At 35.9% G+C, this 65,455-nt stretch overlaps 3 protein-coding genes across 6 annotated transcripts; 1 reads left to right on the forward strand and 2 right to left on the reverse strand.

Annotated features, from left to right (window-relative positions):
• The first annotated feature begins 2,179 nt into the window (after nucleotides 1-2,179).
• si:dkey-190l8.2 lies at nucleotides 2,180-18,805 on the forward strand. Of its 3 annotated transcripts, none has more exons than XM_058748292.1 (10): nucleotides 2,180-2,557; nucleotides 2,644-2,747; nucleotides 2,841-2,995; nucleotides 14,777-14,945; nucleotides 15,048-15,150; nucleotides 15,268-15,398; nucleotides 15,796-16,013; nucleotides 16,152-16,260; nucleotides 16,881-17,111; nucleotides 17,596-18,805. In XM_058748292.1, the coding sequence occupies exons 1-10, from the start codon at nucleotides 2,324-2,326 to the stop codon at nucleotides 17,687-17,689; spliced, it is 1,548 nt and encodes a 515-aa protein (XP_058604275.1). In that variant the 5' UTR covers nucleotides 2,180-2,323; the 3' UTR covers nucleotides 17,690-18,805. The 3 variants fall into 3 exon arrangements, with proteins under 3 accessions (XP_058604275.1, XP_058604276.1, XP_058604277.1); XM_058748293.1 differs by having other exon boundaries at nucleotides 2,647-2,747; XM_058748294.1 differs by lacking the exons at nucleotides 2,180-2,557; nucleotides 2,644-2,747; nucleotides 2,841-2,995 and adding an exon at nucleotides 13,934-14,404.
• Nucleotides 15,871-44,538, reverse strand: sh3yl1 (SH3 and SYLF domain containing 1). 2 transcript variants are annotated; one of them, XM_058748295.1, is made up of 11 exons: nucleotides 44,220-44,538; nucleotides 38,282-38,392; nucleotides 36,510-36,623; nucleotides 35,765-35,829; nucleotides 31,814-31,926; nucleotides 29,445-29,573; nucleotides 29,148-29,298; nucleotides 27,656-27,728; nucleotides 27,461-27,523; nucleotides 19,727-19,922; nucleotides 15,871-16,008 (listed from the first exon to the last, which is right to left on the reverse strand). In XM_058748295.1, coding segments are annotated over exons 1-10 (1,014 nt in total). In that variant the 5' UTR covers nucleotides 44,221-44,538; the 3' UTR covers nucleotides 15,871-16,008; nucleotides 19,727-19,728. The 2 variants fall into 2 exon arrangements, with proteins under 2 accessions (XP_058604278.1, XP_058604279.1); XM_058748296.1 differs by lacking the exon at nucleotides 15,871-16,008 and having other exon boundaries at nucleotides 18,951-19,922.
• A 9,789-nt stretch (nucleotides 44,539-54,327) lies between these two features.
• Nucleotides 54,328-58,860, reverse strand: alkal2b (ALK and LTK ligand 2b). The gene is given in 8 exon segments (XM_058748827.1): nucleotides 54,328-55,108; nucleotides 56,213-56,286; nucleotides 56,495-56,575; nucleotides 56,665-56,718; nucleotides 56,880-57,175; nucleotides 58,028-58,046; nucleotides 58,049-58,078; nucleotides 58,081-58,860. Coding segments are annotated over 7 exon segments (579 nt in total). The 5' UTR covers nucleotides 58,115-58,860; the 3' UTR covers nucleotides 54,328-55,108; nucleotides 56,213-56,221.
• Nucleotides 58,861-65,455: the final 6,595 nt, after the last annotated feature.

Raw genomic sequence — 65,455 nt, forward strand, 5'->3', positions numbered from 1 at the left:
TTTTTCTTGTTAACTATTTTTCTAATCTAATTTAACCCCCAGGACAAACCCCCAGCAAACATAAATGGAAATTCTCACAAAGCTGTTTCCCTACACAAAAACTGTCGCAGGACTGAAGACAGCTTTAACACAAGTCCTGCGGTTTAGGGAACCGACGGCGGACGCCAGCAGAAAGGCCACTCATTTTCCATCCGTTAATGTCCACCGGAAGAGCCAAACAGTGCGCGTGCAGCCGCGTCCCCCCTTCAGCTGGAGCGCGCTGCTGATGCAGAGACGCAGCTCACGCGGGCTCGTCGGAGCGCAGTTGGCGGGAATTGTGTGTCAGTTACTGTCAGTAACGGTCGCTGATGAACGTTGTCTCATTAGTAAATCACTCAGTAAATGTGATGTAAAGACGGAGGTCTTCGTCTAATATAGCCTAGGCTCTATGTAATATAGTAGATGTAGCCTAATATAGAACCTTATCGTGTTACTGAAAAGGAAATTTAGACCAAAATTTCTTTCTTTTCTTTTTCTTTTCTATTTATTTTTTATGGTTTTCTAATTGTTGTACTGAGAATTGAATTGTTTTAATCATGCCACTTGGTGTCAGTAAAGAGTCGTTTATGAAAGCAATTTACAGAGTATCTAATTCTTGATGGAATAGGTTACAGGGGTTTTCAAAGACTGCAAGACCTGAATTGGGTGTGTCTAATAAGGGAGACACACAAAATGTGGAGGGCAGGGGGGCCTCCAGGACAAGTTTGAAATCCTCTAGGATAACTGCTTTCTATTTATTTATTTATTTATTTATTTAAAGGGATAGTTCACCCAAAAATGAAAATTCTGTCATTAATTACTCACCCTCATGTTGTTCCAACCCCGTAAGACATCCGTTCATCTTCGGAACACAAATTAAGATATTTTTGTTTGAATCTGAGAGCTCTCAGACGCTCCCGTAGACAGCAAGGGTCCTTACACGATCATGGTCCAGAAAAGTACCAAGATGATCGACAAAGTAGTCCATGTGACATCAGTCTGTCAACTGTAATTTTAAGAAGCCCACAAGAATACTTTTTGTGCAAAGAAAAGCATGTGTTCAACGTCATCACGCTGGATCTGGATCAGCGCTTGCGTCATACTGTCGTGAACGCATGTCCACAAGAGAAACAGTAGAGATGAAAATGTGGAATAAAATCGTTATTTTTGTTTTCTTTGCGCAAAAAGTATTCTCGTGGCTTCGTAAAATTACAGTTGACAGACTGATGTCACATGGACTACTTTGTTGATCATCTTGCTATGTTTCTGGACCATGATCGTGTAAGGACCCTTGCTGTCTGGAGCATCTGAGAGCTCTCAGATTCAAACAAAAATATCTTAATTTGTGTTCCGAAGATGAACGGAGGTCTTACGGGTTTGGAACGACATGAGGGTAATTAATGACGGAATTTTAATTTTTGGGTGAACTATCCCTTTAAGGACCGTGTTGAACTGTTGAATTGTTAAATGTGATAAATAAACTGTCATGTGATACACGTTTTAAGCATTTCTTGTGATTTTAGCTAATACAACAATTAAATACAAAGCTAATACAAAAATTGAGTTTGCCATGGAAATCTGAATCAGCCTAATGCTGTATTTTGTAAAAAAAAAAAAAAAAAAAAATCTATTTAAAACAAAGAACTATAAAAAATATTTTTAAAACATTTACTTATATAGGCTACCCACTCACTAGCAGGTAAGGAATGAGTTGCTACTGTAACTAGGCCATATGCTGGATTTGTGGTTGGCTTTTGATCTGTAAGAGATTCATGTAGAATCATTATAGTTCCTGTAATGCAATGAATTTCTCAGAATGATAATAATAATTAACATCTATGAAGTAGGCTACACACAGCCTACGGAAATTAGAAAAAAATACAATGTAATACAATTTACAATGTAATATAATATAATTTTATTTTTTTTCTTTTGCATGGTGCAGTGACATTTCTTTTTTAAACAAAACACCATCTATCTATCTTTCTATTTATCATGGTTACAGAATCCTTTTGAAACTTGCAACCTAAAATTCGCTCCCTGGTTAACAGTAGCATATTCCAGACGAAGTGTGACAAGTGCCTTATTGACCCATTCGCGTCACCGGTGTCTGAGTCGAACTCTAGGAATCCAAACCAACAACTATGCTTAAAGACTTACTGAGGGTGGAGAGAAGACGTCTTCATAAGTCCCAGTCGTGCTGGAACACGTACAAATGCTGACATTAAACCTCAGTGAAAGATCAGTGCTCGTGCTTACCGCAAGTTTATTTGGGAATACAACTTGATTCCTTTTAGCAGGCGAAATGAAGTCGGACAGCGCATTTCGTCGGTTTGTTGGTCCACTACAAAGACATGTCTATGTTATCCTTACTTTACCGATATTTTTCACAGCCTTTACATTTTTCGTGGATGTCTTTACGTTACACATTGCGCCTTGCAGTAATAATATAGCGAGCAAGTCTTTGAACCAAACAACGGACACAAATATTTTCAATATCTCAACAAGTTGGACGGGAAATCACAGCGACCTTACACGCGTGAGTAATAAAGATTGCACAACATATAGCCTATTTAGAGCCCAGCACATGTATTCAGTGAGTTACACACTGTATCTGTTTTACAGCAGAGTCTCGCGTGTCACGAGGCGAAGCGTTTTGCACATGGGCAAGCGGCGTACATGACGGGCTTACTTATCGGCTCTTTGTTCGGTGGCGCTGTTTCTGACAAGTTGGTATTTGCCCCTTTCTGTTTTCGACGTCAAACGTTACTACATACAAGTTAATTAGCCTATGTAAATTTGTATTTTCTCCCTCTAATCAGATATGGAAAGAAATTACTTCTAATCTGCTGTTCATCGGTCCTCGCAGTTGCTACTCTTGTAGTGGCATTTCTGCCGTATGTGCCTGTTTACTTGACAGCTCGCGGTATCAGTGGAGTAGCCTGCTGTGCCATTCACATCTGCACCTACAGTTTAGGTACAGCTACGCTTATGCGTGTCTTCTTATTCTATATTAACACTGTTGGACAAAAAAACAAACAATTTTAGTGGCAAGGCGGTTTTTTTCTTCTATCTCTTAACGGTGGTCAGTCTTGCTCCTGCATATGAAGGTATTTTTGGTGCAAAACAACTGAGCGTCCGTGACAGCGGTATTTGTAGTTGTAGAGAATAGTCACACACATGTAAAAAGTTGATTTATTTCACTAATTCCATTTAAAAAGTGAAACTTGTATATTATATTCATTCATTACACACAGACTGATATATTTCAAATGTTTATTTCTTTTCATTTTGATGATTAGAGCTTAAAGCTCATGAAAGTCAAAAATCAGTATCTCAAAATATTAGAATATTACTTAAGACCAATACAAAGAAAGGATTTTTAGAAATCTTGGCCAACTGAAAAGTATGAAAATGAAAAGTATGAGCATGTACAGCACTCAATACTTAGTTGGGGCTCCTTTTGCCTGAATTACTGCAGCAATGCGGCGTGGCATGGAGTCGATGTTGGGTCTGGTGTCTCTCATCTTCCTCTTGACAATACCCCATAGATTCTCTATGGGGTTCAGGTCAGGCGAGTTTGCTGGCCAATCAAGCACAGTAACACTATGGTCATTGAACCAGCTTTTGGTACCTTTGGCAGTGTGGGCAGGTGCCAAGTCCTGCTGGAAAATGAAATCAGCATCTCCATAAAGCTTGTCAACAGAAGGAAGCATGAAGTGCTCTAAAATTTCCTGGTAGATGGCTGCGTTGACTGTGGACTTCAGAAAACACAGTGGACCAACACCAGCAGATGACATGGCAGCCCAAATCATCACTGACTGTGGAAACTTCACACTGGACTTCAAACAACATGGATTATGTGCCTCTCCACTCTTCCTTCAGACTCTGGGACCTTGATTTCCAAAGGAAATGTAAAATTTACTTTCATCTGAAAAGAGGATTTTGGACCACTGAGCAACAGTCCAGTTCTTTTTCTCCACAGCTCAGTTAAGATGCTTCTGACGTTGTCTCTGGTTCAGAAGTGGCTTGGTAGCCCTTTTCCTGAAGACGTCTGAGCGTGGTGACACTTGATGCACTGACTCCAGCTTCAGTTCTCTCCTTGTGAAGCTCTCACAAGTGTTTGAATCAGCTTTGCTTGACTGTATTCTCAAGCTTGCGGTCATCCCTGTTGCTTGTGCACCTTTTCCTACCCAAATTCTTCCTTCCAGTCAACTTTGCATTTAATATGCTTTGATACAGCACTCTGTAAACAGCCACACCTTTCAGTAATGACCCTCTGTGACTTACCCTCTTTGTGGAGGGTGTCAATGTTCGTCTTCTGGATCATTTCCAAGTCAGCAGTCTTCCCCATTAATGTGGTTTCAAAGAACAAGAGATACCCAGAATTTATACTGTAGGGATGGTCATTTATTCAAACTCAAATGTAAATATTCTAATATTTATGAGCTTTAAGCTCTAATCATCAAAATTAAAAGAAATAAACATTTGAAATATATCAGTCTGTGTGTAATGAATGAATATAATTTACAAGTTTCACTTTTTGAATGGAATTAGTGAAATAAATCAACTTTTTGATGATATTATAATTATATGACCAGCACTTGTATATATATATATATATATATATTTTTTTTTCTTGGATGCTTTTTCTAGCACAAACACAAGTGCATAATGACAACGGTTTGAATCTGCTGCTACGAATCTTAAATGCTGTTTTTCATCTGCAAATGACAAGTTTCGTGCACTCGCCCTTTTGCACCACATATCTGTGTGACAAATGGAGCAAAAGTGATTTATGCATCTGTAGAGGCAACAGCAGCCACTCTTCAGAGATAAGAGAAGTTTGGCCAATCAGAAGAGCTTGGGTGCCTATCAGCAGGGAGGAAAAAAACAAAACTTTCGTGAGCTGTAAGCATCTTACGGAGCAGAGAGCGGCAACCAATAAAGGTATGTTTTTTCTTTCTTTTTCTGAAATCACTCACCGTTATACTGTACAGTATATTTGTTTATAGTTTAAATATTAAATGAGTTTAGCTCCAACCCTGATAAAACTCACCTACCTGTAGCCTTCTAGTAGTCCTAATTAAGTTAGCTGGTAAAGGTGTGTTTGCTTAGGGTTAAAGCTAAACACTGCAGGACAGTGGCCCTCCAGTACCAAGTTTGCCCATCCTTGCTTCAATTCACAAAGGCTTCATAAAAGATAAACCCGTTAATTAAATAGATTATTATGAGAGTGTCATATACAAGACGATTAAATATATTTGTTAATATATGTAAATTACAGACAAATGTATAGTATAACAGTGAGTGAATTCAAAAATAGAAAGAAAATGTACCTTTATTGGTATTTGCTGCTGTCTGCTCCGAGAGATGCTTGCAGCTCGCAAGCGTTTTTATTATTTTATTCCCCCCTCCTTCTCATTCGGGTGCCAACGGATAGGCACTAAACTACACTGTAAAGAGATTGCTGTAAATTTTACAGTAGCTGGATGTATTATTACTGTATTCTCATTTAAAGTGCCCCTATTATGGGTTATGAAAGGTTCATATTATGGTTTTGGGAGTCCCCAACAACAGGTTGACATGCATACAAAGTCAAAAAAACACTTTCATTGTCTTAAAATATGCATTTATTTATTTATTTTTTGCTCACGACTCCCAAACGGTTCGTTCAACGATTAATTTTTCCAAACCCCTCCTTTGCATGATGCTAATCTGCGGTGATTGGTCTGATGATCCAGTCTGTTGTGACTGGTCTACTGCGTGCAGCGCATGTCAATAACGGAACGCCCATCGCCACTTAGCCCACAGCTCGGTGGTAAACACCCAAACAGCCATGGTATATATGCCTTAGCCCAATGCAGAAACGCATTGATAAAGCACTGCAGTTTGTACACCAACTTATTTCTCTATTCGTAATCAGAACTCCAAATAATAACAACGACAAACATTCAATATTCGACACATTTCTAGACAATTGCGAGCTAACAGATATTGCTGTTAGACGGAGACATACAAGCTGTACGGAGCGAACACAGCACACACAACTAAATACGTATCTTGCATGCTACAGTACAGAGTACATGACAGCAACAGTTTTTAAAAGAATTACTTCACTTTCAGAATAAAAATTTCCTGATAATTTACTCACCCCCATGTCATCCAAGATGTTCATGTCTCCCTTTCTTCACTCGCAAAGAATTTATCAGTCAGAACTTATCTAGCGAAACCATCTGTAATTTTCTTTAAAAAAAAAAAAAAAAAAGGTTTATACACTTTTTAACCACAAATGCTCGTCTTGTCTAGCTCTGCGATGCGCATGCGTACTTTGTCTGTGTACAATAGTGATGGGAAGTTCGGATCATTTTACTGACTCGGACCTTTGAGTCTCGTTCAGCAAAATGAACGAATCTTTTTTCGAGTCATTTCGTTCATTTTAGCAAAATATAATTAAAATGTTACGTGCTACTTTCCTAACACATCTACTACTTATGCAAACGTTGATCACACTACAAACAATACAAACTATAATGCTATAAGAAACAGAAAAGATTCTTTCATCGTTTACCTGGGTCTTGATTAGCTCACCTCACCTCTTATCTGACAAGTTTTCGGGTTTGAGTCGTTCGTTTATCACGTGACAGCCCCATAAGCTAAACCAATGCAGTCAGAGCCGGAAAGAGAATTGATTAGTTCACCTCCCGAGTCTTCGGGTTTGAGTCGTTCGTTCTTTTGTCACGTGACCACTTGCCTGATCAGTAAAATACTATAAAGTAAAACTGTATTTTTTGTATGTTGGATCATATTTAAGAATTATCATAAAATTATCAAAACATGTGTAATAAGCATTTTCCTAGAAATAAAAATGGTCTGTTCATTTCTGTCACTATGTTTTTGTTACTGTTTCTTGAGGAGCTGTGTTATTTTATAAATAAATAAAACCCTGTTATAAATAAAATATTGATTGATTTGTCCTTTCACTGTCTTTGTCTATCAATAAACATATAATATAACTATATAATAAAAAAATCCAAGCCTAAAATTACAAAGCACTTATAGTTTGTTCATTTTTACTCCAGTTTTGACTTTGCTGGTATAATTGTTTTTCCTAGGCAGACTTGACATATTGGTCTAATATTTGTTTAAGAAGATTGGTCAAAAAGGACACAATGACATAAAGCGAAAGCAAATAACATTTTGAATATGAATGATTAATGTTAGTTTAAAATATTAAGGTTATGATCTGGCTCTGTGGCTTTAGTATATTTTAATTTTCTTGTATTTTTTATTTAAATTGTTTTAATTCATTTTGGAATAGTTATCCTCTTTGCTAAAGCTTTTTCTGGCACAAAAATAAACAATAAAAAAACAATTCAAGAGTGTGTACACAGTGTTAATGTCTAAAGTGTCATATGTTACAAAAATATAGTCAGTAACACTATACTCTAATCTAAAGGGTTAACTCAAAAGACATACATACAACAAGGTATTGTATTTTATGAAGATTAGACTCTTCACGTCCAAAACTGTCACATCACGTGACAAAAGAACGAACGACTCAAACCCGAAGACTCGAAACAGGTGAACTAATTCCAGTACAGAACCTATAGGATGTTGCGCATGCGCGACTGAACGAATCACTCCCTGAGACGACTCGTTCTTCCCGAGTCACATTAAAGATTCGTTCAAAATGAACGAATCGTTCAAGAACGACCCATCATCACTAGTGTACAACGGCTCAAGACAGGGTATGTCTAAAAACTCCCACCACTTTTCTCCTTCAACTTCAAAATCGTACTACATCGTTGTTTTTTTGTTGTTTGTTTTTTTTTTTTTTGTAAAGGGTGTTTGACCCTCCTTGCACGTTCACTTTGTAAACACTGGATCGTGTTTCTGCAGCGATGTAGGATGATTTTGAAGTTGGAGGAGAACATGAGTTGGGTGTTTTTCGACATACCCTAACGGATTTACCCTCACAGTGCAGAGCACAGCGTCTTCTCCACAGGAATCCGCTACGTGTTTGATGGCTGGGAGCATAGACATAATAAATACCTAGACGCCTCATTGGCCGCTCGACCGCACGTCAACGGCGCCGCCATATTGGTGCGGGCAACTCTCCAGAACTCTCATACCGGGACAGAAGAAAACATACCTGACTCAGCGGCAGCTTGGGCATCTACAGACCGTCGCACATTAATAACAACAGATCTCGGGGTATTATCTTTCACAGGTAAGACTGAACAGTTGTTTCTGGATGTTTTTTTGGTCATTTTTAGCATTATGTTGACAGCTTAATTAGCCAGTGTCAGACTATTAATAGCTAGCGATATGGCTAGTAAGCAGTGAAAGCTGAGACTTTATAAGAAATCAAAGTTTAAATTAATTCTTATTAAGTTTTAACTTTAATATTGTAGTTCATATCATAAACTAAATTGTGTTATGAGCACAATATATACAGTGAGCACTTTGACAAGACCGTGTCAGACTGTCAGGATAGGGATGGAGCTAAAGCATCTCTCTTTAATTTCACTTCTCATTTACAAAGAGCAAGTTTATCATCACTAGATTATAAGGATTTCATAGCTTATCATAAAACTGTGGACTGATTATATAAATTATTTGTTTTTTTCTTTTTTAGCCAACTGCAAACAGGACAAAGCAAGCCTTAAGGAAAGCTGAAGAAAGCATGTTTCCTGCATTTCCTAGAGACTAGGCTACACCTCCACAGCCTAATGTTGTATTTGTACTCGTTAAAACCCAGAACAGCCCTGAATGAATGGCCAGAATGACCCTGATCATATTCAAACCACTCTCTCTCCCCGGAACAGACTTCCAGGAGCATTTTTTAACCTTTGTAAGGGTAACTTTTATAACAATATAATTACCTTATTAAATGTTTCTGTTATTTTGTCAAATATTTAAAAATAACCCGTTTTTTTCAGTCAATCACAATACTATAGACTGCATTTTAAATTATTTACACAGGCTGTTTAATGCTGATCATGTACTGTATGTGCATTTACACAAAAACTGCATAATGTAAATAGCCTAGAAATGAGAAACACAGGAACTCCTTAGTGAGTGAAGCTGCAATATCATGACAAAATCATTGTTTATTATTGCTCTTTATGTTGTAATAATGATTATTAATTTTGATTTATAGAAAGGTTTTTGGGGGGCATGTCATATTCTGGTCTGTGTTAAACATAACTATACTTTGACATTTTGTTGTACAACGTAAACTGCACACACTCACACCCCAAACATTCCTATGTAGTAACATATATTGAAAAATAAACGACTGCTTCAAAATGTGTTTTCTGCATGGATGTGTGTAATTTGCATTGTAGAGCAAAATGTCAAGCTTTGTCAAGTTGTTTACATTATTTTACTCATTCATTGAAAAACCTCATTAGAAAATATAGGAAAATCTTGAGGAAGCAGTGGAGAATTAGTCAGGTTTTGTTGTCACAATTAATATATATATATATATATATATATATATATATAAAATACTCAAGGAGCTCATTAATTAAACAATTTGGAATTCATGACCACAATTTTTGCTTGTCATTAGTTGTCTTTGTTTAATAATTATTATACAAATACCATTATAAAACTGTACTTTTCACGATTATTTATAATTTACTATTAATTTATTCTTCATTATTGACTATTCTGTATTATTCCACCCTTGATGTTACATATTCTACTTGCTATCTATTGTTATTCATTTATTTATTATTGTATTACACATATAATTTGTGCTATTATAAATCTATTATATCAGTTATGTTATTGTGCTGTTGTACTTGCTTTTAATATTATTCACTTTACTACAACTTGTACTACATATACATTTTAATGTTACATATCACTTTTACTATATTTTTACTGTGCACCAGTGCATATTAGTTCACCACTGTAACTGTAAGTTTTACTGGATCCATAAAGAATTATCAGTTATATTTGTTATTGCTTGTAGAGTTTTTATCTGTAGCCTATAGAGTGCTATGAAAATAGAAAGCAGACTACCAGTGTGTCCCTTTTTGATTTGTATTCGCTGGTTTTATTAAATTTTCTCAATGATGGTAAATTATTAGTACTTAAAGATGTATTATTTCGATTTTTTTCCCCCTCAGTATTTCAAAGGGAACGAGCTGTGTTCTGACCTAGCACGAGAAAAGCTCAAATGTTGGGGTTGAAGACAGAGAAAACAATGAAACAACTTAATTTCATTTAATGTACATTAAAATTACATTACATGTATATGTCACAGTTATACTACATCAATATTAGAATTGTTAACCGAAAAAATCAACCAAATCAACACGAGTGTGAGTGTGAGCTTTTACAATTTCTTAAGAAAATTATTAATTTTCCAAGCCTAACTGAATAACTGGAGGCAGAGTTATTTTTAACTCCATGTAGATCACAAACCACTGAAATTGGTTGATAAATGTAAACGTTATCGTGTTTTTATCCCGAAAAAACCGCAGCTCCCCCGTTTACCTCCATTTGTTTTTAAGGCAGTCTTGCCCTCACAAACATGGCAGACGTGTTGACGTATCGCAGCAACGGACCGAAGCGGCCAATGAGGCGTCTAGGTATTTATATGTCTATAGCTGGGAGGTTCAAGGTCTCCCGGGTCTGCACGCTGAACAAGTGGGCGGGCATAAATATGCTAATGTTTCATGTTGACGTCACCTTGAAACAGCTAAAGATTCATTTTAAAGGGGTGGTTTACTTTTTTTTTTTTCTAGGCTTGATTGTGTTTATGGGGTGCAGTCTAACATGTGTTCGTGCTTCGTTTTTTTAAAAACGCATTATTTTTCATATAATTTACCTTTATTCCACACCCCTCTGTCCCTTCTTTGACAAACCAGGATATTAGTGAAGAGGATCGCGCAGAACCTGTGCAAGCACGGCTCTTAATGGTATGTTTGTTTGTTGTCTCATACTTTTAGATACTCTGTTATTATGCTACTGCTTATGTTAGCTTTTAATATACGGTTTTATTCTGATTAAAGCTTTAATACAGTATGGCAACCGCACCCGCGTCCATGTATAACACTTCTCATTGCTATGTGAAAATGTATAATTGGAACAGTTTGTTGGAGCTGATCTGACGATCTGAATGAGAGAGAGAGAGATGCAGAGCAGGGCGACGCAAGGAACAGTATTAAGAATGGCTGTTTTAGAACATTAATTTTGAAACTTGTGAATCCATTAGAATCCTTAGAAGATAGAATCGCGATTCATATATGAATAGATTTTTACGTGCACCCCTAGTTTTCTCTTCCTCTTCTCTAAAGCAGCACAGCATGGCCTCGCCCCCTTCCTGACATGTTCCCGAGGGCGGGGTTTATCTGGGTCAGTGACGTATCAGACCCAGGAAGTAGTTCCTTGTAGTCCCTTACCAGCCGTTTTTGTAGGTATTAAACTTCCAGAATTTTAAAAGATGATATCTCCGTTTCCATTGAACTTTCAGCGCTGCAACTTTGCAGATATTGTTTATGCTCAAACAGCAACATTACACACTAACTAACCTTAAAAAAGTGAAATTGCAATCAACCACCCCTTTAAAAAACGACTCGTTTTCATGACTCGGAGTCGCCTCTTTCTTTTGAAAGACAATAAGTTTATACATGGTGCACTTTTAGATTTAAAACTTTGCAGGATGTTTTCATTCACTTAGAGCTGTGTTACACACTGCATGAAAGGTAATTTTCAAAAATCCATAATAGGGGCACTTTAAAGTATTATTACTGTACTGTCAATTAGTACTGTTCGGTTTATTTTAATTTTTTACCTGTATAAAGCAATCTAATTGCAGTACAACACTGTATCACAATTAAAAGTCTTAGTCTTAGTACTTATTGAGCTGTTGCTTTTGCTTGTATGTGTTTGCCTGACGAAGGTCTCTGGACCGAAATGTTTTTTTTAAAAATTAAATAAATGGAATAACAGTGTGCAGTTTTTTTCCCCACTTTTTTGACGATATTTTTTTTATCTTGCACCTGGTTAAGACATTTTCGGATGTGCGTACCTTCACCCTTCTTTTAAGTACAACACTGTATACCATATTATTTTACAACCCCAACCCCATAAAGATCACAATAACTCATTAGCATTTGTCTTTATAATATTCTTTTTAATTGCTGAACATGTTCTTTTTAAAAATACAAATTACTAATCTTCATCTCTAGCATGTGCTAGCTGAAAAATGGCATCACCACAGTCCCCTGGGGACTTTGTATCTGCAGCATGGCAAAACAGACTTCACAGAAATAAAATTCAGTAAAAATGAGTTTGTGTTGTTGTGTTAAATTTCAGTAATTTTGGCAAAGTTGACAAGCTCTCTGATGAGAAACACCATGAGGGGATTCAGGCTGATGCTTTTTCTTTGCACCCTCTTTGCAGAATTCCATCTGATCTGTGACTCTGAATGGTATGCCACCAGGGTAGATTCTCGGGAATGAACCTGTAAGCACAAGAAAAAAAAAAACAATTTCAAACAAGTGTTAACAGAATTTGCCCTAACTGCCAGACTTTGTGCTGTATGCAATTTAAGTTGAATAAAAACACTATACTCTCTGAACGCACCTACAAGGAAGGTGCATACTTAGTTGATAATCCATAACAAATCATTAAACTTATAATACTTAATATATATGGTCACAACTTATAATACTAATATTAGTCTGTTTATTTCTTATTCCGAGGTCACCGTAGCCACCAGATCCAAATCTAATATGGTCTTAATGGGGAAGTCATGGCCTAATGGTTAGAGAGTTGGACTTGTAACCTAAAGGTTGTGAGTTTGAGTCTCAGGTCCGGCAGGAATTGTAGGTGGGGGGAGTGAATGTACAGCGCTCTCTCCACCCTCAATACCACGACTTAGGTGCCCTTGAGCAAGGCACCGAACCCCCAACTGTTCCCTGGGTGCCGCAGCATAAATGGCTGCCCACTGCTCCGGGTGTACAATGTTCAATAGGGAGCCAGTGCAGTGTTGACAGAACCGGGCTAATGTGGTCATACTTCCTGGTTCTAGTAAGAACTCTAGCTGCTGCATTTTGGACCATCTGGAGTTTGTTTGTTAAGCATGCGGAATATAGCATTATAATAAAGCATTACAATAATATAACCTTGAGGTCATAAACGCATGAATTACCGTTTCTGCATTTGACATTGTGAGCTTAGTGTTATATTGCTGAAATAATGGGGTTGATTCCCAGGGAATGGATAACGATTTAAAAAAAACAAAAACAACAACCTTTAACTAGTTTACTTCGGCTAACTTACCAGTTATCCCTGTTACAATGGCAATCACAAAAAAAGCCTCCAACTGGAATGCAGATGACATGATCCAGACCACAAACTAGAAAATAATAATAAAAAAAAGCAGTAATTGGAAATACTACTCAATGTTCAACTGTTTCACTGTTTTTAGTGTTATTGTAGTTTATAGTCAGAATAAATAAATAAATAAACTACCATACAATAACAGAACTTACAGGTTATAATAAAATAAACAACATTCATAATATTTGTTAACCAAACTCCCTATGTTGCTAGTCCATTCTGTGGGTTAGTGGAGAGCAGCGGCCAGTGGCTAATTCGGCTAATATATAGTTGATGGCAGCTTACTCGCCTGTTGTTACCACCTCTACGATGCAATCACAAGACTCCAATACACCTCCGTTGCAGGTGGCATTACCAATAGACTAAAACCTGAAAATAAAATACAAAAGATGTACATAACAGCGGTGTGTCTTACTCATTTTCTTTACTATTTTCAAGTTAGCTCGCTGTTATGTAGCGTTTGACATAATCTGCGATACAAAGGCAGTTATTATACTTCCCTGATTAATTTGCTTCGGATAACTGATCTTATAACTTAACTTACCAGCTGATGTAATCACCGTGACGATGGCTCCAAAATACACCCCAGACGTTGCAGACGATAAAATCCACAAACTTGAACCTAAAAAACCGAAGAACTATAAAGAATAACAGAAACCGGATACAGTAGCCTACAGTATAGCTCTTCTGATTGGCCGAACTTCTCTGATCTCTGAAGAGTGGCCGCCGCTGCCTGATGCAGTGCACAAATCACTTTTGCTCCATTTACAAGCTGGTCTCACAGATATGTGGTGCAAAAGGGAGAGTGCGCGAAACTTGTCATTTGCAGATGAAAAACAGCGTTTAAGACTCGTAGCAGCAGATTCAAGCCGTTGTCGTTATGCACTTGTGTTTGTGCTAGAAAAAGCATCCAAGAAAAAAAATAAAATAAAAAAAAATTTTACATTGCAAAAATCTCATTGCAAGTATTCACATACTGATTTGCGGATGAACAAAATTCGTCAGCGACTTGATGCAGGTGTGTGACTCTGTTTTGCACCATATTCACTACAGCAATAGTAGCAAAACGTGAGAGTACGAGTTTCTTGATTTGTGATTCGTAGAATAGGATTTGTGTATCTGCAATGAAGGATTCGAGAAGGTGTAACTGTTGTGTTGTGTTTGTGGGAGAGAGAAAAAAAATCTACAAGTTTGCAACTTTTGTCTGTGGCTTCAAATTTACTGATACACGTGTGTGGCTATTCTCTACAACTACAAATACCGCTGTCACGGACGCTCAGTTGTTTTGCACCAAAAATACCTTCATAGAAATAGCCTATGTAAAAAATGCGCAATACAATTAAGTTAATTTATAATGCTTAATAAATGAATAGTGCTTCTGATTTCTCAGGAGTTGAATGGAGCCTGCCCAAGTATCGTATCTGGCCACCCACCCTGTTTTCCTTCATCTTCAGTCTGGGAATGATGGGATTGGCGGCTGTAGCTTTCTTGGCCAGTGGTTGGATGCAGTTTCATCTGGCACTGGGCATCCCTCAGATCCTTTTCCTACCTCTTTATTTGTTAGTAGAACAAACACAAATTTTCAGTGCATGGTTAAAATGTTGAATTATTTTTTAAAAAGTGTTTGTTTTTGTTTATTCATTCTTTCTTGGAATTATTAGCTTTCTTCCAGAATCTCCTAGATGGCTGCTTCTAAATAAGAGGATGAAAACACTAGAGGGCTATCAGAATAGAAGTCCTGAGGACAAGCACTACTTGGGTCTTGTAAGACACAAAAGTCATACTCTAAAATTGCTCAAATGTTTGTGGAAAGTGGAGAGACATGCCATTTCAGCACGCAGAATTGTGCTAATATAAATTGTACATTCATTTCCTTGACAGCTTTTGGATTCTGTGGACAATGATACGCAGAAGCCACTCTCAGAGAAGATCTCCACTAAAACGGAGTCTAATGTCGCCAACCTTACATCACCTACTATACTCCTGCGTCTGTTTGTCATGAGTTACATTGGGTAGGGAAGTTTAACTGTGGTAATATAATTTCTGTGATGATTTATTCCTAAAATATGTTAACTTTCTGAAGGTATTTTAGAATGTATGTTCTGTATTGCGACACAGCACGGGTGTTTTCGCAGATTTTGAGGATTTTAGTATGTGTGACAGAGGGAGGTCACTTTGCACCTTATGAAATGTCTTACTTGAGTTGTTTTTCAAAGCTCAAAGTAAATAGCTTGACTGAATGATGTAATTTTGAGGGGCTGTTACATAAAAAACCCCACTGGCGAGTTTGTCTTCTCAAGTTAGAGACACTTCTTTCCTCTGTAACTATTAGCAATATCTGAATAAATAAGTTTGCTGCTTATATGAACCTACGTGAACTATTGCTTTAATGTGTTTTTTCTTTTACAGTTTTGCATCTGCTCTCACTTATTATGGGATCTGCTTCAGTGTGGGAAGTTTCGGTGTAAATATCTATCTGGCGCAGTTTTTCTCTGGTCTGTCAGAGGCTCCCTCTTTGCTGCTTCCATTTCTGTTGAAGCGATGGGGCCGTAGGCCGTTCAGCATGGGCTCGCTGTTCCTCAGTGGCATTTCCTGTATGCTGTCCCTCCTCGTTTCCAAGTTCTGCGGTGAGAGAGACAGTCATTGAAATACAATACATGAGCACAGACTCATCATGGTCTAATATTGATTGGTGCTTACTAAGTTTATTTGAAGAATATCACTCTTAAAACTGATGATTTGCAATCATCTCTCTTTCTGAACAGACATGCCTGCCCTTGTTATGACTCTGGCACTGATGGGCAAGCTGTGTATGCAGTCCACCTACTGTGTCTCTGTGCTCTATGGGATTGAGCTGTTCCCAACTGTAATAAGGTACACAATATCCAAACAGACCTACCTGATAAAGCATATTCTTGGTCAGATAATTTGATAACTCGTCTCTCAGTTCAAAACAAGCTTAGAGTTTTTTTTTTGTTTTTTTTGTGATTACAAATCAAAAGATATTGAGATATATTACATGTAATCTCTGTGGCATTTCCTGCTAGAAATTGTTAGAGAGATATTGGATTGTTGGATTGTCGTGCAGGTAGACAATAAATATCCTGAATCATTGTAGAGCTTATAAAACACTTTTTTCCCGTAACTTTTTTACGTAACATTGTGTGCAGTGTGGCAGTACTGAATGTACAGATAAGTAGTTGCTGCACACATTTTTACACCAACGCTGAAACTGAGTTTGTAGAAAAACTGATTAATATGATACTGATTATGACACTTAGTTTTATCTAAATCTGGCCATAGTTGAGCTAATCCCATTTATCACAAAACAGATCATAGTCAGTCAGAACTCAAAATGTCTAGTTACTGTCTTTTACTTTTGGAGGACAGCGAAGCTGTCTGCATAGAAACAAAGTTGTAGATGTTGTATTTAACCTTGTTGTTCATGAAATGTGCATCTCTTTCTCACTAACAAACCGTTTTATGCTATGCAGGCAGAAGTGCGTCGGCCTGGTTAGTCTTTGTTACCGGGTGGCCTGTATTATAAATGCGGTGATGACCCCTGATGGTGGGGTCCCTCTGCCAGCTATGATCTGTTACAGCAGCGGGCCGATCATTGGTGCAGCCCTGTGCCTACTTCTTCCAGAGACCAGTGGCATCCCTTTACCAGACACTGTACAAGACTGTCAGAAACAGCCCAGACTGAAGCTCTCATGCTGTGCATGGTGAGATAAAAAATTTGATTTAATATCTTATAATACACAATTACATATATTATTTAAATTTATATTAAAATTAAATTCAACCAGCCATATTGAAAGCCAGTAAAGAGCCATGTATAAGATATGGCTCTGGAGTTCTGATAGCTGAACAGCTTCTGTTTCATGAGCTGCTGATCAGGTAAAAGAAATATGAACATGTATGGAATATTTTGAATTCCAGGCTTATGTTGAATATGTCAGACTTGTGTTGTAAACTAGTGTGCGGCACGGCATCAGATGTAAAGCTTATCAGTAAACATCATGCCATGACAGCATTTTTTTCATCAGCATGCCATCTATATCATTATATATAATCAAATGATAGCTAAATGTTTAAAGATAAAAATGCTGGTTAGCTGCATTCAGATATCAATATTTTAAAACGTGCATGTACAATTGGGTGTATTCTGGACTAATTAAAAAAAAATTGTTTTTGTTTTCATATCAGTTGGCCTGTGAAGCCTAAACAGGAGTCGGATGCTTCTTTTACCAAGGAGAATGACATGAAGAACCAAATGGAACGCAGTCCACTCTCAGCATAATCAACAAGAGGAACATAGCAAAACTGACTTTTTCATATTAGCTTTTTATTTGCTTTCATGTCTTTTCTATGAAAATCAAGTACAAGGGAGGGCCTATGCTTGGTATGTCAACATTTAAAATATATATTTCAAGGAGTAATACTATGTAATATGGATTTAGATGTGTTTGTAATTAATTTTATTTCTGGATGATCATGATACTGGAACATCTAGCAAGATTTCATTTTATACTGGAATCATTCAGTGCTGCTATTGTAGATATTTTTATATAGTTCTTTATGGAGTTCTTTAGTTCAAAAACACACACTTTTTTTTTTTTTTTTTAAATATACTTTATGCTTTGAAAGTATAAGGTTTTTTTAAAGGTTTATTGACAAATTAATTTTCTAAACTTGCTATGTTCTTGGATTTCCAAAGTAAAATTTTTACTTTCACAAACACTTGGGGGCAAAGTCTTGTGTAATTCTTAATTAAATATACAGCAGGTTAAATCAGGTTTAACAGCTTGTGTATATACATGCAAAAAAAAAAAACCTTTAACTCGGATGTATGATGCACCCTCTATTAAAATGCATTCTAAAAAATAAAGGATATTTATTTGCATTTATGCTTTCCATTGCACAAAATGTTCTTTAGATTATTCAAATGTTTTTCACACTAAGAAAATAATAGTTTTAATTTCTTGATATCATAGACATATTGCATTCCGTTGTGTTTGCTTAAGTGGAATGGAATAGTTGCTAAAACTGAATTATGTGTCTTGAACTTTTCTACCAAATCTTTCTAAATTTTTCCAATCCAGCTGCTTCTTAAAATTTCCATGTAGGTCTTGGAGGAGTGTGGACTAAAAAAGGTTCCAAACACATTCAATCAGCTAAAGTATTTCAACGGGAACAACTCACAGCACATATACAATATATTTATTTATGCACTGATCTATGTATATCTCTGCTGCAAAACTACATGTATAACATGTACTTGAACATTCAGCTGTAGCTGTTATTCTTACCAGCTGTAAAAAGAATTTGCTTGTTGCTCATTGCAGAATATAATTTGCTTATTCAAAGAGAATTTTTAACAGAGGTGCACAGAAACTACTTTCTATTTGATTGTTGTACTCGGGACAAGATCTTTAGCTTGTATGACACCAGTGGGCAAAGATTTAAGCATGAGCAAGTGTGATATATTACAACTCTTATTATAACTCATTTATGTTACACTAAGAAAAATTAAGTCTTAAACCAGCACCACAGACAAACTGTAAGTTAAAAAAATTAGGAAATAATCTTTATTAGAACTGATATACATTCATTGGCATTTAAAACCAGTAGGAAAACAATCATTCATGTTTGATTAACATTTGTGCAAACAGCAATAAATTAAAGCAACGAAAGCAGTCATTTATTCACTTCCTTAAAAAAAAAAAAACATTTTCCATTTTTTTCCAGAGCAATTAGGCAGAAGTTAAGTTAAATAAAAGTTTATAGTTTATAAAACAATAAATAAGGCTTGTTATAAACTATGAGGCTTATCATTTGTAATAACATTTGTTTGCAACAGCTGTGCAGTGTTATTATCAGAGCAAAACGAGCAGCCATGTGCCACTGTGTTTTTGCCGATGGCAAACCATTGTGCTATCATATTTCAAATACCTGGAGCAACTTCACTTAAAATACCACAATGTCACCTTTTTGGTTTCTGTGTATGCATATAATAAAGTATAATTGTATTCCAGTGTGTTTTCTAAACCGTAGCATAACTAAAAATACAAAACGGGAACCTTTTAGTAGTCAACCCACATACCAGTAACTGAACGGCCACAACGTAATAAAGAAAATATTTCACCAATGCCAGGAACATTGAAAAACACACTTCTTGTCATCCCTTAATACACCCCCTAAGGGAAACTTACCCCAAGTGCTCCTAAAAATATACTCTATCATAAAATGTCATTTCAAACTGTGCAAAAGAAAAGGACCCTTCGATGCCAGACATCATTTGTCATCAATTTGAGATTTTTCTGTGTGTTTTTAGTACCTTCAGCTATAGGACACAAAATTAGCTGGGAAGATCCCAACCTGCCCTCTTAGCTCTCCTTCCCACCAGTCGTACTGCGAGTCGGTTTTGGTGATAACAGTGATGCGATCTCCTGGAACAAAGCTCAGATCTCCAGGCTGCTGGCCGGTGAACGGATGCACGGCGGTGACCACTAAAGCGCCACCTGATGCTTGATCTAGAACACATTAGAGAGGAGAGATTATTAGAGCAATTATTGGAGAGTTATTGGAGCAATTTTGAAAGTGTAATTCTAACCACAAATCAGTGTAAAGGTCATTTAAAGATTAGTAACATACAAAATGATCCCCAAACTCTTATTCTTCATTACTAAAGACAATAAAACATTTAGTAAAACATATTCATAAGTTGGTTAAAAAATATATAAATAAATACATGCATAAAATACTAAATTAAACAATTTTTGTTATTGCAGTATTTTCTAGTTGCAAATCAGTGTGAAGGTCATATAAAGCATAATAATATACAGAATGATTCCCAAATGGTAATTCCACTAAGGGTTATTATTGTTAACTAAAACTAAAACTTAAACTGAAATTAAGACCATAAAAACGTATTTTCATTACTTGAAATAAAAATAAATAAAAAAAAGTTGTCAAGGCAACATTTCTCATTTTAATTTAGTTTAATTTAGTATAAAAATCTACACAGCATATATAAAACTAAAATAAAAATGACAAAAACACATAAAATTACTAAAACTTTAAAATGAAAATGGAAAAAGTTGAAAGTAAAAACTGATTCAAACTATTAATAAAAATACAATAGCATCTCAGGGATACTAAAATAATACTGATGCCACATTATTAAAGACAATGAAACATTCAGTAAAAAAATAAACAAATATATTATTAAATTAATTTAATAAATTACTTTTTTTTTTTTTTTAAGTATAAACATGTAGTGTGCTTTTCCTTATTTGTAAGGTAGTTTGATAAATAATTACATGTAAATGTATAAATGTTGCACATACTCACAGTGACATTAGTAATGAATAAATATGTATGGTATTGAAAACGCGTCTATATAAAGTTGTAATACCAAATTGTCAACACTAGAGAGCAGCATGTGTACTCTTAAAACAGATAAACCCACGTTGGCTCAGTTAACTGGCACTCTCCCTCAAACACACATTCTGTTGTACTTCCAACACCACAGAACTTTCCAGCTCGTACTCTAATAGATGGTGGTGCGCACCACAGTATTAACATCTGCAGATAGGATCTGTCAGCCAGGGGCAAAACCCTTTTCTTTATCTGTCTATCAACATGTTAAGATATAAACAACTGTGCAATAATTTCTGCTGTCAGCTTGACAAACAGCAAATGTAAACCTTCAATTACTGAAACTCTTGACTATGTGTTTTAACACATCGAGCAGGAATAAATGCACTTTGTTCATGGAACTTAAAGATTTAGAGTAAGTGGTTTTATTCCTTCCTTCCTTTAGAGGTCTTTTGGAAAACAGTATGTTTAAGCAAAATGCAAAACACTTTATTCTCGATGCAAGTTTGAAAGCAACTACATGTACGTTTTTATCTTGAAATATGGGACCCTGGACCACAAAACCAGTCTTAAGTAGCACGGGTATATTTGTAGCAATAGTCAACAATACATTGTATGGGTCAAAATTATCGCTTTTTCTTTAATGCCAAAAATCAATAGGATATTAAATATAGATCATGTTCCATGAAGATATTTTGTAAATTTCCTACTGTAAATATATCAAAACTTCATTTTTAATTAATAAGATGCATTGCTAAGAACTTCATTTGGACAACTTTAAAGGCGATTTTCTCGATATCAGATTCCAGATTTTCAAATAGTTGTGTCTCAACCAAATATCGTCCTACACTCTCAGAAATAAAGGTACAAAAGCTGTCTCTGGGGCGGTACCTTTTCAAAAGGTACATGTTTGTACCTAAAAGGTCCATTTCAGTACCTTAAAGACACATATTAGTACTTAAAGTGTACATATTTGAACTTAATAGGTACAAAAGTGTACCTTTTGAAAAGGTACCACCCCAGTGACAGCTTTTGTACCTTTATTTCTGAGAGTGTATCCTAACAAACCATACATCAAATGGACAGTTAAAAAAAAAAATCTCAAAATTGACCCTTGTGACTGGTTTTGTTGTCCAGGGTCACATCACTTTCAAATTCATTCTGATGGTACACCGACTTTTAATAATATGAATGGCTTCTGTTTTTTCCCCATGCAGGGTTGCCAGGTCTGCAAAACAAAACCAGCCCAAATGATCCTTCGTAGGGAGATTGATTGATAGGCAATCTGACCAATCATTACATCGAATCTGCATTTTGTCCGACTAACGAATCAGACAGGGTAGTAGGGCCTTGTCCCAAATGGCACACTTCACATGCACTTGCGGTCTTGTGGACTTACAATGGACACCGCATGCACAGGGAAGACCACGAGGGTTTATGGTGTGCTTTGGGACAGGGCCTGAATTAACTTCTGAATTACTGACATCTTTCCGTGAAATAAAATATCTTCTTATGTTCATTCACGTTTATTTCATGCTTTAAATATGAAAAGATGATCAATCCACGTGCCACTTGAACTGAGGCGCTACAGCAATCTGTCACGACACATTAAAGAGCCACAAAATGGCATTTATTGTTTGAATTTCTTTAAAAAAATGACAATATGATGTGGCATGGCTTGATAAGAATCCATTCGTGCATGTTTACTTTTTAGTAATTAATAAATTAATTTGGCCTTGTAATTTTTAATCAAAATGTCATGACCTAATCTTCTAATAGTTATGTATATCGGACTTCTCCAATAATTCATCCGCATAAACCCCATCCCTTCAATCAACCAGCTGCAAGCTTGCATTCAGATCTGCCTCCATCTAACAACCGATGGACAAAACAAAGTTCCTAGATTAATTTTTTTCTACACAACATATATTTAAAACAGATTTTGAATTCCAGATTTCCAATGTGGTTTCAGACCATGTCATTCATGTATCATATAAGCAGAGTGACATTCAACATGCATCGAGCTGGCTGAATGATAAGACTTGCTTTGCTAGGAAAACGAGGGGAAACGGGTGTCGAGGAGTGAAGACATATAAGAGAGGAGCAGGGAATCAGACAGAGGTGGAATGTGGTTTCACACTGTTGGCACCTGCTGTGAAATCTCCTGACTCCAAATAAACCTCAGGCGTTGCCAAAAGCTTCAGTCGAGCCGTTTTTCACACTAAATGCTTTTGACTTGTATCCTAAAATAACTGCATCCATTCAACATAATGTTCATTCCTGCTACCACAAGTGCAAGACATGACAAGCCGGGCACAAGACAGCAATACAATCCAGAGAGTTTCTTCAGATCTGGAAGGGCTGTGTATTTTGGCAGAGTGGTGACATCTGAGCTATGCGGTTTTCTACTTGTACACGCAATATCTGAAAAAGTGACAGCTCATGACAGGAAGGAGGGCCTGCCATTTCTCTTCTCCACAGCTATAAATCTCAGATTGGAGGGTTAGCTAAGCACTATCAGGTATACTGTGACCAAATCCAATTGATGTAACCATAGATAAATCGCTGGCATCTGGTTATGGTGGAAGGCAAAAAAAAAAAAAAAGATTAACAGTTGACAACCTGGATTCACTTTTCATTCTGAAGGAAAAGGAAAAGCGGGATGTATCAGAGAAACCTGTACAACAGCAGCTCAACGTGCCATTAAACTTAACAAATCAAAACCTCATAAAACAGTTTCCCTTTATAGACAAAGGAGTCTTTAGAAATCAGGGTGGCTCTCTAACCACCTTTTCCTAAGGCCAGGGATCCATCTAAATGACTGTATTATTTACGGCTATAATGATCTTCAGGGGAAGGAGTGTTAATGAAACAGTGAGGAGTGAGAGTTTTCCAGGTCTCATTTTTCACAAATGATATCATGATAATTGGGGGGAGAGAAATGTCTGCCAGTAAATTAACAAGCGATATGAACACACACCCAGGGACTTTTTTCCAGCTTATAACAATACAGATGAGTATCTCTTTGACTCATCATTGAAAGACTGTAGTTAGCTTTATCATGAAGGAGTCTTTCTAGTACACATCTGCAACTTCTATGAAGGTGGACAGAACACACATCAAAACAAAAGTCATTCCCTCCAATAAAAAAGCGTTTTCCCCCCAATGTTAAAAATACAAATCTATCCAAGGTTAATAGGATAGTTCACCCAAAAATGTCTTTCCAAACCTGTAGGCCTATTCATTTTTCTCTTCTGTGAAACAAACAGTCAATACAATGAAAGTCAATGGGGTCCAAAACAACATTAGCCCCCACTGACCTGTATTGTATGAACATTTTCTTTATAAAATATCTTTTGTGCTCCACAAAAGAAATCTTAACAAACCTGTATGAATTTCTATCTTCTGCGGAACACAAAGGATGATATGAGAGGGAGTAAATGATAACGGAATTTTTTTGCTTAATTATCCCTTTAGCATGCAGACACAACTTTAAAGTTGTGAAGTAATGTAAAGTATTTGAGAAAGATGTTTAAAAACACTATCAAAACCACTGTTTTTTTAAATTCCATTTGTTGACAGTTATTTTAAAATATTTATTCTTTGAAGAAGTTTAAACACTGTGTCTCTGAGGCGTGTTCAAAACATCCCAACCGGCCCGACAACAGCAACATTGGGTCAACCATTGGCAGGTGTTTGGGGTGGGGATATCCGTTTGTTCAACCAATGGCAGAGAGCAGAAGTGTTTGGGAAACCTTTTTAAAAACAACCAACCAAATTCAGGCTGGTTTACAGAACGTGTTTTCTACGTAAACACATGCTAAATGGACATGTTTGACCTTTGCGCTTGTGTATTTAAAGTTGTCTTGCACATAACTCAGCATTAATAACACTCAAGTTAAAATAAGTTCAGCGTCTTCACATTTTCTCCCAATTACTGCCTGTGTCTCACGTTTTTCAAAGCAAAATCGCATTCTGTATGAACGGCCCCTGAATTCGCAGTAAAATTCCCTTGTACTCTCTGTATTTGCACTGGTTTATATGGTTTTGCTGTGCCAATATAAGTTAATCAAATAAAAAGAGAGACATCTGTTGTCCTGATTCTGATGAAGTCATCCACTGTCGTGCTTTGACATACAACAGACGTACCTGTTTACTTATCCTGAATTAAGCAATGACAACTGGCTGTTGAAAGACATGTCTAGTAGTTGGCTAACAGTATCTAGTCCCTGTACATTTCACTTGGCTCTCTTACACATGATTCTCCTCTGGCCAAAAGATTGCTGTTGGGTGATGGTTTGGTGTCTTATGCAGTTCACGGTCAAAGCTCGACACATCATTTAGGTTGCCAGTCACTTGTTGATTTAGAATGACTTATCAACCGGTAGAATATTAACATGTAATTTGACAAAATCCGGTAATTAAACATCACACAGTGGAATTGGAAACCTATTCCCACCTGAAGGAGACGCGAACAATGAAACCTTGTCTACGGCAGTCTCTAACTGTCTGAATCATGCTGAGGCACGTGCACATTTCAATCAATTAACTTAATTTACACATCTGAATCAACAGAGATAAAAATAACAAACAAATGCACCATAATAGCACCTAAATTGATTAAAGAGTAAACACAGGAAATGAGGGATATCAGCTAATCATTCAAATAGCACATGCTTCAGGCTGCCGTTTAAGCGAGAGAAGAGGAGATAATATTAAAATGCACATATTAATTTAGTTTTCAATCTAAATTTAGCGAGTCGATTTGTGTGCACTTTGACAAGGAATTACTGTTTAAATTATTGTATAAGTGAATGAAGTATCACTCATTTATGTAATTAAAAAAGGCAAATGTACAGCCAACGTTTTAGTGGCAAAGGCAAAATGTTTGACTGTTGGCATTCATGCATTCAAGAACGCCTTTACCTGGAACAACAAACTCCACGTCATTTATCTACAATCACAGAACGTGTCTTTAGTTTATGTTAGCCTTAGCACGCTTGATCGCCCTCTCTCATAGCGTCATTCGCTCACACTGAATGAACTGCAGTTGCGCAAGTCAGAGACACCAGAAGCAAACACAACCTCTCAACATGTACTACCAAGAGAGATGCAACGGTCTGCAACTCATGATTTTCTTCTGAGGTTTCTTTCTGACCATAAAGGACCCAAGAAGACCCCTGACACAATCACAAGTACATACATGTACAACAGTTTTACCTCCAGCGTGCTATGGTCAAATGGACTGAAACAGTAGTATACAGTACTTCACTTAGTCCTCCATGAAGCTGAATATTCAGCACCACAACCAAAGATTAAAGATTGAAAACACTAGGCATCTGAAAAGTGCCCAAAACCAGCCAACAAACTGGCCTAAAAAGGCTGGAAGGCCAGCTAAGACTTACTAAAAGTTACTGGTGCATTGCATCTAGCTGTTCTTTTAAGACTTCAGCATTTAATTCCTTTCAGTTGTCCTTTATGAGCAGAACCCACTATAATCTCCCTCAAATTTTGAGTGCTGTTGTTGGCTACCCTGAACATGAAGGTCACTGCATAATGTTATTATTAGAATGTTTTCATGATCAATCATTGCTGTCATTTGCACTAAAGATGTGCAATGCTGTTTAGTTGGGAATAAAATGTACTTTTAGCAATAAAATAGCCTTAAGGACTTGTGGCGATCCAAGATATCACCTCCTCCAAGTTTTTCCTATTTAAAGGTCAGGGAGGTTGCCAAATGTTTTGATGCTTGGGTTTGTATGTGACAAAATCCACCAGTTCCGAATCAATTCAAAAACACACATCATCTAATAGCAAGTGGCCCTTAAAATCTCTCCCCTCACGATAATGTCATCTCGCTGTGGGAAAGAATGTGTTTGCTGCGTAGCTGACTTGTGACATGGCAAAGAGCATCGAGGACCTTCCGGAGTATCGGAAGATGGGAAAACGGCCAGTCTCCAGTTCATGGCTTCTTTCGAATTCTTCCCAGCCAGACTGAGTGGCTTTTCTCGAAACAGGGCATGCAAAGCCACTCCATAGCGTGTTTTGATCTAATCCCTATAATTCAACTTTAAACATGGGCCTTTAGGAACCTAATGAAAATAAATGAGACTGTTAGTGGAGCTGAATTGATGACAACACAAATCATCCTCCAAAGGCTGAGCTGATTAATGAAAGGATCTCACACAGCTCTGGGTGTTTCTTCTCTTGCATTTCTGCTATTTAATTAGCCGTTTCTAATCTAGCGGTTTTAATCCACTTTATAATTTATCAGTGTCAAATGAAATGCATGACCACATTGTAATCTTTATTCTCAAAGGTATTTCTTGTTGTTTTAAAAAGTGTCTGATTAACCTCATCATATACAGAAGGAATAATCCCTTTTGTTTGGTTATTCTGCTTGATAATATGCTTGAACACGCAGGGTGAGATACAAAACATACAGTAAATTCCTCTTCTGTTATGTTAATACCATAGTCGCAGGTGCAAAGTGTCTTTTTTAACAATAAGCATAATTCTACTTAAGGAGAGAAAAACATACTTAAAGACTTCTTGTGGTTTTATTAACTGTGTGGAAAGCTTGTGTTAACAGAAATACACAAAACATTTTGCTCTTAACAGAAACTTTTAAATGCTGTTTTCTTAGGGACTTAGACATATTACTCAAAAATAAAATAAAATATTCACTCACCTGAGCTTTTGGTATCCCAGTTGTCAAAGCTTGGATATAGAGCTGGCTTCACAGCTGCAGAAGCTGTAAAACAAGTCACATAATGTCAAAGATATAGAAATTTCCCTCCAATATTACAACAGCACAAGTTCAGTCAGTCATTTCGACTGTGAAAGACGAATAGTGTTAGGATTTGAGAGGTCATTCGGGTCTTACCCTGTGCCTTGGGTGTGTAGGAGGAGGCAGCTCTCTGTGTGGGAGGCCGTGGTCTAGCTGGTACTGAACTCATCTGTGAAAACAAAGACACCCGAATATACATCAATCGGCTTGTCTCTCACCCAGTGAACTTCATGAACAGAGACTGGCACTGATGCCATAAAAATCAATTAGTTTCAATCTTTGAAAGAACAATTAAACTTTTTTTTAAGCTCAGTTGGACCATAAATATTAATTTGTTTTAAGCAACTGAATATGCATTGCATTTCTAATAGTGTCATATTGTGCCATACACATAAATAATTTTGCTTCATTCCAACTTATATTACAAAAATAAAGAATTACACACTTGTTATTATGATAGGGAATCCCTTGAGTTGTTTTGACCTGATTTCACGAGACCAATCTTTTTTTCCCACATACCCCAATGGCCAAAATATACCACCCAACCTATGAGTTGCCAAGTGGAAAGCCTATATTACTGTCATCTACTGTGTTTTATAGTAGTCTGATTTATAGTAGCCATCAAATGAAACTCACAATCAGCTTCTAATGTGCTGAAAGGCTTTGTCAACAGATTATACCTCTTATGCTTTATTTACATGTAATTTCTTCATTTCTTCATTCCAAACTACTTCATACTTTTGAAGAAAATATGTACTTTAATGTTTGTCTCTAGAGGGGTTCCTCTGTGCACTGTGTGTATCACAGACTCAAATGAGTCAAAAGATTTGTTATTTTGACAGAGAAAAAAGACAACTTCAAATCCCATCAAGTATAGAGATTAAAGCAATTTTGTTATTTGAATTTATTCATGTAGTAATCTTGAAATGATGAGTGAGATGTCAGTGAAATTAATGTGATGTTTTAGCATGCAACGACAAATCACATGAACATTTTAAAGCAAAAGAGTATCTGGATGGGGCAGGAATATTTATTTATTTATTGCTAATCTGGTTACGCAAAAGAGCGGTGTAAATCTTCCTATTTATACAGTATGCCATTTGGAAATGTTTTCATTAAATCATTTGCTACATTGCCGTACACTATGATTCTTGAAGAAACATTAATATGATTTCAAAAATTCCTCTAAATTTGTGACTAAACTGTCTTCTCACTTTCAGCTGTAAAGTCATTCTAATGATTCATCTCGTCTGATTCACTCTAGTAAATCAGTTTGTTCAGACATTGTTCATGTAAATGACAAGATTAAATAATAACAAATTATTTACGATTCACAAACATTTCGAGACCCTGTTTTGCTTTTTAACATATTTAGTGAATATATTTGGTGACAGTGAGATTTAGTTAAATGCCACTCTTCATCCTCTGTTATTTTTTAATGTATTTTTTTGGACATTTATCTGTTAAACTTTGATGTTATCACCCTGATAGGTAATTAACATTAGTTAACCACATTAGTTAAAAATAAGAATTAATACATCAGAATTTATGTTTGCCCAACATGGGGCAGTAGTACACAGACAGTGACCTTGCTTGAGGCTTGCATGTGTTTGTTCTGCCAGTCGGATGTGTATTTCTCAGTGTAGTCATGCAAAATGGTGTACAGATCATATGCTTCAGGTGGGGGTTCCACATCTCCATTGAGAATAGCAGAAGCACGAATGTCTTGGCCATAAAACCTAATAAAAAGTAAAGCACACATGAGATATTGAAACCGTAACACAGTGGAAACACAAAGTAGGTCAACATGTGAGGTAACATCGGTGCCCGAGGGCTTTGATGCAGCATTTAAACTCTTTAACCTCTAACACTGCAATGTGCTTACTTTCGGTTGGTTTCTTTGCGTTCGATGAGGTAAGAACCAACGAGAGACACTCCAGCATAAAGGCCACGAGATTTGCAGTACGAGTAGACAGCCGCTGTACTGCGTAATGCCACATCTGCTTCCAAATTCCTGTCAAAGATGCTTAGTCAGACTTGTATATGGAAGGAATAAACACTACACAGTCAAAGTGAATTTGATTGGGAAGATGAAACTATGCACTATTTTCAGTGTAATAATAACTGGTATTTGTTGGGAACCCTCATTTAAAGGAGTAAATGCTGATTCAGGCATAAGATCATGTCTTAATAGTGTTATTTTTTTCTATTATAGTCTAAATTGTTTACAAATGTTTTTGGAAAAAAGGCTCCAAGACTCCATTTATTTAATTAAAAACACAGTAAAAACAGTAACATTGTGAAATATTATTACAATTTAAAATAATAACTTTCTATTTTAATATATTTTAAAATAGAAAGTTTTCAGGCAGAAATCAGTTGTGTTGCTTAATATTTTTGTGGAAACAATGTTTTTTCATACAACAGAAAGTCCAAAAGAAAAGCATTCATTTGAAACAGAAATATTTTATAACAATATAAAATTTCTTTTGATCTATTTAATGCATATTTGCATATCTGAATAAAAGTATTTTTCCTTCAAAAAAAACACTGTCCTCAAAAAATGACTGACCCCAAACTTTTGAGTGCATGTCATAATTTAATGTTCATTACCATTTCAATGTTCAAACATCCCTCACAAACTACTGTATGAAGATCAGGCTCAAACAACCATAGACTTCTATGTTCTTTTCTAACATTAGGAAATGTCTCGTAAAGGATGTGCAGAGTAGTAGGTGCTACATACAGTCAAAAATGGCACAGACTCTGTGTAAATGTGGACTGATATATAACAATGTATTAATGAAATTCTGGAACGGCCAAACTAGCTTTTCAGTTGTGCAAGTTAGAGTACTATTTTATTCCTTTTTCTTTTTGATTTAAAAATGATATGACCCCTTTAAAATGTTAATGGTAATAAAGATGTTTTTAAAAGAGACCTTGATTTTGATGCAAATGTTGATTTTATTAAAATAATAAGACACTTATTTAAAAATATCCAAGTAGGTGGTAAGAAGGTTCTATTCCAAAAATAAATCATTTCAAAAGAGCACATACACCCTGCAGTCATTGCTGCCAAACCAAATCCAAACCCGATCTAATCCAAGCCAACAAATCAAACACATCCACATTAAGTGGAATCTTAAGTCCTAGTTTTCAAAGCTACTGTAGTGCAGCAGGCAACCATTCAGCACAATATCGCTTGCAGCTCTATTCCGGCAGGATCCATAAACAACAATTAAAGCAGCGAGAATAAAAAAGGACTTTCCACACAAGCACAAACACAGCAGAATCCGTCAATAAAGAGTAAAATCACTGATTCACCTTAGAACAATGCAGCTGTCATTTAAACTAGCACTTCTGAATGGCTCCTAATGTACAGTATGGACACCTGTCATTATCTATAATTCTCACTGTATTTTCCGCACAGGCTCATGCTTGTCAAATTATGAATGACTGTGTTGTAGGTGAAAGCTGAAGCTGGCAGCTCACAACTGTATACATTTTTTTTTGTATAAACATGTCATCAGAGAAAATGAGTCCCTTGTGAATGTGATAAAAAATACAGATGGCTTTTATATTCTGTTGATTTTACATTTAACATTCAGCAAAAGGAAAAGGTTTTCCCTCATTGCTTTCCATAAATGCATCAAAACTGCAGTTCAAAAACATTAGACAGCTAATTTATACCCTCAGATAAAAACTGTCAAAGCTCTCCATCACCTATGTAAACACTTTAAAAACTTTCTCCAAACAAATGGACTTCAACAGACGATTTACAAACCAATGGAACATAATGAAACTAACAAGTGCTCAAGAACTGCACAATACTTTTCTCATTCCTGTCCTGTCCATTCCTGGCAGCAGTTGCAGTAACAATCATAAAAAAAACAATCATAATATCAATTGCTGAACATAAATCAAACCTTTCTCCCTAAAGCCATAACCTTTGATTTGAATCAAAAGTCAGCCAAGTGACGCAGATGCATCCAGATAAAAAAAATAAAACACTATAGTAATAAAAGTGTCATTTCAAATTCCGACACTGATACTTAACAGTGGACATTTGCTCAAAGCACCCAAGTTTCCAAACCTTTACTATAGATTATGCCCTCTCTTCTGCCCCCTGGCAAAAGAATGGTGTACTACACTTGTACAACTGTAAAATTACTTGTTCTATTCTTGCTTGTTCTATGCAAGGATTAAAGATTAAAGAGTCTGCCAAATAAATAAATGTGAATGGAACTTGCATACCTGCCAAGAGGCCCAACAGCCACAGTGAAGTTTCCTCCAAGTGTAAGATTGCCCCCTTTACTAAAAGCTTCTACAGCTCTCCTCTGATTCAGGATGATGACAAAATCTGATGCCTGGAGATGATAAAAGAGAACATATGTTATTGTTTATGTATAGTGTTAAAATGATGGTTCTTTTTTTTTTTTTTAACACTAGATTACATTAAATTAATTTTGTATTATTTGTTAAAAATGATTTAATATTTAAATAAAATTGTGCTATCAAACGATTAATCGCATCCAAAATAAGTTTTTGTTTACGTAATGTGTGTACTGTGTATATTTATTATGTATATATAAATACACACACATGCACGTATATATTTAAGAGAAATATGTTACGTTTATATATTAAATATATTTATATATAATATAAATTACATGAATAAAAATATATGCATGTAAATACATGTAAATATTTTAAAAATATATACTGTATATGTGTGTATTTATATATACATAATAAATATACACAGTACATACACATATACAGTCATGGCCAAAAATATTGGCACCCTTGGTAAATATGATCAAAGAAGGCTGTGAAAATTAATCTGCATTGTTAATCCTTTTGATCTGTTTTTTTTTTTTTTAAATCACAAAAATCTAACCTTTCACTGGATAATAAGAATTTAAAATGGGGGGAAATATCATTATGAAATAAATGTTTTTCTCTAATACACATTGACCACAATTAACGGCACCCTTTTATTCAATACTTTTTGAAATCTCCATTTGCCAGTTTAACAGCTCTACATTTTCTCCTATAATGCCTGAAGAGGTTAGAGAACACCTGACAAGAGATCAGAGACCATTCCTTCATCCAGAATCACTCCAGAGCCTTTAGATTCCCAGCTCTATGTTGGTGCTTCTTCTCTTCAGTTCACCCCAATCATTTTCTATAGGGTTCAGGTCAGAGGACTGGGACGGCCAAAGCAGAAGCTTGGTTTTGTGCTCTGTGACCCATTTTTGTGTTGTTTTTGAGGTTTGTGTTTGGATTATTGTATGGTTGGAAGATCCAAACATGGCCCATTATAAGATTTCTAACAGAGTCAGTCACTTATTGATTTTTTATCTGTTGGTATTTGATAGAATCCATGATGCCATGTGTCTAAACAAGATGTCCAGGACCTCCAGCAGAAATATAGGCCCACAACATTAAAAATACAGCAGTATATTTCATTGTACATATGGGGTACTTTTTATCCCTGTGTTCACCAAACCCATCTTGAGTGTTTGCTGCTAAAAAGCTCATTTTTTAGTTTCATCTGACCATAGAAGCCAGTCCCATTTGAAGTTCCAGTCGTGTCTGATAACTGAATATGCTGGAGTTTGTTTTTGGAAGAGTGAGGAGAATTTTTCTTGAAACCCTCCCAAACAACATGTGGTGATGCAGGTGCTGTTTGACAATTTTTTTTTAAGGTTTTCTGACCCCGAGACTATTTTCTGCAATTCTCCAGTTGTAGTCCTTGGAGAGTCTTTAGCCACTCAAACTCTCCTTCTCACCGTGCATTAGGACGATATAGACACACATCCTCCTCCAGGCAGTTTCGTAACATTTTATGTTGATTGGAAATTCTTAATTATTGTCCTGATGGTGAAAATGGGAATTTTCACTGCTCTAGCTCTTTTCTTAAAGCCACTTCACTAATTTGTGAAGCTCAATTATCTTTTGCTGCACATCAGAAATATATTCTTTGGTTTTTCTCATTGTGATGGATGATTAAGGGAATTTGGGCTTTGTTTTCCCTCCTGTTTATATTTCTGTGAAACAGGAAGCCATGGCTGGATAATTTCATAATCACCCTGGAGTGCTCAAAATTGTGAATGTGAATGGGAATATACTGGGAGATATTTTACTCATAAGAATTTCTAGGGTTGCCAATAATTGTGTCCAACATGTATTTGAGAAAAACATTTATTTCATAATGATATTTCCCCCCATTTTAAATTCTTATCCAATGAAAGGTTAGATTTTTGTTAATTTTTTTAATAAAAGATCAAAAGGATTGACAATGCAGATTAATTTTCACAGCCTTCTTTGATCATATTTACCAAGGGTGCCGATATTTTTGGCCATGTCTGTATTATGTAAACAAAAATTGTTATTTTGGCTGCCCATTTTGGCTTTCTCATGCCAACATCAAAGTTTGTTCACAAACTTTATCCTCTAGTTTACCCTGTTCCTTCACCTAAATATAAATATAAACTAACGTTATAATTAATTAATATAAATCAACTTTGTTTTCTGCTTTATGAACGATATAGCAGAATCTCTACTGGTCGACACATTTCCACCGCTGCATGGCATGGTATACAGTACCTTCAAACAGCCCAGCCCTAAAACACTCACACATTTCACCAGATACTCAGAACTGCCTATTCTAGTCTCACAACTGACATTACTCTTTTCATGATTTTCTCTATTTACACAATCATATCAGGGTTTTTTAAGCACCAGACCATGTGATCTTGCTATATACATCACTCTGACAAGCACCCAGCCAATATATTGTGCATCTGTCACCATCAAAACATTAAAAAGTAGCACTATATTCAGCAATAGTTTTTATGCTTTTTAAATGCTGGATGGTGTTGAAAGACTTGGACTCGTTTCAGACATGCTCTAGTTTTAATGCCTAAAGACAAAATCGATATTTCCTGTACTCCCTTGCTACTTATCAGGTGTGTTGCTACTAACTGAGAGACACAGACCGCAGAGCTAACCACTGCGCCTGAAGGCTACTCGAAAAATTAATCAAGACTGTCAAGATGCACAGGCGCTCGGTACACAAATGACTCATCCAAGCTGCAACCCAAGGTCAGGAAACAAAGTGCAACTTCTGACTGATGCTGACAAATGACTCGCTGGACACAACCACAGTGATTTCCTGTGCCAGAGATAGGAGGATCCACTTTATGTGGTGAAAAATTATGAAGCCAGCATGTGAGATACAAATAGCTCCAAACAAAAGGCTGACCTCTGATTTAGGAAAAAGGTCATAATGAGTGATTCATTATTGTCATTCTTTTACAGAACACCATGTAAGATTCATAGGAAACTTACTGTTAATGTGACTTTACTTAAAATCAAAAAGAAAATGTATAATTATTTTAGGGAGCACCTGTTTATTAATAAATGATGGAGAAAGACCCCAAAAACTTTTTACAAGACGACATCCATAAAGTGTGGGGACAGTTAATTATGCATTTATAGTTTTATAGTTCAATTACACAAGGATGTATTACTTTTTTTTTTTTTAAACTTAAAATTTTGGCTTTCTTCATAGTTAAAACTATGAGATTATTCATATTTCAAAAATCTAATTGATTGACAGCTCTAATAACATATATGTTTTATTAAGGAGATGATGGAACGAAAAAGAAATACAAAACAAGACAGCCAAGTCAGACAGGGCAAATATTTCAGCGTCTTGATGTTCTTGTCTATGCGTGACTCAGACAATCTCGACAGAAAGAAAACATATTTTTTGCATGACATTTCATGTGAAGTAATTTACAAATTATATCCTGATGAAGCACCTATATGTCTGCATACAGAGCCTAAACCATAGGCATATAGCATAGTGTAGTCCAAAATGTTCATCTGATACATGAATAAACATGTTGCGTAATTGTTCTTGAACACTGATTCAGCACAAAATATGTGAGACTGGAATAGTAAAAAAAGATATATCTACTACCTTACCTAGGGTTAAACCTATAAAACTTGTCAACACTTAATTTTAGAAGCCATAAAATGATTAAAAAAAATAATTAAAAAAAAACAGAACTATCAAAGCACTATCAAACAAGAAGCCAAGAGGAATTTTAACAAAAAGACCTTCTCATAATTAACCCAATATATACCCAATATATATTGGTTGTCTTTTAGAACAGAAAAACATCTCACCTCCAGACCAATTTCAAATCCTCCACCGAGTCCAGCAATGCCAATGGCTGAAGGAGCAGACCATCCTTCAGCACAGAAAACAGCAACAAATATATATATAAAAACATTAATTTGGGATGTCCTACTGTAGAATTTGTTTAGATGTTTAAATACGCAGAAACAGATAGCAACCTGTTAATGTAACTTGCCAAATTGCAAATCTCAAAACTTCTTTTCGAGATTAAAATACATATAGCACCGAAAACATAAGCCCATTTGTCCATTTGTCCATTACTATAAGTTTAAATCAAAGTATGTTAATATAAATTAAATACAGATATTAATCCCATATCAAAGTAATGATTACACTACTCAAAACACTAAAGGCCCTCTCCAAACTTGTATTAGCTCTGCTTAATGTAAAAATTCAATGAGTAAAAACAAGGAAACACTAACATACATGTCAATGAAGCTCTAAATGACCTTAAGGAGTGTTTTGTTTATTCAGTTTAGAATGTTGCTAAGGCAGCTGCCAGACATCAATTACTCCAAACCCATGAAACTCCCTAATTACTCAAATTGGTCTATTTTGTTGTAATTCTGTCTGTACTCTTTGTTTAGACAGGACGAAAAATAAGGATTGAACTTTTAAAAATATATAGAATATAAATCAACTCGCATATAATCTTCTGACCTCACCAAGCAGATATACATGTACACTGAAAATAAATCTGTCAGAAAGGAAAGCAAATAAAAACACACTTACTTCCATCAGCGAGTCTTGCGATCACTATCCCACTGCCGCCCCTCGCAGTGATCATGAAACCCGCTTTGAAGACTGACAGGATGGCCAGTCCCTGAGCCTTGGCAATGACATGGGCTGGTGTCAGGTGAAGGAAGAGATAGAGGTAAATGAATATGAGATATTACAATTGGACTTGTGCAGGCATAGCTGTTCTGCATCTAAGTAGAAGGGCTGAAATATGAAAAAAACTCAATTAATCTGCAAATGCAAGATGAAACAGGTAGGCAGAGTTGATTAGTGCATTGTGTTTTTGCACAGGTTGCACAGATATGGTGAAGTCACTGAGTGAGTTGCATTCATGTCACTTTCTGAAGACATGCATGAACAGATACTTGGCAATGGACTTGCAGAAAGACTGCTAGTCATGTACACAAATGACATCAGTCAACAGAAATGCTAACTTTGAGCAGTTAATAGCAGTTACGTGTCTGGCATGGGTGCTATTACTGCATCAGGATTAGTCTACGGTGTAAAAGCATGAGGAACTGTGGCCCCAACAAGTATTTTGACACACAAATAAAAACATATGAATGTCAGTGTATCAAAGTGGCATTTACTTTTTGACACGACACTCTTTTGAAAGATTTCACAAAAAATATGTTTGTTTCAATTCTTAAATTAAATACTTATTCAAAATGAGGAGCATGTCCATAATTAATGTGATGAACTTTGGGGGAACCGACTGGTTAGGTTTTTGTAAAAATGGCTTTTAGTTCTGTGGTCCTGAATCATTTGTATGCAGATGCCACTTGGTTTGATATTTTCATATTTAATGCACTGACATTTCTAAGTGTTACTTACTGTAAGGGTCCAAATACTGTATTGTGTAAATAAGAAAAAATATTACTCCTACTGTACTGAGAAACACATTTGATATAATTAGGGCTGACAAATGATTACAAATAATCATATTAACATTTTTTTTTTAAATCCTCAAATAAAAATAACTGATTTTGTAAGGCATTAAATTAATTCTGCTGCTGTTTAAATTGTTCCGATAATAGAAAAAATTATTTCATGTTCATATATGTCAGGAGTAATTAACCTCTTAATTGTCACCTATCCCCTCAGAGGTCACTGTGTTACAAATAAATCCTAAACTAATCATGACAAACTATATATCGTTGGAAATGAGTCATAAATAGATATTTTACCACTGTTTTTTGATACAAATTATGCAGGAACAGTAATAGATTAATTCATGAAAAGAGTACACCTAAAAAAATCTTTTTCGTTGCCTTTTTCCCTATCACACTTTAGAAATCACAATTTATATCTCAATTAAATCATAAATTATATATAAATTGAAGTCTTAAACCTCAAAATTCATCCTGTGAAAACCATTTTAAAATCAGACATTTCATTACCAAGTACTTCAAAATCATATTACAAAATGTCTTCTTTCATTAAGTTCGGATTTCATTAAGTGCACTTTCACGTCTATGTTCAAAAATGGGGGTGACAGTTAAAGGGTTAATCTAATTATTTTGATGCTTTTTAATAATTAGTGTAATAATTTACAAATTAAATTTCCCTAAAAAGAAAATTTGGCATTCATCATAAATCAACTGAAACAAAAGTGACTTTTTCATGAAATATGACAAGTATGACACTTATCTCGATTGTCTGACTTTTACAGAGATTCATCATTTGAACTCAATTAATTGAATTAATTCTAAAAAGACAAATGTTTTTTGCATTGCTTTCTTTACAAGAGCAGAGACCACAGTTACCTGGAATAAGTTTGTCAGGTCCCATTCTATTGGATATTTCTGTGAACTCTCTGAGGATCTTGGCAGCCTTCTTGGCCTCCGACTTTAGGTTAGCAGGAATAGGGTTATTCACTGTAAAAGAAACGTCAGAAGAAATATCAATTTCTCTTGTTCTGCGTCACATTCCAACAATCTAAACCATCAAATGACTATTAGACCAAATTTGTCTGATAGTTTGCGTCTTCCTGAATGCTTTAAATTATACTATGCGAAAACAATTCTCTTGTGCATCTATGCTACTATGAACCTGAAATACGTTTTAAATGTAAAAATGATTTAAAGGCTATAGGCTATATTTAACCACTTGTTGTTCAAGGTGACACCACAATGACCTGTTCCTCTATTATAAAGTCTCTCCATTTTAATATGACAAACTGTTAACAATTCAGTATCAAATGTCAGCATAACCAAATTGGTTATTTTTCTCATCTCATTGATAATTGCACTAATTATATTAGCCATACAGTCAGTGATTAGTGTGTTAGCATTCATGCTGATGACTTAGAGTCAAAGATTGTGTCTCCCACAAGTCACTGTCTGAGTCAGATTTGCCTCTATTCCTGTTCTTTCTCTTTATTCAAGCCTTTATACAAGCCATGATGGCACTGATGCTGCTAGACCAGAATCTATAAAGAGAACTAGCCAAAGACAAATAACAGTGTCCAAGATGGGCAAGTTTTTAGAAATTTTAACTAAAAATGCCATGTGCTGTAGCTATAAAGTATTTTTATATTTTATATATTTTCCTTACACCTTTTGCAGACATCTTAATCATTATTTTCAGAAACATTATCAAATATATTTTTCATAGTTAATTTTCTTTTTTTTTGCAAATATAATGTATTAACAATTACTCAAACATTAATATCAGCACACATTTTTTTGTGCTATTTTCAAGAGCTGTTTGACTTAAAATATAAAAATGAATCACAAGCATGAAACTTATAAACATGTCCATCTAATATGCGATGTAATTCAAGTCACATGACATTTTTAAAGTATTTAAAAATAAATGATTAGATTTAAAAACTGAGTGTCATTTCACTTCATCGATGTATACTACAAAAGCATTCCTTTTAAATAGCACCACACCCTCATTTTGTGACATAGATGTATCACATTCTACAAACTGATTTTTTAAGGATGAATCACTGGATATATTGGGGTGATCCAGCACCCTTCTGCTACAAATGAGAGTTGCTGTTGGCAGGTGCACCCTTTCTGTGGTTTACTCAGGGAGGTGCTTGCAAAGCGTCACTTTCAGTCGCACGCAGACTTTCCAGTTGGAGAATTCTTTCAAAACCAGCCACATCAACAGGAATATTCTCCTGCGCACCTGCTTTAGTACAGTAATACCAGAACTGCCACCAATTAGGCCATTCTTTCCAGCTAACACTTCTTAAGACTTCAGACAGAGTATGTAAAGTAACCAATTGACAAGAGCTGTTGCTATTTAGCATCCTTGAAATAGTAAAATAAAAAGTTAGTTATGTACAGCTTTAAATGAATCACTCAAGGTTACTTCAGTAATATTACTACTTTTACATAAGAGTCACTAAACCTTTATAAAAAAAAACTTTTTAAAAGGTTCTTTATTAGAATATGGATCCAAGATTAAGTGTTCTATGGATGTTAAATGTTCCATTCCACAAACAATTCTTTATATTGAAAAAATAAAAAAATGGTTATTTTAAGAAAAATTCTTTGGGAAACCAAAACTGCTTCCTCCATGGCATCACTGCAAAACCCCATTTGGAACCTTTATTTTTTAGAGTGAAGGGTCCAAAAAGGGTCAGAAAAGTCTGAGCAATAGTAAAACAGATTCCTGCCTTCACATGAAAACTAGCCCAAGGTCAGGACATCACATGAAAAAGCAGATGACTAACAAAGAACTCATTCATAGTTGCTTCAGATTATTCCCAAAGTAAAAAAAGAAGGTCCAAGGTCATGTTCTGTTTTTGTACCGCTTCAAGTGCCTACAAACCTTTATTTATTTTAAGAAGCATAAAAAAATAAAGCTTTAAAAGAACTGCACACAGTAGGACACAAGATTTGGGAAAGTTAACTGGAGTGCTGACCTTTGTAAGACCTGAAAGACCAACCTAGAACTTGCATCAAACTTTCTCAATTTACACAAAGTACAGTTAGGTAATAATAATCTCTCATTCACATATACAATGTAGCAGTAAATGCCAGGCTGCGGCTGGTAACACCTCTATGATTCTCTTTCACTCCCATGATTTCTAGTAATAAACAGCTGTGAATTCTTCTCCCATTTGTCATATAGCTCTTGATGTAATGCATTAGAACAATTACTCTCCCAAACTGCCGTCGACGTCCATAAAACTTTACGTGTTTTCAAATTGGGAGATACCTAAAGACTTCTACGTAAGCAACTTGTGTCAAATAGCATCTCATCTATCAGATATTCTGCCAAATCACCTCACAAAAGAATGTCTGTCTGAGTCATCAGTCTAAACTGATCTCATGACGTGTTTTTAAAGTGGATTAGTACGCACTGAACAACGTAATGGTGCTTTAAAGGATCAGGTGTACAACAAACAAACCAAAACAAATGTTTTATCAATGGTAAAGGTGTATTAGTTATGTCACCTGACAGCCCATATGCAGTAATGCTTACAAATTCACACTAATAAGGATTTTCATATGAAACCTCTGGAGTTACCAATGGTAAAACGTCCTGTGCAAGAACATTTCCTTATCATGTCATGCAAATTAAATTATTTTTATTTGGCTGAATTATAGTCAATAAGCCATCTCAACCATAAGCCAATAGTTTGTTTATATCCTTTTAGGTATTATATAATCTCTGTGGCAGTGCTAAACTGAAAGATTACAGGCCTCAACAACAAATAACTTTGTTACCGCTGGCCAGTATGTCTGATTTTTGCCATGCCATCATTTTCAACGCACCATAAAAGAATGTTTCATTTAGCAATGCATTTTATAATTGTTTACACTACCATTCAAAATGTTTGGGTCTGTACAATATCTTTAAAGAAATTAATACTTTTGTTCAGCAAGGGTGCATTAATTGATCAAAAGCAAAAGTAAAATGTATAAGTTACCAAATATTTTTATTTCAAATAAATGCTGCTTTATATTTATCAAGAATTTCCTCATCAAAAATAAAATATATCACTGCTTTTACAAAAATCTTAAGCAGCACAATTATTTTTAGCATTCTTTTTTCTTCTCTATTTTTATTTTACTAAAATCTTTTTTTTTTTTTTTTTCACACAAAAAGAAAATATGCAACAAGATGGAAATTTTTACAGCTAATTTAACTCTACAAATTCTTGAACATGGTTTTGCTGTAAAATGATGGCATATGATACTGATGTATTCAAGTCCATAAAATGTCATTTTTGTGATTTGAACAAAACCTCTTATATTTTATTCAGGTAGAAAACATCATATTGTGACAAATCAGTAAAACTTACAACAACCATTAAAGTAAAAAAAATAAAAAAATAAATAAAAAGTTAAAGATGTTAATGTTAAAGCATAAAATTGATCTACAATTGATGAATATTGGCCTGAAAGAGGCAACTGAAAAAACAAAAGAGTTTTGTCAACTGGACCAAAACTCTGTCACATTGGGCCCGGGTCAGCGATTCATCTTCAAGTAAACACTTATTGTGTTTACCATATTGTGTACAATATTTTAGTCCAAATTTATATGTCTCTTGGTTGAAGCTGGAAAATAAAAATCAGCAGATTGCATAAGATGCCCTCATTCTCAAAAACCATGAGCAAACCTACATAATATATATATAAAAAAAAAAAAAATACATTCAATACAGTTTCATTTTGAGTAAGCATAAACATGGTTTGTGTCCACCACACAAACACACTGTGCTTAATTACTGACTGCCAAGGACATGAACATTTGCAAACCAAACATAACTTTGCATATTGGTGGGCCTATGCAAGTCATGGCAATATAATCCTCCATGTATGTTTTCAAGGATTTTTTTAATTTTTATTTTAGCTGGTACAATAATCACTTTTGCTACTGTGATGCCCAATGTAAACATTTTTTTTTTGTCCTGAAGCAGAAATCTTTTGAAAAGCACTGCTAAAGAGCAACTGAAGCCCTATTTCCAACCCTAATGTCAGCTGCCACAGAATAATGTGAGCCTTGGGTCTTTTTCTGACTTATGCTTAGTACAAGAATCCATTCTTTCTGTTGCAGCTGATAATCCCCTCTTTCTGTTCTAGCCTACGGCTTTAATGCATGTGTCTTCGGTAAAAAAATAAAAAATAAAAAAGACAGTGCCATTAAAAAGTTCATTCAAACAGGGACAGTCACAAAGCAAAAAAAAAAAAAAGCACTGAACTTTGTGACCTGAGAACACCTGGATGGAGATATACAGGGTTGATGTAGCTCTCTCTCTCTTACATGATGAACATTTTCTAAAATGTTGAGAACAATAATCCATACTGTAACTTTGCATTGTATAATTTGGCCGAGTAATCGTCCCCCAGATCTGACAAGGAACGGTAGCAACAAAGCTGTTTTGGGAGCATCTTACTAAGCCCTATTACTGTCCCCAGGTAATAATGGATGATATTGTTTTCTACCCATTTTCTCACGTCTGTAAAACATGACCTGCAATACAGAGGTGGTGGGCTAATAAATGCAGCTGTCATATCAAACATAACAATGAGAATACAATTTTTGTGATTACTACTGTACAAATAATTACTGCTTACGCAGATAATTAGTCAATACCTTATTAACATAGCAAAATAAAGCATGTAAAATGCAAATACCTGGGACACTGCAATTATGTCTTAATTTGTAGTTGGAGGAGATAATGAACAATTACAGATGCAGCATTGATCCAGACAGAGAGCGTGCAAACATATTTTTGTCACTGACATTTACAGTGGAGACTGCTTTAACACTTCATACAAACAAATTATGCAGCAAGACTTGAGATTCTTCATTCAGCGCTTTTTTACAATGACTGACATCAGTGCTTTTTTAGTTAAAGGGATCAAATCAAATAGGTCAAAGGTCAAGAGAAATACAAATGTATGGCTCTAACATGATATGTCAGTAAATGTGGCAAGAAGTATGAAGCGTTTCCAACAACTTGAATCAACCCTTAGTGGTAATTCATTTACAATTATAGCTTTAAACACATTCGACAAATCCTCCTGCATGTTAACAGAGCTTCAATGGACACTCCAAATCATGACAAGATGTCTGTTTCAAGGTGGAGATATTATATCTATTTTCCCAAAGGGGTTAAATTAATTGCTTTTGTCAATCAAACAGACAGACAGTCTGTATTATCACGTGTGGCGCAGAGACGCGAAATAAAGTGCACGTCATAATGCAAGCTGGTATTTACGTCATCTCGTAAATAATAATAAAAACATCCACGTCATAAAAACAAAGTTTATGTTTAGTGCACTAATTAAGAGATGTGTCTTGTCATAATCTACCGTCTGTAACTGACCAGAGTAATCATACATTATGCCAAAATATAGGCTACAAAAAATCTTGTTGGCTTGTCAAAGTGTATTGATTTTCTATTTAACTTATTCTTTCAGATTTACTGTAAGGGACATATCATATAATTGCATTGACTGTGAATCAATAATAATAATAATAAAAGTGTTGTTTTTCTCTCTTTTTGTCAATCCAAACTATTTAACAGCTGATCTCATACTCTAAAAATTAGTCTAAACTTGTCAAAAGTTAATATAAATGCCACTTCACTAAATAAGTAGAAACAAAGCCGCCCCACAGCGCGTGCGAATATTTGCACAGAGAGAGAGTAACGTTACTGAACCAACTCGATCACATGTTGTGTTACCGATTCATCTCAGGGAAATATGAAAAACCTTCTCTAGTACTTACTTTTATCAAAAAACAGTCTTTATTCGCCAGGACCGGAGACTTCTCGAAGTTTCAAGTTGACTTTTATGCAGTCTCACCTGGTGCAGGTAAGAGAAGTTACAAGCGATAGCGTACACTTCCGATACACCTGCCAAACCTGTTTACTTTAGTCTTAAAGGACCCGTAAGGAAATAAAACCAAATATAAAAGTACTTAAGTTCGCTTGGTAAATAATATTTCGAAGGAATGCCGTGAACAACGTAGCATGTCACAATTACAGACCATTATTTTAAGCTACACAGGAATCAAAGTTAGAGTCAGCATTTTTGATTCAGGCAACAATGGGACACAGAAAGGAAAATGACGTTTGACAACATTAGGACCCCTAGCGCGCTCTCGTGCACACAGAAGCACGTTCTGGACTGTCACAGGTAGCGCTCGTGAAAGCGAACAGAGTCAGACACGCGCAGTTGTGATGATGAGTGATATTTCTCATTTATTGCAATGTTGATTACGGTATTTAAATAGACAGTATCCTTATTTAAAATTGTATTATTAGGAGCAATCAATGTGTGATAAAAAACATTCCCGCTGATAAAAACAGCTCAAAGCAGTTATTTTTTTAGCAAAGGTAAGAGTTTATCTTCCCAGAAAAACTTAATAAGTTTGAGTCAAAATGTTTGTGTGAGTTAATTTATATATTTTTAAAAATCTGCCAGCTAGGTTTTACATTTTGGTAAATATTATTGGTAATATATCTTGTATATATGTCTCACGGTTACAGATTATCTTCAGTGTGATTTTCCTCATAAGGAATCATCTGCGGTGAGCACAATGTAAATGCGTGGTAAATCTGGACTCAAAGGTTTTTAGAAACGTGTCTCATTTTACACTGTTGTTGTTACAATCTATAAACAGAGCTCTAAGGCCTGTTTTCCATTGCCAAAAAAAAAAAAAAAAGGTTGTCTATTGTTTGGAGAATTTAGAATGGGTCATGCTGTGCTAAAAACTTACCTCTGAAATTCTTGGGTTGATTGGCCATTCTTGCTGTTTGCTTTCTTAACAGTATATTTTCACACATTAGGTCTGTTTGTTATTTGTCTGTATGATTTTTAAACCGCTATCCACAAGATCATTTGTCGACATAAATTTTGAACCCATGAAATGTCTAATTATTTATTCTGTATTAGTACTATAACACCATGCAATGCTTTTTGAGTATACAAGCAAAAAAACAAAACAAAACAAAAAAACACCTGTGTCTATACAGTATTTCAAATAATTTACATATTAGGTTTCTTACTATAAAATACAGCATATCAATAGAAGATTTTTACTTGGGTGCTTAGGAAAGTTATTTTAAAATAATCAAACATTTATGTATTAATGTGTTTGAAAACATTATTCAGTATCATTCAACACTATTATTCTTATTTCAGTGTAGTTTGTATGGACATGTGCCACTTCAGATCATCATATATATATATATATATGTATGTATGTACAGTCATGGCTAAAAATATCGGCACCCTTGGTAAATATGATCAAAGAAGGCTGTGAAAATTAGTCTGCATTGTTAATCCTTTTATTTAAAAAATTCACAAAAATCTAACCTTTCATTGGATAATAAGAATTTAAAATGGGGGGAAATATAATTATGAAATAAATGTTTTTCTCTAATACACGTTGGCCACAATTAACGGCTCCCTTTTATTCAATACTTTTTGATTGATAATTTCATGTTCATAATCACCCTGGAGTGCTCAAAATTGTGAATATGAATGGGAATATACTTCAGATATTTTACTCATAAGAATTTCTAGGGGTGCCAATAATTGTGTCCAACGTGTATTTGAGAAAAACATTTATTTCATAATGATATTTTCCCCCATTTTAAATTCTTATTAACCAATGAAAGGTTAGATTTTTGTGAATTTTTTTAATAAAAGGTCAAAAGGATTAACAATGCAGATTAATTTTCACAGCCTTCTTTGATCATATTTACCAAGGGTGCCGATATTTTTGGCCATGATATTATATATTATACTGTGTATGTGTGTGTGTGTGTATATATGTATATATATATATATATATATACAGTGGATACAGAAAGTATTCAGACCCCCTTAAAATTTTTCACTCTTTGTTATATTGCAGCCATTTGCTAAAATCATTTAAGTTCATTTTTTTCCTCATTAATGTACACACAGCACCCCATATTGACAGAAAAACACAGAATTGTTGACATTTTTGCAGATTTATTAAAAAAGAAAAACTGAAATATCACATGGTCCTAAGTATTCAGACCCTTTGCTGTGACACTCATATATTTAACTCATATATTTGTCCATTTCTTCTGATCATCCTTGAGATGGTTCTACACCTTCATTTGAGTCCAGCTGTGTTTGATTATACTGATTGGACTTGATTAGGAAAGCCACACACCTGTCTATATAAGACCTTACAGCTCACAGTGCATGTCAGAGCAAACGAGAATCATGAGGTCAAAGGAACTGCCTGAAGAGCTCAGAGACAGAATTGTGGCAAGGCACAGATCTGGCCAAGGTTACAAAAACATTTCTGCTGCACTTAAGGTTCCTAATGCCTGGCTCACACTACAGGATTTTTAAAATCCTAACCGATTATGAAATCTGGTTGCAGCACACACATAAGGAGAATCTTTGCAGATTATCTTCCCTCAAATCTTAAACATGCACACACTACAAAATTTGAAATTCGTGGCGCATCACACACTACAAGATATTAAGATTATCATGCCAGAGGGAGCGCCTCACGTGATCTCATGCAGCAGCTTGTCAGCAATGTTTACATATGTTAGCTAGCCTGCTAGCAGCTTTCACTCACCAGGTATGTTCAAAACTGAGGCGATTTCACCCCAGCGCTTCTCTTTCTCCTTATCGTCGGTTGTGATACGTGTTCGACACATTATACAGACAATCGTGTTACTACAAAACTTCAAGAAGCAGTTTCCTCCGTCTCCACTATTCAGTGGAGCAATACAGCAGCTGTTTTGCGGTCGCACATTAGCTGTTAAAGTCCTGACGTAATCATATAGCCGTCATCATCCCGATTTAAATCCTAAATATCAAACATGTTTGATATGATCGGGGCGGCCCCGATTTGTGTACTAGAAGATCGGGAGGTGCAAAGTTCTATCGGTGAACGCCTCACATTACCGGATAATCCGTGCCAAACATCGTACTCGACAAGATTTTCCCTCTGATTCTCGGGAGGGGGAAATCGGGGCTAAATCGGGCAAAAAATCCTGTAGTGTGAGCCAGGCATAAGAGCACAGTGGCCTCCATAATCCTTAAATGGAAGACTTTTGGGACGACCACAACCCTTCCTAGAGCTGGCCGTCCGGCCAAACTGAGCTATCGGGGGAGAAGAGCCTTGGTGAGAGAGGTAAAGAAGAACCCAAAGATCACTGTGGCTGAGCTCCAGAGATGCAGTCGGGAGATGGGAGAAAGTTGTAGAAAGTCAACCATCACTGCAGCCCTCCACCAGTCGGGGCTTTATGGCAGAGTGGCCCGACGGAAGCCTCTCCTCAGTGCAAGACACATGAAAGCCCGCATGGAGGACTCCATGATGGTGAGAAATAAGATTCTCTGGTTTGATGAGACCAAGATAGAACTTTTTGGCCTTAATTCTAAGCGATATGTGTGGAGAAAACCAGGCACTGCTCATCACCTGTCCAATACAGTCCCAACAGTGAAGCATGGTGGTGGCAGCATCATGCTGTGGGGTGTTTTTCAGCTGCAGGGACAGGACGACTGGTTGCAATCGAGGGAAAGATGAATGTGGCCAAGTACAGGGATATCCTGGACGAAAACCTTCTCCAGAGTGCTCAGGACCTCAGACTGGGCCGAAGGTTTACCTTCCAACAAGACAATGACCCTAAGCACACAGCTAAAATAACAAAGGAGTGGCTTCACAACAACTCCGTGACTGTTCTTGAATGGCCCAGCCAGAGCCCTGACTTAAACCCAATTGAGCATCTCTGGAGAGACCTAAAAATGGCTGTCCACCAACGTTTACCATCCAACCTGACAGAACTGGAGAGGATCTGCAAGGAGGAATGGCAGAGGATCCCCAAATCCAGGTGTGAAAAACTTGTTGCATCTTTCCCAAAAAGACTCATGGCTGTATTAGATCAAAAGGGTGCTTCTACTAAATACTGAGCAAAGGGTCTGAATACTTAGGACCATGTGATATTTCAGTTTTTCTTTTTTTAATAAATCTTCAAAAATGTCAACAATTCTGTGTTTTTCTGTCAATATGGGGTGCTGTGTGTACATTAATGAGGAAAAAAATTAACTTAAATGATTTTAGCAAATGGCTGCAATATAACAAAGAGTGAAACATTTTAAGGGGGTCTGAATACTTTCCGTACCCACTGTATATTCATTTACATTTTCAAAATGCATAAATACATATATAGGACTGTTAAATGTTCAGTTGAGTACTTAAATTGTACTAATTAAATGTACTGCAATATTTCAAGCATTTGAAGTTTATCTCAAATCTTGACTTTGATCAATATCTTAGAACTGCAATGCACTTTGGCTGGACCAGCCCGAAATATAAGCTTTTCCTTTTAACAATTTGAGCAGAAAAAAACTATATTTATGGGTCAGCTTGTCAGATTTTGTTACTGGTTTAAAATGCTATTTAAATGTGAATTTGACAGCAGGGTTTGAGATTTCAGGATTCCCCCATTCAAGTAGGTAGGACTTACCAGAGGCATTGCAAATATATCTGCTGAGTGAACAGAATTTACATGAAATGGACTTAGCTTTAATATCACTTACAGGTGCATCTCAATAAATTAGAATGTTGTTGAAACGTTCATTTATTTCAGTAATTCAACACGAATGAAACTCGTGTATTAAATAAATTCAATGCACACAGACTGAAGTAGTTTAAGTCTTTGGTTCTTTTAATTGTGATGATTTAGGCTCACATTTAACAAAAACCCACCAATTCACTATCTCAACAAATTAGAATACTTCATAAGACCAGTAAAAAAAACATTTTTAGTGAATTGTTGGCCTTCTGGAAAGTATGTTCATTTACTGTATATGTACTCAATACTTGGTAGGGGCTCCTTTTGCTTTAATTACTGCCTCAGTTTGGCGTGGCATGGAGGTGATCAGTTTGTGGCACTGCTGAGGTGGTATGGAAGCCCAGGTTTCTTTGACAGTGGCCTTCAGCTCATCTGCATTTTTTGGTCTCTTGTTTCTCATTTTCCTCTTGACAAAATTTGGTCTGGTGAGTTTGCTGGCCAGTCAAGCACACCAACACCATGGTCATTTAACCAACTTTTGGTGCTTTTGGCAGTGTGGACAGGTGCCAAATCCTGCTGGAAAATGAAATCAGCATCTTTAAAAAGCTGGTCAGCAGAAGGAAGCATGAAGTGCTCCAAAATTTCTTGGTAAACGGGTGCAGTGACTTTGATTTTCAAAAAACACAATGGACCAACACCAGCAGATGACATTGCACCCCAAATCGTCACAGACTGTGGAAACTTAACACTGGACTTCAAGCAACTTGGGCTATGAGCTTCTCCAGCCTTCCTCCAGACTCTAGGACCTTGGATTTCAAATGAAATACAAAACTTGCTCTCATCTGAAAAGAGGACTTTGGACCACTGGGCAACAGTCCAGTTCTTCTTCTCCTTAGCCCAGGTAAGACGCCTCTGACGTTGTCTGTGGTTCATGAGTGGCTTAACAAGAGGAATACGACAACTGTAGCCAAATTCCTTGACACGTCTGTGTGTGGTGACTCTTGATGCCTTGACCCCAGCCTCAGTCCATTCCTTGTGAAGTTCACCCAAATTCTTGAATCGATTTTGCTTGACAATCCTCATAAGGCTGCAGTTTTTGTCGGTTCGTTGTGCATCTTTTTCTTCGACACTTTTTCCTTCCACTCAACTTTCTGTTAACATGCTTGGATACAGCACTCTGTGAACAGCCAGCTTCTTTGGCAAAGAATGTTTGTGGCTTACCCTCCTTGTGAAGGGTGTCAGTGATTGTCTTCTGGACAACTGTCAGATCAGCAGTCTTCCCCATGATTGTGTAGCCTAGTGAACCAAACTGAGAGACCATTTTGAAGGCTCAGGAAACCTTTGCAGGTGTTTTCAGTTGATTAGCTGATTGGCATGTCACCATATTCTAATTTGTTGAGATAGTGAATTGGTGGGTTTTTGTTAAATGTGAGCCAAAATCATCACAATTAAAAGAACCAAAGACTTAAACTACTTCAGTCTGTGTGCATTGAATTTATTTAATACATGAGTTTAACAATTTGAGTTGAATTACTGAAATAAATGAACTTTTCCAGGACATTCTAATTTATTGAGATGCACCTGTATATTGCATTTATAGACTTTTTTGAAGTTACTATTTACCATAAAATTATGAAAACACAGAGACTGTATTTTCTTGCTATCCTCACACATTATCACTTAGCCATTCCTCTGGTGGGCTCTTGGCAGAACTGGCTTGTCATGTGCGCCCTGACAATCTCAAGTGATCACATCTTGTGTACACAGACAGTGAAGCAGAATTTTAAGACCCTTTGCCTGAGATGACCCGCTATGTTCTGACTTCCAAATGGCAGTGGCAGAACATTCCTCTCCCTGCCTCTGTTTGGAAGCTGAGAGAAAGGCGTGCAGCTCGCTGCTCCCGTCTGGGCTTTATACAACCACCCCCTTGGTTGTCAGTCATCCACACCCAGCTATGTAAGAAATGTAACGTGTGTCTCATCCTCTCTGCGTAGTAGACAGCATTCTGGCATTTAACAAACATCTGCATGGCTTCAACATAAACAAACCCAAGTCTGATGTGTTCAACACAACTTTCCAAAATGTCTTTGTGATTCTCTCAATAGTCTGTAACACCACTATTTGAACTCTGACTCTGCAGAAATCCTAAATTAGAGGATTAAAGACTGCAGTTTGGATAACTGGAAAATCTTCTAATTGATTTTGACTCTAAGTTCTGAACATGACCAAAGACCGTAACCAATGGAAGAGATTCTCAGGGGTTATTTTTGTAATTTAGTTATCACAGACTTGCTGTGTAGGCTTAGATCCCATTATATGATGCTTGAGGGTCTTATAATGTGAAAATCACCTAGGATAGACATTATTTTTTCAATTAATTTCATTTCTAATAATAACAAATGTTTCTTGAGCACCAAATCAGCATATTAGAATGATTTCTGAAGGATCATGTGACTCTGAAGACTGGAATAATGGCTGATGATATTTAAAACATTAAAATTGAAAAAATTTACTTTAAATCATAACATTTCACAATATTATTGTTTTTACTGTATTGCTGTTTTTACTGTTTTGATCAAATGCACCCTTGGTGAGCATGAGAGACTTAGAAAACCTTACTAACCCTAACCTGGGGTATATATTAATTCACAACTTTATATTTTAACCTAATAACTCTGGATGTTTTATGAAAAATATTTCTTTAAAAGTACAAAAGGCGCAATGGGCCCTACCTTAACCTATATGATGTCTCTTAAATGCCAGTTTGTTGTGGGAGTTTAAAAGATTGCCAGCACACTTTAATGATAACAAAACCATTTGTAACATTTTGAGCTTAATTGAACAGACTTCTGTTAATAATAAACTGACATGTATTTTGTGATTGCTTGGAATTTTGGTTTAGTCCTGCTACATAACTGTAACATCTTGTAACATGATCATTTGAATCTGACACAATAAGGCTGGAAAAGAGTTTAATGTAACCTTTTGTACAGATTTCTCCCAAGACATTCCACTGAAGAAGCTTCGAAGGTTTGTCATTAACAAAGCATGAGTTAATGGCAGGGTGTTGTTTATAAAGCCAAGGATGGGCATGTATCTTTTCTCTAATCTTATATGCATCCTTCAGCTCTGATGCTATAGATGCTTGAGGAGCTTTCATTGGCGGATACATTGTTACTTTGAACATTCTCAGATCATGTGCTCTACAAAGGTCCAGTAATCAGCTTATGGAGTTCTTTGAATGCTTCATGTCACCTTTCTGGGAACTTTTTCCAGCATATTACCAAATGAAGTGGGAAAGGGGAACGAGCATTAAGCCTAGAATGGCATTTTGTGGAACACCTATCCAGACAACTTGAAATTTGGCCTCCCAGTATGGTTTTGGCTTCTGTCAGAGGTGTCTCAAAGAAACTGTCCTTCAACTTTGTAAATGACAAAGCACAAAATGCCTTTCTAAAGACATAAGCCAAAATTCCTACAATGCATTTATTTGGGAAAAATCATAAGGTAACACTTTATTTTAGTCTCTTAACTAGTTGGTTATTAGCATGCATATTACTAGAATATTAGCCATTAGTACTAATTAAGCACACATTAATGCCTTATTCTACATGACCTTATTCTACATCCCTAATCCTACCAAATACCTAAACTTAACAACTACTAACTATTAATAAGCAGCAAATTAGGAATTTATTGAGGGAAAAGTCGTAGTTAATGGTGAATAAGTGTTCCCTATTCTAAAGTGTTACCAATCATAAATATTAGCCTAATTTAACAATTTCAATATGATGATGATTTTCACTTCCCATATGGTAATACATCAAAAACATTAATATAAATATATTTAACATCCATATTAGCAATATATGTTTGGCCATTTTTTGCATATATTTGACATGATATTTTTGTAATGATGAATGTCTCAACTTCTCAAAATTTTAAGCTAGATTATAAAGCAACCACATATTGCAGTGATGTTGCTCAGTTGCTTGTGTCACATTCATTGCATGCGGTTAAGGCTGACGTGGAGGTATGAGTCACCAAATTTTGAACGGTTCATTTATAGTCATCAGGTCAGATTTGGCCAGTTTTGTTCCTGATCTTTGGTTTTAAATCACTGCTCTCTGGCCATCCGTGTCACTTTACATTGCCACCAGTGGCTGTTTAACACCGTATGGCTGTGACAAACTCCAAATCCTTATAACCTGTGTGCATTCAATTTCCAACATTATTAAGTTACAGATATTCCAAAGTCATTATATTCTTGTCTTGATGGTCAGTTTCAGTCATAATGGTAGATGTACCATTTGTTGCTTTGTACTCTTATACTCTTACTTGGCCGCAGTCCAAAATTATAGTCAGACCAGCTAAACCACAGTGTTGGCATCAGGTAACTAGTGGGAGTTCCTAAGCAAGCAAGAAAGAGATACACAGGCATTACCTCAGCAGACTGATATAATTGCTTGCAATATGGCTGAACATAACAGAAAGTTTATGCAGTAAACTTGGATTCTAGAAGTGTACACTGGTGCTTTTGGAAAAACAAGAATTCTCTTCATCTACTGAAATGTAGATGTAGACATCCCTTTTTTATGGGATGTTTGAACTATAATGTTCTTGAAGAAAGGAAGAGCATTTCATAAACTTTTCTGAAATTAATCTTTCCTTGTATCCCTTGTATTGAATTGTTTGTTCTTAAGCTTGAGCACAAGTGTCAAGTAGGATAACTCCGTAGTAAACCAGCGATAATAGATGGTTTTACCATGCTTCACTAATAGACAGCATACTTATGACATACATTAACTTATAAGTCAAGTTGATGGGCTGCTGCTACTTAATACCAAACTATAAACTTATATAGACTTATAAATGTATATACATGGCTGATTTGAACACAGGAAGTTGGACTCCTAACTAGCTGTAATAATAAAATGATATACTTCCTCTGCTTAATGGACACTAATAAAATTTGCAGACAAACAAACAAAAAAATCCCAGTTTTTTCTTAACAATTTGAAATGTTTTCTCTTTTGCTTTTTATCCTGAGTAGAATGCCAATGCAAACATTATTTCAGAAGCCTGTCACTTAAATGTGCTGTTATGACATCTGCTAAGAGCAGAGCACTGCTTTCCCACACCCTTAAATGGGTCTCATACCTCTTAAAGACCGATTTACAGCCAAAATGGAGTGGGAAACTGAAAAGCAGCAATAGAATATAGCATTTATTAGAAATAAATAACTTAAAATTCATACGTCAACACCCTTTGAACATTATATAACAAACGTTTATTTAAAGATCATATGTTATATATATATATATATATATATATATATATGTGTATGTATGTATATATGTATATATATATATACTGTATATATTTACAATATTTACAAAGTGAACTCTAACTTAGATGTTTATACATTTGACAATAGCAATATTTAATAGCTTGAATGTATAAATACATAATATAAGACATTCAATATTAGCAAAATGCAATTAATTTCTTTCACAGAATAAACTGCAACCAGTAGCGTTCATCACTGCCAAGACATGTCTTGTAAAGACAAAAAAGGCAAGAAAATATCATGCAATTCATAATTCAATTAAAGGATTTAGCTCTGGCTTTGAGGAATGTGACTTTGAGGTTGTCAGGAATATTGGACCAAAGGCTGCGTTCAGCCAGTAAACATCTTTGAACATCTGCAAAACAACATCTAAATTCTTCTTCAACCAAAAACTACTGGACACACAACCTGTGAAGGCAAATTCAACTTTGAATATATGCAATTGAATGTGACACCCAGAGTTTGTCATTTGGCAGCAGGACATTTTTTTTTTTTTTTTTTTTCATAAAACATTGTCTTCTTCATTTTCACCATGACCATTGCCAGTAAACTTGGTTCTAACATCAGTTTTGTCAACTCACAAGACTTGACAAGCTGTATGTGAGAAGAAAAGGTCAAAAGAGGAGTTCTATTTCATTGCAAAAATAGCTATGCTCACATGATAAATATGATTGTTCAGAATTCATTTCATTTCCCTGTTTTTCTCCAAGGCACTTTTCTTGGTTCTCGTTATTTCTAAAGGTCTGTTGAAATCTGTAAAAGGAAACAAAATGATCGACATGAACAAAAATTACATCAACACAATAAACCTTAATAAAACACTATGGGATACACATGGGAACACTAGCACTATGCAAAATCAAATGTCTGAAATACAAATAAAATAAAAGGGGGTATTAGAAAGTGCTGATGTTATTTATTTAGTTCAGAAGAAGAAGTATTATTATCCACCTAGATATCTCCTTACGTCTGTATTTTTATGTATATTCTTTTTTTAAAATGTCTATTCGGAAAATACTGGCAATTGTTATTATTTTAGTATACAAAGCAATTATAAATGCAAGTTATAGCTATAATTATTTTTTACAAGGCAGAGGATGAAAAGATCTAAAATAAACCTTGTGATTATATAGTTTCTGCTCCTCAAAGGCACACTAGTGTGGGTACAAAGCAACACAGAAGAGCAAATTGTGCAACACAGATGGTGAAAGGACTGAAGGTTTAATGTTACATTGAGAACTAAAGCAGTGTCATTAAGAAAAGGGCCATTGTCCATAAGTGTGACTCTTAAGTTCAAATGGTTAGCATGCCATTTACAGTCAATTGAGAATGTAATCCCAGATTATATTCATGTATTTTCTTTGACAGATGTACGGGTGCCACCTATTTTTGCTTTTCTTATATTTTTGTTTAATTAGAGGAACAGTACAGCATTTGACTAACTGAACTATTTAACCTCTGCACTAGAAACTCCGCCAAAACAGCCTTTTAGCTAAAACGTGAAAACCCTTTCATTCCAATCAGGTGAAGTAAAAGCTAATCTGGGTACGCCGTAATATTAGAAAGGTCATAAAACAGTTAGGTATAATATTTCTCATGTAGAGTTACGTTTAATACTTCTGTACGTAGATTGCACACTGTGTGTGTAACCAGAAACTGTCTAACAAGTTCTTTTTTTAGAATGTAGTAGCAAGAACAGTGGGATGATTGTGTCCTTGAAAATGAAAACCAGACATTTGATCACTTAGTGTGTGTTCTGGGCAAATATTTCCATAACAAACATTTTAGCTGTAATATATCACACAGCGGAAACAAGCGTACTATTAAATCTGTGTATACATTATGTTAACTATTCACCTGCAACATCTAACCCTCTGAGCACCGCTGGCTCCCTGCTAGCCTTGTAAGAAGCCGGGCACATCTTTTATAATCTAGAAGAAAACAAAACAGAGTTAGACAGATTTAAGACATGCACCATAGAAAATCATAATCAAAACATCCAAATAAAAAATGTGCATGCCTAATTATTCACCTGAATACATGGCAAAACAATTCAGATGAATTATTCAAATTAAATATTTCTCACACTCCCATCCCTTATAAAGTCATGCTAATGGTATTCAAAGAGGTGGCACTTACAGGCTGGTATTGTGCAGTCCCTGGTATTATGATACAGTTTATAAAAGTATTTGCTGCATTTGGGGCTAAAATAAAGCGGCCCTGCAAATACACAAAAAGACCGATTTTAAGTTGCTTTCAATTTGCAAACATAATGAAGAACATGCATAGAGATGCTGACACTTGCTCACCTGTTAAATGTTTTAAAAACTTCTCCTTCTGTCGAAGATCTCTCGGAAAGATCTCTGTTAAAAATGGAGAAATTCCTCAGGTTGTAAATTGTTGTACAAAATTGGTCACAAGATATGTAATGCCACCCAACAGATCAAACAACCACTCTTGTATTCAAGTACGGAGCAGTTCTCCTTATCTCATTTTGTCAGTGATTAAATGTGGTGATGCTTACCAAGAATGCGTTCATGCTGATATGACTTTGTAACTTTATTAACGTCCTTTGTTTCTGCCGAATGCTCGGTGAGCTCAGGGGGGTGCTGTGTGTTTCCCTCACTTTGATGCTCCTGTGCTAGTCTCACTCTGTCCCTTAGGAGGTCCAGCAGACTGGCGTCGTCCCTGTCTCTCAGTCTGCAGTAGCCGGTGGTGAGGATCAGCAAAAGGAGCCCTATGAAGACAGGTGTGCGCACTGCACTCATGCTGAAAGGTGGGCAACGAGAGCCCCTCTGCCCTGCGTCCAGTCGTATAGCCCTGCAAACACAACAAGATCATTTCAGTGCCTAGTGCCAATACTTGATTCATCGATTCATATAACTCTGCTTAAAATATGGCATTAATATGTAGTTGAAATACAATTTATAGGGATATTTAAAGATTTGAGGTTGAAATGTGTATGAATGTACACGTCTTTTAAGTTTCACAATTTTAAACATTTTAAAATTACAAATATGTTGTGGATCTTTCAGGTAATACATTGTAAAAAAAATAATAATAATAATAATAAAATAAAACTCCAAGTCATAAATTAAACATTATTGGAGTAAGTTTACTCCAATGTTTTCTTAGGTCAAAAATTAACGTTTGATTCAATGAGTTACTTGCTGCTACTTTGTAATTAATTGTCAAATTTGGCAGTTTCTGAGTAAAAATTGTTTCTACGCCTTTTTTTTTTTTTCAGTGCATGAGGTCGTAAAAGCTGCATGAATAATAATTATAAAATAATGATCAAAAAGCTGTTTAAAAAGTTTTAGATGTCGTAGAGTATGTCAACTTCCCACAAGTATTTTTGTCAACTACATCCTTACAAATGCTGAAAGTTTATTGTTAATTTAATAATATTAAGCTAAAAGAAGCGAGCACATTATAATAGCTACGCATTATTATCTCTCTTCTCTTAATATTAAGTTGTAACGTGCAAGAAATAAGTTTTCGATTCACTTCAAAACAAGTAAATGTAGCTTCAGGCACTGTCCGATATCTCTAAGCAATCACAGCATCACAGATCCACGCAAGAATCCCGAGTTTTCTCCACTTTTACGCACGAACGCTCTTGCGCAAAGACGCTTTGGAAACAAGTGTTTGTTTGAAAAAGTAACAAATTACCTGTTTCTCTTCAATGCAGATTTAGTTTACACTTGTTTGACTGCCTTCCGCGTGTTTAAAGAGTAATAATGTTAACGCAAAACACATCAAATAGACTCCGCTGGCGTCGCTTCTCCAAAGGTACTTCCACAGGCTCTAGCGCACCATGACACAAGTCTCTTTTATATGTTTAAAGACAGCCGTGGTCATCTGTTGATCGTGTTGACTCGAAGTGGGTGGAAATTGACGAAAGTCCGCAGCTTTTTATTTATTTATTTTCCCCCTCCAGTGCGTAAAGTTGCTTCAGATCATCCGGCATGGGTTCCTCACTTTTTATTGTCAGTTGCAGACGTAAGGAGCTGTCCCATGTGGATTACCCCGGCATGTCTTTAATTAGAAACGCGTTAAGAGCACTCCTTAAAAAATGCATTTTAATTCTGTTGGATCACCGTCTCGTAACGCGCATCTTCCGGTGGTCCAATTTGGCACGAGTGGAAAGATTCTCACCAGAAGTGTTTTCTCTGTCCTAATGCCTCTTTGTATCTTCTTATGAAATACGTACGCGCGGTGTTTTTTTTTTTGCTCCTTTATCTTTAAAGTTTCCCGAAAGAGGATGCTGCAGTTTTGTATTTCAGCGCAAAATGTCATCAGAAACCATCATGGTTAGAGCTGGAGTGGGAAGGCAGAATCTCCTGGAGACTTATCCAAAGCAGCGTCTATGAGAAGACTGAGGCCTTCTCCAATATTGGTTTCGTTCTCAATCTCGACATTATACCACTCCCTTTGAGTATAGAAAAAAATCACTCATATTTCATTACCCTCCTCTCTGGCTCGCAAACGGTTTAAATAAGGGTTGCACACCATTCTGCTGCGCGCTTCCATGTCCATAGCTGATGATAATCAGGATTATATACCTTGGGAACTATTATTAATCATGTTGCATGGATTTATCTGGGATAACGTGATGCGGTGTTGAGGCACAGCTCAACAGTGCCACACAGTGTGAATGCGTTAGTTTAAATGACAAGTGTTATGAAATGTTCACAAGGTTAGAGATTGTATAAAATTACAATTCTGTCACCGTTTAATCACCCTGTTGCAGTTCCAAACCTGTATGAATTTATTTCTTCTGTGAAAGAAAAAAGATGATAAATCATATTTGTATGTAGCCTATGTATTATTAATTAATACACTGTTGTACTGTTATTTTGGACCTCATTGACAGTTGAAACCTTTTTTTTTATTATAAAGAAAAAGAGAGAGAGAGAAAGAAAGAAAGCCATACAAATTGGAGCAACATGAAGTAAATAATTAGGTTTTTTAAATTTTGGGTAAACTGTCCCTTTAACTTGATCATGAAGCATGTGAAATATAAAAAGTTTCCCTTGCACAATAAACACACTGAACTAGAAAACGTAACTTTAACAATTATATTACTTGCGTCTTATGATAAATGCTATGCTTATGATGTTCTTCATTTATAAGTCTCTTTGGATAAAAGTGTCTGCTAAATGAATAAATATAAATATAATTGCATTCATAAATGTTTTAATTAAATCCAAGTTGTTCCAAAGTGACAGCATGCAGTTATAAGTTCAGTGCAATTAAAACTCATAAAACTGAGAAGAAATTAAAATTGTGACAGGTTAAATGAATGAAATTGAAAGCTATAAAATAATGATAAAAGCATTTTTAAAGAACAGAAGAGTGTAACTCACTCTCACATCAGTGGCCATACAGTTGTTCCTGTCTTTGTGCCAATAAGTGATGCATTGTTGCATTTTTTTTAATAGCTCACTTTCCCTCTCCTTTATAACCCACAGACCCTCTATCTTCTAATCCTGCAGTCTTTATTCTTCTACCCCACCTTCTGTTTTCCCATTCCCTTCTCTGTCTCTCTCTCTCTCCACAAATTAGCCATGCTGTACTTGTGAATGAAATGTTCCTGCCTCCCTTATTTTATCATCTGTGGTTAAAATGTTCTTCAAAGCTGCCCCTAGATATCTAAGCGACTTACTAAACTTGAGATAATGCACCACATGAGCGGGTACAACTAAGATAACACCACAAGTAGTGGCAAGCTGTCGTCCACAATTCCTACATGTGTGAAGTATTCTGTGTTGTTTACTGACTACATCTTACAGATACACTATTGTGTGCACTGTAACATTGCAGAGACCTTGAAACCACAAGATCTGAGTCACATCAGCTTTGATATTTTCATTGGTTCAAAGCTGCATTCCATTTATGTTTGGTTTGTGTTATTTAAGTTATTTTTGTTTCCTACTAAATGTGCATATACTGTAAAACAGATTTTTCAAAGTTAAACGAAACAAAGAGTATTGGAGTACGTTTTACAAGAAAATAATCAATAATAAAAATTTTATATTTAATTCAATTTGTTACTTGCCATTTCTTTGTAATTCACTGGGAAATTGACTTGCAATTTCTGAGTAAAACTTTCTACACCAATTTGTTTTTCAATGTAGTTATTTTTTTAGTGCTGCCAAATGATTAATCGTGATTAATCACATCCAAAATAAATGTTTTTGTTTACATAGTATATGTGTGTGTACTGTGTATATTTATTATGTATATATAAATACACACCCATGCATGTATATATTTAAGAAAAATATGTTACGTTTATATATTATGGTAACACTTTAGAATAGGGAACACTTATTAACTATTAACTACGACTTTCCCTCAATAAACTCCTAATTTGCTGCTTATTAATAGTTAGTAAGGTAGTTGTTAAGTTTAGGTATTGGGTAGGATTAGGGATATAGAATAAGGTAATGTAGAATAAGGCATTAATATGTGCTTAATTACTACTAATAAATGGCTAATATTCTATTAATATGCATGCTAATTAGCAACTAGTTAAGAGACCTTAAAATAAAGTGTTACCTATATTAAATATATTTAAATTATATAAATATATACATGTAAATACATGTAAATATTTTCAAAATATATACTGTATGTGTGTGTATTTATATATACATGATAAATATGCATAGTACACACAGATATATTATGTAAATAAAAACTTTTATTTTGGATGCGATTAATCACGATTAATCGTTTGACAGCACTTTTTCAACCCACTAATTTTCTACAAAATGCCTTTCCAAACATTGTAAATATTCCAGAATCAGACTCTTTTTTTTTTTTTATGTTTACCTAGAGTGTATATATGGAAAGACTGGGGCTAGCTGTCACATTTTTCAGCATTTGAAGCATTAGTTGAGTATGTATTCATTATGTAATATGTAAGAGAATGGCGATTGTGCTACAAGAATGTGCTTAAAATTTTCTTCCTTTATAAATACTTTACTGAATTAAAACAATGCAAGAGAATTAAGTAGTAGGCATACTTTATGCAGCACATAGGCCTACTTGACACGTTTTTTATGTTTTTCTAGAGCTTATTGGAGAGACCTCTTTTTTTTAAATTCTAAGTTTACTTTTGGCCAGTAATTTTTTAGGTTAGGTCTTATTTCTACCCATATAGTTAATTTACATACATCAACCTTTTGTGACAACATGCCCCGGTAACAGACTATGCTATTTGTCACAATACTGAATAGCCTATTATAGATTAATTAAATGTGAATTTATTCTAATTTAAGACTAATTTAATTTTAATTTACTCTAATTTAAGAAGGTACTGAACACAAGATAGACAGAACAATGCTAAACAAACCATTAAATGATACATGTACGTATCTTGTACATGTACTCTTACATGTATGCGTATTGCCCCCTATAGGTCTTGTGAGATAAACAGTAAAATATTCTAACTGCATACAACCACAAATCAAGTAAAAAAATTAAATAATTAATTAATTGATTAAATCATTAAATACAATAAAAACTGCTAAATTAGTTTAAACTCCCAAAACACAAAAAATGCCCCTTCCCGCTCGATTACGATAAGCATCACTAAGCTGTTTTTGTGTAGCATTTGTGTAGCATCATGAAACGTCATCTAACTACATACTATGAGAATGGCAACTGTGCTACAAGTATGTACTTAATTTTTTTTTCCTTTTCATTGTAAAACTTCTAGATTAGAACTTGAATTTCACTGCAAGAGAATTAAGTAGTAGACCTACTTCATGCAGCACAGCACAAACAGCGACACTAAGCCTCCCACGTGTGGCCTTTATCTCCTCCCTGCCTCCCTACAGACCAATCTGTCATCAGACTCTTTCTTAACGGTCAGCAGACCCTGCTCTCATCCACTAGAACTAGCTGCGGTGATCCTCTACATCTACTATCACATAATAAGCGCTCCAGATCAGTCGTAATTCTGTGCTTGGTATGACACCAGCCATGTCGACCTGTATCCAAATATGCAGTGCACAGTTCAGCCTACACATTCAGCCACTGATCCTAAAATCCACTGATCTTCTTTCAGCCATTAACTCATTAATCTTGGCTCATGCCAGTTCCCTGTCCACAGCCTTAATCCCTGCTGACCTCTTTGCCATATTTGATATCACTGACAACTTTGACAGCAGTTTTGATATGTTTGCGTGATTAGTTACATCTGTTCGTTGTCACGTCAGCACCATATGTTTGGTTTTGACTGAACGCCAAAGCAGCTGTCCATACACGGCCATACCTGATGATTCCAGTTTTTCCAGGCGTTCCGAGACTTGTTTATATCAGAAAGTTTGTTAGGAGCTTTTTACAGTGTAAAATTGCTGAGTCAGTGAGCTTGGTTAGATAACTGCTGTATTTCTAATGCCATGCTATACTTAAAGATTGTCACTAATAACTAGTCTGCTCAAGTCTGTAGTAGATTAAAAGTAAAGTGTGTAATTTCTAGCACTAAAGGCAATTGTAAAAATAACCGTTTTTTCACCTACTATACACTACCATTCTATACTACCATACTATACTACCACCACTACCATTTTTTCAAATGTTTTTAAAAAAGAAATCTCTCACGCTCACCAAGGCTGCATTTATTTTTATTAAAAATTCATTAAAAACAGTAATATTGTGAAATATTACTACAATTTAAAATAACTGTTTTCTATTTTAATGTATTTTAAAATGTAGCTTTTCCTGTGATGACAAAGCTGAATTTTCCGCATCATTACTTCCGTCCCTTCAGTGTCACACGATCCTTCAGAAATCATTCTAATGAGCTGATTTACTGCTCAAGAAACATTTTGTATTATTAATGATGTTGAAACAGTTGTGCTGCTTAATATTTTTGTGGAATTTGTGATACTTTTTTCAGCATTCTTTGATTGTAGCATTATAAATATATTTACTGTAACTTCTGATCAATTTAATGCATCCTTGCCGAATATAAGTATTCATTTCTTTTAAATGGTAGTGTACATTTTGAATGGTTATCAATGGATAAGGATCTGGATCATGCTAACCAGCATCCCTTGTATGGAAGCATATGTGTAGCAAAATTCAATTTGCAATGTGATATGCAAAATGGCAATGCAATATGTAAAATGGCAATTTATTTCTGTATTTAAATTTACATTTTCCCATACATATGTGCAACATTTAGTAAAATGAAAATGAAAATTCATATAAAATTTATATAATTTAAATTTGCCATTTTCTACACTAGTTTTGTAAAAACATATTTTACAGCTTTATAAGTTGCAAAATGAAAATGTATTACCCAAATTGATTAGATATGTTTAACATGTCCAAGCAAAAACTGTAGCAAAATTGTCATTTAAATGCTGTTTTTACTAAATGAATTTAGACTTAGGGGTATTGTGGGAAAGGATTAATTCTAACTGTATGTGCACTAGTTCAGGTGGGGCTGTGTTCACACTGGTGTGTCGGTAAGGACATCTGAGGCAGGATTCAGTTCCAGATTTTAATAAGAAAATTAAGAATTGACAACACAGTCAGACCACAGGGCATTGCTTGCTCAGAAGTCTTTGACAATGGACATTTGTCTAGATGTGGTATTGTTTCAATGACTACACGTATATAAATGCCCACTTTGGAAATTATCGTTATTGTCCAGCCTCAGAGCACTTCTTGCTCCTCTCTCTTTAGCGATCGATCACAGGATGACGTCACCCAGTATCAAGAGAGCTTATTGGCTGTAACTTCTTAACACTGCCGCCCCCAAATATGCGGAGCCTTTGTAGGCTTAATCAGTTTGTGGGGGCTGAGTCATTGACAAGTACATTCTCGTCTGAGAGGGCAGGAAGGATAATCAAATGAGAAACAGGCCGGGTGTAGGTCTTATCATTGATTTGGATCTCAGCAGTTCTGATCCGGCCGTCTGATCCAGGAAAGGTTTTCATAACCTTGCCCACTAACCACAAGGCACGAGGAACCTGAGGGTCTACAAGCATCACTATATCTCCAGAGGATAGGTTCCCAACCTCAGAATGCCACTTGGAACGTGACTGTAGTGTAGGTAAGTAGTTACGAATGAAGCTTGACCAAAACTGATCAGCCAGTACCTGACTTTGCCTCCACCTCCGCCGCCCCGTGAGCTCAGTGGCCGGATAGACCACAGGTGGCAAGGAATTATCTGGCCGCCCCATGAGCAGGTAGTTAGGTGTAACAGGATCGATGTCAGCTACATTGCTTGAGGTGTATCCTAGTGGTTTACTGTTGAGTATGCCCTCCACTTCAATGAGGACTGTTAGGAGAACCTCTTCAGTTACTACCTGTGAGCCAATGGTGGTGCGTAGGGCATTCTTCACTGACCTGATCTCTCTTTCCCATGCCCCGCCAAAGTGTGGAGCATTCGGTGGATTGAAGCAGAAGGAGATTTTCTGTTTGGCCAGCTTTTGTTGTAGCTGAGGGCTGAGGGATGAAAAGGCTTCTTGCAGTTCTCTTTCTCCACCACGGAAATTGGTTCCCTGGTCTGAGATTAACTCAAATGGTGTACCACGTCGAGCTACAAACCTCCTGAGGGCCATCAGGAGTGAGTCTGTGTCAACTGAAGTGAGAAGATCCAGATGTACACTCCTTGTGGTAAGGCACTTAAAGATGATCCCCCACCTCTTCTCATTGCGTCTGCCAATTTTGATCTGGAATGGCCCGAAACAGTCCATGCCCGTACTGTAGAATGGAGTTTTATGGAGTCTCAAGTGGGCAGGCGGTAGTTCTGTCTTTTTAGGAATGGCTGGCTTGCTCTTCCACTTTTGACAGTCTCTGCATAGATGCTGCTGCTTACGGATAGCTTCACGTCCTCTTATTATCCAGAAGTTCCTCCTCATCTCTGCGAAAACTCTCTCTGGTCCTGGGTGGCAGAACTTGTTATCATAGTCCTGGATTAGTAATTTAGTGCTTAAATGATGGGGATGTAGAACTATGGGGTGGATTGCTGATGACTCCAGTCCTTCTGCCTGACGTAGATGGCCACCAACCCTGATGAGCTGACAGGACTCGTCAAATTCTGGTGCAAGGGTGAGTAGCCGACTGGTTGAC

Source organism: Onychostoma macrolepis, chromosome 17 (genome assembly GCF_012432095.1).
Source record: "Onychostoma macrolepis isolate SWU-2019 chromosome 17, ASM1243209v1, whole genome shotgun sequence".
Lineage (NCBI taxonomy): Eukaryota > Metazoa > Chordata > Actinopteri > Cypriniformes > Cyprinidae > Onychostoma > Onychostoma macrolepis.

Bases quoted from the DNA above. Each gene is read 5' to 3' on its own strand.
- sh3yl1 (XM_058748295.1), bottom strand. The intron at 31,927-35,764 runs GTGAGATGTTTT...TATCATCTCCAG, and splicing joins GATTTGAAATTGGTCTGGAG to GCATCAGATTTTGTCATCAT. The intron at 27,524-27,655 runs GTAAGACCCGAA...CTTGTTTTACAG, and splicing joins CTACACACCCAAGGCACAGG to CTTCTGCAGCTGTGAAGCCA.
- si:dkey-190l8.2 (XM_058748292.1), top strand. From the start codon at position 2,324: ATGAAGTCGGACAGCGCATTTCGTCGGTTTGTTGGTCCACTACAAAGA. The intron at 2,996-14,776 runs GTACAGCTACGC...CTGATTTCTCAG, and splicing joins CATCTGCACCTACAGTTTAG to GAGTTGAATGGAGCCTGCCC. The intron at 14,946-15,047 runs GTTAGTAGAACA...TGGAATTATTAG, and splicing joins CTTTTCCTACCTCTTTATTT to CTTTCTTCCAGAATCTCCTA.